General features: G+C 23.7%; 2 protein-coding genes across 2 annotated transcripts in view; both read right to left on the bottom strand.

The window, feature by feature from the left end:
* Positions 1–35,212: 35,212 nt before the first annotated feature.
* Positions 35,213–37,473, bottom strand: LOC145844339 (transcription factor Sox-10-like). Its single transcript, XM_082951727.1, has 4 exons — positions 37,411–37,473; positions 37,135–37,263; positions 37,011–37,090; positions 35,213–35,441 (listed from the first exon to the last, which is right to left on the bottom strand). Exons 1-4 carry the CDS (start codon positions 37,471–37,473, stop codon positions 35,213–35,215), a joined length of 501 nt encoding a protein of 166 aa, XP_082807853.1.
* A 33,626-nt stretch (positions 37,474–71,099) lies between these two features.
* Positions 71,100–72,089, bottom strand: part of LOC145844175 (transcription factor Sox-10-like) — a 1,999-nt gene continuing 1,009 nt past the window's right edge. The window contains exon 3 of the mRNA XM_082951544.1: positions 71,100–71,325. Coding sequence (XP_082807670.1) covers positions 71,100–71,325 — 226 coding nt within the window. The remainder of the gene's footprint in view (positions 71,326–72,089) is intronic.

The raw sequence follows: 72,089 nt of genomic DNA, 5'->3' as shown, positions 1-72,089 counted from the left end.
TTTAATCATTTATTATTTAAAAAATTTTAGTTTTAACAAAAATTATGTGAACTTTTTTATTCTCTAAAACGTTTAGACATTAGATTACACAAGAATTATAAAACAGTTCCTAAAATATAAAAAACTATGTTATCATAAAATACATATAATTTGTATAGAGCAGAAGTCGGAAAATAGTTTGCGAAAGTATTCTACGAAATTATCTTGATGAATTGCGGCTCGCTAAACCTCGCTCGCTAAAAAACTTTTAAAACTTACTATAGGTGCTTCTCGGGCTTGAAACAAAAATAGAAAAAAAATAAAAAAATGTGTTAGAGATATAGATGAAGGGACATTTGAAACTGGCACTAGATAGTTTTGGGTCTGTTAAAAAGAGTAAAAGAGTAATGTATCAACTAATACTACAGCTTAAATGATTATTTTTCAACCAAAAAATGTTTCTCTGAATGATACTACTATAAACATTGTTTAGTAAGCTTTTTTTTACTTTTGGTTTTAAGTTAACCAGTTATAGTTCTTAAAAGTAATATTTGGAAGATAATGTAGAATGTTATACGATTTTTTACGTATTTTAGTTTATAATGTTCTAAAAATCTTCATTAAGTATTTTATCATTTTTATCCATTAAAAAACGTGTCTCATTATGAAAATTATTCGAGTTTTGTTTATGGACTTATCTTATTAAGTAGGACGTTATCTCATTTAAATGTCTTTTAAAAACACTTTGCACCATTTATTATATCAAATTTGACGTTGAAATGACTTAAATTACTCGAAATTTTCAATTATTGGTTGGAAAATTCATTAAGTTTAAACTATAAGTGTACGATAATTTCAAATGAAGTAATTTAATTTCAGCTGTTAAGATATACTAGAAATTTTTTATACTTTTCCGTTTTTAAATCAGTTCTAATCAAAGTTTTACCTGTCCAATATAAATGAGTTTGACCGTAAAATTTGAAAGCTTTGATGAAGGTTTATTACTTTGATCAACGGCATTTATTTTAATTATTTAAAACAATAAAAAAACCTATGTAAACTACATTCTACATTTTTAACCTTTAATAAAAATTTTTACTTTTTTAATTGATAAATTTTAGTTTGTTTATTTTCATAACTTAATGTTTTTAAAAAGTTATTAAATTTTAAATAATAAGTGAAACTACTTTTTTGACCATTTACAAGATAACAGATCATTAAAATAATCATATTGGATTTTTTAATGCTCTGTTGAGCATTTTGACATTGAAAAATATTACAAAGTATTTCATTAATTTTTTTTTCTGCTCTGCTTACTTGAATACTTATTAATTACTTAAAAAAAATTTAATACGTTTACTAACTTGAATTTAGGCAACTTGTAGCAAATTTTTAGTTTGAGCTGTCTTAAATGTAAGGTATGTAACACAATTGCGTCGCTTTAGTAAATATTTCATTTTAAAGTGCTTAAATCAAAAGTACAAGTTTTAATTTGGCGTTAGCTTTAGTAAGTAGAAATAATATTTATAAAGTTTAGTAATAAAAAATATCTTACCTCCACAGTTTTCCAAGCGTTTTGCTAAGTTCAGCATTATGTAAGTGAGGGTATTGATCTGCTAACTTTCTACGGGCTGCCTACTAATAAAATAGCTATGAAACAACAAATTTAAACTGTTAAACAGCTTTTTTTAAAGTTGTTTAAAAATAAAAACAACAAAATTTTATATAAAATTCACTTGCTTGAGCCCAAACCATGAATGCATTCATTGGTCGCTTGACGTGAGGTTTGACCTTTTGACCTCCGTTCAACTTGGTTGGCATGGAAACCAACGTCCAATCGTAATCCTTCAAAACATTGCTGACAGCTTCCCTAATGTCTAAGAAACTTTCTGATATTTTGTTAGTGACATTACTACTGTTTTTGGAATTGAAATTTCTATCGTTTAAAATGTCTTATTTCCATAACTTGTTGGTATCTTTTTAGTCGTGCAAATTTCGAATTTTTATCTTCATCTGTCAAATTATCATTTTTTTGATGAACTTTCGTTTAAAAGTGTCATTTCTTTGTTCAACACAGATCATGAATGCAACGAATATCTGTCTAATTTTGTCATTTCCCAATAAAATATTATTAAAATAAGTTTAAAAATTATCTTAACACTTAACAATATAAAGATTAAACACAGCTTAAGCGCTACAAAAAACGGGTTGAAATTTGTTACGTTTCAGATTTTTAAAATGATTTAACCTTTTTCTTATTCATGATTCTTTCTTCTACTATCAATTGTTTTTTTCTTTTCTCTAAATTTTTTCCAAATTTTTCCATCTGTTTATCTTTTTTTATAAAACTTAAATTATACTTCCATTTATTGCTACTTACAACTTTCTCACGATCATTTAAAAATACCACCTAAAGTTATTTATATTTTACAAAAATTATCAGAAAATGTGTTCTAAAACGTAACTGACAATTAAATAGTAAAATTTTTAAGTTGAACTATCTATATAGATAAAATAAATAAATAAAATTAATTACATTTACATGAAAAAAAATTTTTTTTTAAATAAAAAACAATAATTTTTTTACTAGACTTACAAAATTTTATAGTCAAATAATAATTTTACAGTTCAGTATGAGTAAGTAGCTTGAATAAAGTTAAATTTTAAAACTTAAAGAAGTATATTCTAAAATTCAAATTTAAAAAAAGTTCTTAAATACTTTTATTTTATGTTGTCGTTGTTATGGCACAAAACAAACATGTACAAGTATTCGTATATCTTAAAAATTTGTTTGTACATCGATTTTTACGTCACTTTTTGTTTATAATAAATACTGCTATGTTGTCAAGTTTTCAGGCATCACTAGAATATTTGTTGTTATGGCAAAGAACCCAAGTATGTAGTTGAAAATTAACATCTGCATAAACAAGAAAATAATGTTTAGTAGCGCTTTTATATATCGTGTAATACCAAAATAACAGTTTCCTGTTATTACTTTTACATTGATTTATTTTTTTCGCGTAAAAAACATGAAAATTGGAAACAATAAAACTAATAATAATAGAAATTTTTAATCGAATAGATGATCAAAAGGTTTTTTGTACACCACTTCATTAGATCAAATTTTTTAGGCGCTTTTCTATTATGATTCAATAAACAGTTTAGGTTAATTTTAATTTTCTAATTCAAATCTTAAAGTTGAAATTAATGTCATATCAATGTAATATTATAACTAGAATTTAGTCTTTCATATATAACTATATGAAATTTCTTACACGTCATAAATTTTTGTTTAACTTTAAGTAACCTTATTTCTTTTAATATCTTAATGATCTTTTAATAGCTACTTTTAACTAAAACTAGAGCCTTATTTCATACTGTAAACGTAAGATCATTTTAACTTATTACAAATAACTTAAATTTTATTCTTTTATTGGGCAATGAAATTTTATTTTCTTAGTTTTTGTTCGAAATAGAAATTTGAACAGAAATAATGAATAGAAAAATGAAATTCGAAAAATGAATAGAACTTTTGCGAAAAGCAATGAAAAATAAACAGATTTCTAAAGTTAAAAGTCGAAAAATTTCAATTATTTCAAAGTTTCTATAATCAAATTTAGTTTACTCGTTTGAGGCATCACTGTATTTTTTATGGCTTAGTTCATTCTAATTCATAAGTTCTAGAAATCAAAGTATTTTTTCAAAGTGATCTTTTAAGTTAATACTTAACACTTAAATATTAATTATTAGAAAATCGGCGCAATCAAACATTCTACAATCAAAGAAAATTGTTACAAAAATAGTATTTCAGACAGTTTGTTTAAACAAATCAGCTGTAAATATCTACCTTTCAGAGGTTTGTTTTAAAAGACAAAAGTAAAATAAGACAAATTATTCACTTCATTAGTACTGCTTTTTTTTTTGTATATAACATAATTAGTTCAACCATAATCTTATTCAGTAACATTAACAAGTTTTTTATAAACTATTACGTATAGAAACTTCGATACTGATTTAACTTATAGTATTCTAAATAAATCAATTAGTGCTATGTCTACTAAATGACAAAATTTTATACAAAAGTAGTTTTACTTTGATTTTTTCTTATTACTAAAGTATTAGTTTATACATTTATTAATAACTTTTATAATTTTACGATGAAACCAGCTCTGCAACTGAAAGTGTTCCTTTACGAGTAGCAGGTCCCGTTATTTTTTTTAAATGGGGATTCACCCTGTTTCTTCTCAAATAAGTCAGTGAAGTTTCCGCTTTCTGTCATACCGTGCGTACAGTAGCACAAGTAACCACCCTTGTTGGTCTCCTTATAGTCCTTGTTGGTTACCAAAAAGGACTGTATAGTAAGATTTGAGAAAATGAAACGTCATGAAACGGAATTAAATATTTGACATGTTAAATATATACAGTTTAAAGTTTGCAATATGTTGTTTTAGGTTGGCTGTCTAAATTGAACGAGGGCACAAAGATACTTTGGTACGAAGATACTTTTGCACGAGGGTATAAAATTGCACGAAGATAAAACTGCACAAAGGTACTTTTGCACGAAGGGTCAATTTTGCACGAAGACACTTTCGCATTGGTTAAATTGTTTATATTTTTTATTTTTACTATCACTGTTACGCCTAACCATTATTATCAGTCGGTAAGTTACTTTTTATTATTTTATTTTATATATATTCTTTTGTTGATTTTATTTTTTTTTTACTATCACTGTTACCCCTTACCCTTACCCTCGGTCAGTAACTTTTTTTTTTAATTATTTTTTTTTCTGTTTTCTTTTATTGTTTTTTTATTCTTGTGCAAATATGTAAGCCGTGCAAAATTGACCCTTAGTGCAAAATTTCCCTCGTGCTATTTTGTGCCCTTGTGCAAATTTGGCTTTGTGCAATTTTGTGCACTCGTGCATTTAGTAACCTCGTCAAACATTTTCTTCGTGCATTTTAGACCCGTTCCCGTTGTTTTATATAGTTTTGAAATCTTATTTAAGCTCTGGTAGGTTCCTATCTGCATAAAAGTTACAAAAAAATTGTCATATAGCTAGTATAACTCTTAATTTTGTTTATTATTTAACACAAAATTTATTACATTTAAAGTTTTTTAAATTAACGCTTGAATGTGTTTGTCGGTATTTGTTTCAAGATTTTTAATTTGTGTTAAAACTGTTTCGTTTTTTTATAAAAAAACAAATTAGCTCTTTGTTTAGAAGAATTTTAGAATATTTTACATAATTGCAGTTTTTGTGATAATATTAAATAAAAATTTGGTCTTTATACCTTACATAATATCAGATAATACGCTATTGGATAATTTAAAATGTTTTACCAGTCAATAAATAAAAGTCTTTTTAACAAACCTTAGCTAAAAGCATGTTTAAAAACATATCAGAGCTAACTTGTTTTTTTGTTTACTAAAAAAAATGTTAAGAAAGTCATGAATTGTTATATGTAAACGAGCTAGTATTTAGTTATATTCAAATCTTCAATTTACATGAAAAACTTTATCAGACTTTTATTATAAAATGTATTATTTCAAAATCTGATTGAAAGCTGCTACTTAAGTTCTACAACTAGAAAGGCATTCCTTTAAGCTTCGATATATTGACAACAAACCCTTTTTGTTTTGATTATAGCTGTTAGTTGTGAGGTTAAAAAATTGGTAACGAGTTATGTCTATTTTAGAAGTTAATAAAAACTAGGATTTTTTATAAAACAATAATTGGTATCTACAACAAGAAACTAAACATTTTTATTCAACTTTTAATTGTCGTTTTTTTTATCTTAAAGGTTTAATAAATATGGTTCAAATTGATATAAGCAATCCAACTAAAATTAAATTAAAATGAAAAGAATATGGCTTGAAAGCTTTAATTTTATCTTTTTCTCGGTTAATATAGTCAAACATAATAGTTTAATAATTTTATGATCTATACACGTAAAAGTGTTAAATAATTACTTCTGCGTTCACTGACAAATGTATATTTAATACTATTTACATAAAACTTTATTAAAGTTTAAACATTTCCAACCTCATGTTTTCAAATGATAATTTTTAAACCGATAAATTAAAAACTTAATAATATACTACATCTTTATTTCAAATAATCTGTTGTTAATGTTAAACTAGTATAAAAGTTTATTTTCATTTAATTTAGGGTAAACAAGTAATATTTTTAATATTTGAAAAATATGTCATCTAAATCTTTAACATGTATAACCTCTTCTTCTACTATTTATCAAAAAAAAGTATTTATAGCGTAGTAATGTAACTTCTTTTTGATTAACCAAATACATTTATGTATAAAAGTATCAAACTAAAAACTTAAAAAGTGCTTGCTTTAACTAAAATTTATAGCATTTGTTACCTCATGTATCAAATTAATACATATCAAACCGGATATTTTCGAATGATAAAGTTTGAGAATTTCCTAAAATCATTCAAATTCGATACAATTGTTTGATTTTTGTAATGATGTCATGAACTGTACAATAACGTTTTACAATACATATCTTTTTAATCGTGATGGATGGTTTGTTTAAATAATTTGATAGTTTTTACCACTGTTTTCCAAAGTGTTTATAAAAGTCATTTACCTAATACAAAGAAATTCGTTGCAAGTAGTAAAACTTTAGTAACTTGTACAAACAAGTTATCGTATTAATTTTTTATTTATTTTTAAAACCTGTTCTTTTAAAAAACTTTTAGCTATAAACAGAAACACACAAATATAAACGAAACTAATTCTGCTAAAAAGTTTATACAGAAAATAAACTGTTTGCATACATTTTTTGATACAATACTAAACTCTGCATACTTTAAAAAAGGGTTTGATAGAACTGAACTTTAAACTATTGATAAGAATAAACAAACTACAACAATTTTAAACAAACGCGCAGTAAATTTAAAGTTAGAAATATAAGAACACGAACTATTAAAGTTTAAATATTTTGCAATACGATGAAAAGTTTAAAATGCGATTTCATTGTGCTAGAAGTTCATATCAGGTGCGTGTCTAGACTTTTTTCAAAGGGGGTTCACAATTTTTTTTGTTTTGAAGTTAAAAATTTTAAATTAAAAACGCATTTCTTAGGTATGCACTGCCAGTTAAGTACGCAATATTAAGCAGAAAACTTTCTGTTTAAAATGCTCTTTTCAGCTTAGAAATAATAAAAATAAACATATAAGTAATAATAAAAAAACATTTCGTTCAATAAAAAACACTAATATTTGAATAAAATGTTATATTCATAGTAAAATAATGTTATTGTGGTTGTATTGAGTGCCAAAAAATTACTCGTGATTATCAATTAATTGCAAACTTGCAGATAATTTTTTTAATTTTTTTACAATACAAACTTCTGATTTTATCCAACTACTGAGTGTAACCTTATATTTTTATCTGATACATTTCAGGAATTTCAGTCTATTTATTTTAGTAACATGTTCTTATTTTTGAATTTTACGTTAAAAAAACGTGATAAGTTCAGTTTGTTTACACCACTTGATAAAACCAACTAGCTAGTACTTCAAAAAAATATTTTTTGCAAACACACTGTTTAAAAAGTCAAAACGTTATAAAAATATGCATAAAATAATCTACATTGAAGATTTTTTATAAACATTTAACTTTTTTAAACACAACACTTTAGTGACAATATCTGAAACCTATACAATTAAAAAAAAAAAAGTATACAAACACTTTAATTTGAAGTTTATTTTAAGTAGTATGCATCCTGGAAAGTAATTAAGCACAGCATGTTATAAAAAATTAGATTTTAGAAAATAACTATTCGTTTTACAAGTACTTATATAATTTACATTTTTAAACTTAAAAATTACATTTTTTAACAGCCCGTTTGTTAAGCTTACAGCAAAGTTATACTAATATTAGTAGTATATTTCACGATTTAAAAAATACTAAACATTTTAATTAAATTAAAATATATTCATGTATATATTAAAACTGTTTTTTCCTTAGTTATATGTTTAAGTTAAATCAATAAAATCTTAGGTATAAAAAAAAGTAGCAATTATGTTTAGAAGTAAAAATTTGTTCGCTTGTAGATAAATAAATCATTTAGACACATGTTAAGCAATCTTAGTATCAAGTATGTTTACTTTTCTGCTTAACTAACTTAAATACTAATACAAAAATTGACTATTTTAAGCTAAATCAGCTGTTTATGGGCAAACCTAGGGTTTTAAATTGAATTTATACAATAAAGTGCTAGCAGCGTATAAAGAAGATTTAGATAAATAAACTAAACAGTAGCTGTTTTTTTTTTAGATTACGTTTCTAATTTACAGCAGCTGTTAGGTTTTAAGAGATTTAATCTTCGAATTATGCGTTGTTTTTTGTTAGTATTTTAAAAGTTTGTAGATATTCATAAGAACACCTACGTAGTTTAAAAAAAGTCTACTTTTTTGCTTTTGTTTTAGATTTAGTATGTATATACATAACAACATGTTTAGATACTTATTAGTCTGAACAGTAATTAAGTTTGGTTTTACTCTTTTTAGCCCACATTTATATACCTTTAAGTAATAATAAAGATGTCAACTATTGTTAGGTAGCTTATATTTTTAGTTAATTTTGTTTAAAATAGATTTCTTTGCATAAGACTAAAAAGTCTTGAATTAAAAACAATTTTGATAAACTAATCTATTAATTAAGTTTGCAAAAGTTAAAAAAATCTAAAAATACAATTATATTAAAACCTTTAATTTAAAGTTGTCTTATTAGATTCAAAATATTTGTAAACATCATGCTAGTTTTTTTTTGCACTTTATTGCTTAAAGCATTTTGTTATCGATACTAAATTTCGTACAAATTCATGATAGTATTTATAGCTTGTTTTTTATTTTTGTAAATTATTTTTTATTCGTAGTAATGTTTACTTCACTTGTAGAAACCAGTATATTTTACAACAAATGTTTTAAATATATTCCCATTAACTTGATTAAAAGTTTACGCTTTTTGATATAAGAAAATAATTAATAAGTCAAAGTTTTTGTTATTTTTAGTTTAACTCAGTTTATTCCTTTATTTATTTGATTTTTTTGGTTGGTTTTTTTTTTTGCTCTTGATATCGCAAATCAGATTGTTTGTGATATTTTAATAAATTTTTTAAAGTTTAAAATTATAGAAATGGTTTTAAATACTTAATATAATGGTAGAAGTTTCTATTATTAGCTAGTACTACATTATCATGTTTATTAAACTAACGAACTGACAGGTTTTTACATAAACTAATGCCAATCTATCACATTTAACCTTTTTATATTAGTTCAACACAACGAACGTCAGAATATAAAAAAGTTTGATAAATTACTTTTGTTTGTAATAGTAATACATAACATAATTGGAAAAGTTCAACTTGTTTGTTTTTGTTAATTTGTGCATAACACGTCCACACAAGTACAAACATAACAAGCTTTTTTTTACAGTACATTTAAATGCTTGGTGACGTTTTTTTAAGTAACTTTGGCTTCTTATAATTTGTTCACAGCTGATCAGTAAAAATTTCTTTTTAATTTAATGTTTTTTCTATTTTTTCCTTACAATTTTTTTTTTATTTTAGAAGGTATATTTGATAATAAATAAAATTCAATATATTTTGTTTACTTTTCAGTGTTTTAACAGGTTTAACAATTTTTTTCCATCTTAAGTAAAAATATTGTTAATAATTCATTTACAAAATAAGCTAATCATTAAACTTAATATGTGAAGCGCAAAAAATTACATAAAATAGTTTTAAAATTATACTAGCACAAATATTAGAAAAGTAAACAAAATTTTCTTTCTTAAGTCTATTTTTTAGTTTGCAAAAGTTCTAAAGCTTCCACATCCTTTGGTAACTTCTAAAAATATTTGTTACCGTTATTAGTTATAAGAAACACAAAAAAACAATAATATTTTAGTAAAGACAAAAAAAAAGAACACAAAGTTTAGACAATTACTTGTTATTAAAGTTTAAATACAGAAACAAGAAAAATAAAAAAGATTTTTGACAAATTTCTAAAGGTTAATCAACTTATACTACATTATCTACTATGAGCAGGTTTTCGAGATCTAATCGGTTCAACAGATTCGACTAAACGGCACCATCAGTGACATCATAATAAAATTTTTCTAGTATTAGTGAATTTACAGTCTTACTCTTAATAAACTATCTTTTTTTATAGAAAGTTTTAAATAATTTTTGTTTTTAAACATCTTCAACTAATATAAATGTATCTAATTTCTGGAAAATACAGTCTGAACATATTTGAACTGATAATAATTATGTATTTTTTAAAAGAGCACCTGTTTTTTTCACTATATTTGAATTTAGCTTATAACATAATTAGTCTATCCCTAGACAAGCCTTAAAACTAAAGATAAAACTTTACTTTTTAAAATTCTCTATAACCAGTCCATACATTGATGTAATGCTGATTTTTGCAAACTTTTTTTTTGTAATCAAAAAAGAAATTGTTAAAGATTAGATTACTATGCTTTTTCTAAATTTTAAAAATCAAGTAATTCTATCTACTATAGCAACCAAACTAAAACGAACTAACTACAATTTTACATAAAGTTTATATATGTACTATCAAAAAAAAAAAAATTCAAAAAAAACAACATTTGCATATCTACTAGTGCTTATCACTAGCTTTTTAAATTAAAATTCAACAAACACTTAACATGATTTTTGGTTTTTGTTTGTTATAAGCATTTTGTTTTCAAAAAATTATCAAAAACGTATTTAACTTTTCAAATAAACATTTTGATTGACAGTATATAATTAAAAAATTGTTAAATTTATTAAGATATTTAGATAGAAACAGAGTACTTTTAACAAAAACTCTCACATTTTTCATTTAGTTTATAACAGCTTAACAGAAAAAACTAACATGTAACTTTTTTTTTTTCAGCGTTCTTAAAAACTACATTTATTGTTACGTTATTAGTACCAACAAATAAAATGTTGAATACAATCTAAACTTCTCGTGAGTCTTTATTAATTAGTTCGATACAATTTGTTTAAATATAAAATTTGTTAAAAAACATTGTTATTAAACCTGTCGAGCAACTTTTGTCACAATAAATCAAACAACGATGCTTCAATAGTTAAGCAATTCAACTCTAAAAGTATTATAAGAATGCCTTAGAACAAAGTTTTAAATATGTTTGATGTAAGTTAAAAGACTAGACTACTGTCTTCAAAACATCAACTTCAAATATTTATCATAATATGTATGACTTTAAATTTTCGAGCATTTAGTTGTAAGCAAAAAGTAATTTTTTTTATCAAATTTCAACTTTTATCAAAATTTAGTAATTTTTGTATCAAATTATAAATACATTACTAGTTAGCGTAAAGCAGGGGCGTCGCGTGGGGTGTTGCACTGCCGCAACTGCACCACCTTGAAATTTTCTAAGAAAAAAAATAAGTATCTATAACGTTTTCGTTATTTTTTTGAACGAAATCTCTTTTAAAACTTCAATTTTGAAAGCGACCATTTTGCCCACTTCACTGCCGCTAACTCTTAGCTGACTGCCGCAAATGAACTCAAAAAAGCAAAATTTCTTCAAGAATTACCGCAAAATCAATATCTTGCGGTAAGTAAGCTAAGTTGAAAATTCCCTAAAACAGGACTTGCTTAAGTATCATCTACAAGCTGTTGTAAACATAAAATAAAAACAAAGCAAGCTACTGCAAAAGATTAAACTTGAGTTTATGTACCCACATGATTTTTTAAATTTAACAGATCACTTCTATTAAAAGATTTGTCATAAATTGCATATTTTGAAAAAAAAGATAAAAACCCTAAATCACCAATGTCTTAAAAATATGATTTTTTATTTTAATCTGCATACATAAACTTAACTATAACTGATTATTGTTATCATAAAGTTAATAAAACAAATAATAAAATTCAAGTTCTGAAAAAAAGAATTAAGAAGTTTATTATAAACTTCTAGTTCACTCTTACAGAAAAATATTTTAGACTTATATTAAATAAAAAATAGTATTATTGAAACAATCACATATTTAAATAAAGTAAATAGCCTTAATTTAGAAACTTTGATTACTTAGAGTAGTTTAACATTTTAGAAAAATTTAGTCTACCCCTACTTTATATAACTTTTGGTTTAATTTTTTCATAAACAAAGCAAAAATTTTAGATAAAATTGTTGAAACATGGTTGCCTTGCCTCATAATCAGGATAACTTAGAAATGTTAAAAACTCAAGTTGACCCAAGATAAATTAAAACAGACCAAATTAGAAAAATATTCAGGCTGACTAAAGCAGTTTTAATTTTTACTCTGAAAATAACAAGGTTATTTAAAATTAAAAAATAAGTGTTTTACCCCTATGGCCACATGAAAACTAACTAACCAAACTTTTACTTCTATAATGGTTACATATTTATAACTTATCTTTAAAATTCTTGAAAAGTTCAACAGCCTCACAACTAAACTTAAAAAAATTGAGCTCCTGAGAAAAATACTGTTATCAAAATGAAAAACAAATAAATATTAAATAAAGAAAAGATACCCTTAAAAAACTATTGAATTTTAAACCTCCAACAAAAAACATTAAAATTAGAAAAAAAGTTAATAAAAATGTTAATGTTTGTAAAAAAAAATTTGCAAATTAGTGAGGAGTAAGGGGGGAGGGTGTATAGGCACTTTTTTACATGTTGTTCTTGTTTTAACTTTATCAGAAAGCTAATAGTTACTCTTTAATAAACTTGAAATTTTCAATTAAACTTTTAGTTACAACCAGTCAAAGCCAGAGAGTACAATGGTTTATTATACAAGGAGCAAACCAAAACAGCAAAAAATGCAATTTCACTGAAAACCTATATTCTCCATCATTTTTAAAACAATTTTTAATTAAACTTTTTCATCCTAATTTTTTTTTAAATTTATACTTTTGTTGAAGAGAAGTTTAATTTTTAAGTATCAATATATACTTTTATATATATAAAAAAAAAACTTTTGTTATAACTTTTTTTTCTTGGTGTTTTAAATATCTAATTTAGCAATTTTTTTTTTGTTTTATAAAAGAAACATCTAAAGATTTCAAGGCCAACTTATAAAAAATAAGATATGATTTTAGTGAATTGATTTATTTGTTGTTTGAGTTTATATTATAAATATAAGGATTCATTTGTACCTCTGACTGTGAATTACCATATCTCAAAAATTTTAAGAATTTTTTATATTGATAAAAGATGACTTGTAGTTAAATTAAAACTGTATAAAGTAATTTCAGTAAAATAATTCTAAAGTAGATGTTAAGGGCATAAAGGGGGGGGGGGGGGGGGGGGGGGGGTAAAACATTTTTTTAAGCACTGTTTTAGTTTGTGCCTCCCATTATGAACCTTTTGTTGCCTTTGACTTTGACCGGCTATATCTTAAAACATATACTGAATTTTTAAAAACTGTAAAAAGCATCTTGTAGCTTAGTAAAAACTACATAAAATAAGATCAAATTGTTTCATCCCCCCTATGCCCTTAAAAGCAAAGCTTATCTTCAGGTGTAGCAAAATTTCAGTTGTTTTCAAACTTGACAGTAAAAACATATTTTTATTAAAATAATTGATGTTTTTTTAAATTCTGCACCACCTAAAAAAAATACCACGCGACGCCACTGGCGTAAAGTATATTAAAGTTTCAGTAATCTAATATTTAGGTAATCTTTTTTTTGACAATAATTTAAAAACTTCAAAAAAAAGATTTTCCTAACCAATTATCTATGTTTCGTGAGTGTAAATTTAAATTATATTCATAGTTTAGTTATTGAAATATAATTTTAGTCTTAAAATTTTATTTATTTCATAACGCATCCTTTAATATTCTAGTAAAGTAATGAAAAAAGTTTAAAAAACAAATTCAAACCCGTACGGAAATAATTGCAAGTATAACAAGTGTTGCATGTTAGTTTAAATGAAATGTCTGTTTTCTAATTAGGAAAATATAGCAGCAATCAAAAAACTTCTTTCAAAACAAAAACTATCGCAAAAAGTAGCAAAAAATAACTTAACAATAAATTCAAACGAATTTCTAGTTTTTCATATGACTTTTTAATGTTTTAGCGTAATTCAGAAAAAGTAAAAGTTTAATTTAACAATAAAATTTTGTTAAAGTTGTAAAATAAGTTTAAAAAGAGATAAACCAAAAATGCTTAGTACTAGATAAATTTAAAAAATTAGATTTTAATTGTCACTGCACTTGCATTTTTTTACGAAAAGATGTCGTAGTTAATAAATTAAAAAACTTTATAAGCTTTAAACAGTACGGCAATTTAAATATTTTTTAAAGATTACAACTTCTTTCATTCTGTTAATAATAGTTCAAGAACAGTTATACCATTTTTAGCCAAAATAGTTGACAACTGATGAATAAAACACATTTAAGTATTACTGATTGACATCAATATCTATCTCAAGTAAATTTTATGTTAACTTTAAAGGAGTTAATAATTGATAAAATGTATTGTAAACTAAACCATCAAAATATTTAAAGTACTCTTTTAATATGTTTGCACAAAGTATCAACCTAAAGTCTAGTATATAATTTTACTTGCAAAAAACTTTTAAAAGCGATTTTATCAAGTTTTGAAATTTTTGCATTGACTTTTTGAGGATTTACGTTTAGTTTGACATTTATTATAAAAATTAAAGTGATAAAACTTTATTATATAAAATTTATCGACCTTATAAGAGGTTAAAACTGAATTTAAAACAAAAATGTAGTCTAAAAACAAATCTAGTTTTTTTTACGTTTAGAAATGTCATTCGTCAGAATTTTTTTAAACAAATATATATCCAGCGTGTTTGTTTTCGCGGTAAATCTAAGCTTGTACTAAACATTAAATTTTACATGTTTACAAGTTTTATTAAGTACTTTACAGTTACACGTTCAAATTTTAGATAGTATGTGTTAAATAATAATATTTTTTAAACGATAATTTAGATGCCTTCTAATTCTTTCAAAAAGTATAAAGCTTAAAATATTTATTACACTTGAATATAAGAAAGTTTATTATCAGTTTAACAGTTTTAACAATCTATTGACGTAAAAGCAAAAGACTTAAAGTAATTAAATATCAATGAATTAGTAAAAGAGGAAAAAAATAAAGTTATATATTTAATTGCATATTAAAATCTTAAGTTTTAAAAACATAGTAACTAACAATATTTTTATATTAATATTGTATATAATAAGATTATTGCTACGAGTAAACAACAGTTTCTTAGATAAAACATAAATGACTAATATTTTGAATTCATGCTGATTAATTTAATTAACAATTTCAGCTAAGAATTTTTATTTTTAGAGCTTTTTTAAGATTGATGACACAAAATATGTTAATAAAAATTAAAAATTTTAATCTAAGTTTTATTCTTTTAGTTTAGTTTTCTGGTATGCTGCAACTAAATAAAACAACTTTTATTATAGTTCACAATAAATCAAACAACGATGCTTCAATAGTTAAGCAATTCAACTCTAAAAGTATTATAAAAATGCATTAGAACAAAGCTTTAAAAAAGTTTAATGTAAATAAACAAAACTAGAATACTGTCTTCAAAGTATTAACTTCAAATTTTTAAACATAATATGTATGACTCTAATTTTTCGAGCATTTAGTTGTAATCAAAAAAGTAATGTTTTTTTATCAAAATTCAACTTTTATCAAAATTTAGTAATTTTTGTATCAAATTATAAACACATTTCTAGTTAGTGTAAAGTTTATTGAAGTTTCAGTAATCTTATATTGAGGTAATCTTTTTTTGCAATAATTCAAAAACTTCAAAAAAAAAAATTTCCTAACCAATTTTTTATGTTTTGTGAGTGTAAATTTAAATTATATTCATAGTTTAGTTATTGAAAAATAGTTTTAGTCTTAAAATGTTATTTTATTTTAAAAAGCATCCATTGATATTCTAGTGAAGTAATTAAACTTACTTAAAAAAATAAATTCAAACCCGTATGCTAATAATTGGAATTATATAAGGTGTAGCATGTGAGTTAAAACCAAACGTCTGTTTTTTAATTAGGAAAATAGCAAAAATCAGAAAATTTCTTTCAAAATAAAAATTATTGCAAAAATAAACTTAAGAATAAGTTAAGTAAATTTCTACTTTAAAAAAATATTATAGTATAATGTTGATATTTTTGAAGAAAGTAGTAAAAAATAACTTAACAATAAATTCAAACAAATTTCTAGTTTTTCATATGACTTTTTATGTATTAGCGTAATTCAGAGAAAAAAAAAGTTTACTTTAACAATAAAGTTTTGTTAAAGTTCTTAAATAGGTTTAAAAAGAGACAAACCAAAAATACTTAGTACAAGAAAAACTTAAAAAATTAGACTTTTAATTGGCACTGCACTTCCATGGTTTTACGAAAATATGTCATAGTTAATAAATTAAAACTCTTTATAAGCTTTAAACAGTATAGTATGGCAATTTAAGTAATTTTTTTAAGATTACAACTGCTTTCATTGTGTTAATAATGGTTCAAGAACAGTTATACAATTTTTATCGAAATAGTTGACAACTGATGTATATAACACTTTAAAAGTATAAAAAGTATTACTGATTGACATCAATATATATCTCAAGTAATTTTTGTGATAATTTTAAAGGTGTTACTGTTTGATAAAACATCTTGTAAACTAAACCATCAAACTATTTAAAAATACTCTCTTAGTATGTTTGCACAAAGTATCAACCTAAAGTCTAATATATACTTTTACTTGCAAAAAACTTTTAAAAGCAATTTTATTAAGTATTGAAATTTATGCATTAACTTATTGAAGAATTTTACGTTTAGTTTGACATTTAATATAAAAATTAAAGTGATAAAACTTAATGATATAAAATTTATCGATCTGATGTATTCGTTAATAATAATATTTTTTAAACAATAATTTAGATGCCTTTTGCTTTTATTCTTTCAAAAAATTATAAAACTTTAAATAATTTAATACACTTGAATATAAGAAAGTTTATTATATGTTTAGCAACTTTAACAATCTATGGACATAAGAGCAAAAGACTTAAAGTAATTAAAAAACAATAAATTGGTAAACGAGGAAAAAAGGAAGTTATATGTTTAATTGTATATTAAAAGCTTAAGTTTGAAAAAGATAGTAACTAACAATATTTTTATATTAATACTATATCTAATAAGATTATTGCTACGAGTAAACAACAGTTCTTTTTATAAAACATAAATGACTAATATTTTTAATTCATGCTGATTAACTTATTTAACAATTGAAGCTAAGAATTTTTATTTTTAGAGCTTTTTTAAGATTGATGACACAAAACATGTTAATAAAAATTAAAAATTTTAATCTAAGTTTTATTCTTTTAGTTTAGTTTTCTGGTATGCTGCAACTAAATAAAACAAACTACAGAAAAAAAATTATGTTAAAATTATGTAAAAAAAATTATTTAGTAATAAAAATTAGAATTGAATGTTTAGTCGTCAAAAATATTTTGATATTATGTTTTTTTAGAAAATTTTAAAATAGTCAATTGGCATAATAAAAAAAAAATCAAACTTGGTATCATTTGTTAACAAAGTACAACATTTCTCCGTAAAATATAAACAAGAAATTCAATTTTTTTTAAAGAGATTAAGAAGTTTTTAAAATAAATTTAAGATAAAAAACTGAAATTTAGTTTACTCTGTAAAATATTTTGCTGATTATTCGTTTTGTTTTGGGGTTAATTCATTTAATAATATATAAAAAATTAAGTTTTGAAATTAATTTAGTTTAAAAGTAAAAACAAGTTATGAAAAAAGTTTTGAAAATATAATTTCTGAATAAATGTATATGAAAGTTTTTCGCACTTGTTTGACAAGTATATTGTTTCAACGACAACCAAACTCTAACCGACTATTATGGCGTAGTTTGATATTTGAACATTTTGAGTGACATATCAATAAAAGATATAAAACCTTTCTAACCGTCAATCATACGGTACGAAATAATTTAACTGTAAAATATCATTAGCACTTAAGTAGTAGTGTGTCATGATATATTTTGAGGTACAATGTTTATTTCAAAATATTTTCTTTGAAACTATCAAAAGGCTTAGATAACTTTTCAGATGTCATAAATAAAACAGTTTATTCCTAGAAAGAATAAATTTTAAACTAAGGCTAATAATATTATAAAAAGCTTAGAGTATCTGTAGAACTTTAAAATGAAAAAAAAATAGCAATTTTGTTATCTAATTTTCCTTTATTTTTATTATCTTTTATTATTCTAAGCAAACCTTGAATTTTATATAAACGATTGAAAAATTATTTTCTTCAAAAGAAAATCAAAGTTTTTTTAATTAAAAAATCTAAAAATTAAAAGCTTTTTAGTTTGTTTTACTATTTAGTGTATAATTTAATATCAATTCGACACCAAATTTAGCAATATTGTCATGTTTATCATTTAAGCATGAAAAATATTTTTTGACCAATTTTGATTTAAATTCAGTAAATTTAATAGATCATAATTATAAATATAAATTTAAATTAAATCAAAACCTTATGTACAACATAAAAAAATTTTAAAAGCTCTACATGAAAACTTAAAATAAAACATTTTCAAGAAAAATAAAACTTGAATAAAAAACTGATATTAAGATATTGTAGCAGCTTACGTTTATAAATTTTGCGAAATTAAATTATATAGTAGGAGTAGGCCCGCCGACTAAAAATGTCGCTTAATCGTACTATAGAGTAACTTACAACGCGAATCAATGGCACTGAAAATTACCGGCTAGTATTTATAAAATTTGAAACAAATCAAGTTCGCGGAAGTTAAAACTGCGGCCCGCTAACATGTAAACCCGAAATTTGAAACTTGAACTAGATATTTTCAGACTTGAAATAAAAAGCAAAAATAAAGTATTAGCTAAAGTTAACTGAATATTTTTAAAATCTACTAAACATAGCAATAACCAGTACTTTTTTAGCCATCATCAACAAAGTTAGGATGTTTTTCGCCATCAATGATAAATAATGAACACGACCAAAAACAGAATACAAGAAAATCTTATAATTCTTAAAAAGTAAAAAATCAGTCGTAGGTTGTCTAGTTGTTGTTATTGGTCGTGTGATAAAGTCAAGTTTTTTTTTTACTTACTACATAAAATAAAAAAAATCACATAGACTCAAAATATTTTTGACATTAACTTGATAACTGAGAAATTTTCGTGAACCAAATGAAATTGAAATACTTAGAACTGCCGAGGCCAAAACTTTTCATCATCTAGACTAAATATGCCGCTCACCCTTCTACAGAGTAAAACAATTTATACAAGCTACTTTAAAGTATACTTAAAGTGGTGGCGTGCAAAATTGTCGCCACGCAAGTGCAACGTCAAGCAATAATGACGCTATACAAAAGTGTCACTGTGTAAAAGTGTCACTGTGCAAAAGTCAAACCCAGTTTTAAGAGCTTTATTTAACAAAACCACTCTATATAATTCTAATTTCGTGTAATCTGTTCAATATCGAAGTGATTTACCGAAATTATTTAATTACAAAAAAGTTAGTTGAAATGGCAAGCTTTCTTTTAAAGTTTATAAGCAAATTATTGAGGTATGCAGTCACTTTGAACTTTAGAAGTTTAAAAACAAAAGTTACTTATAAGGATTAAAAAAAGTGTTATTATGTTTATTTGTTATGTTTTTATCAAGATTTTAAAGTAAAGGAGTTGAGCTGTTAAAGTTATGTTTATGAATAAATCTTTACGCAGTACAAAAGTATTGATTTTATTTTGAATTAAGACGAATGCTTTAAAAACTTCATTTGAAAAGAACAAAAATTTCATATAAGCACAAGCATACACAAGTTTAACCTTTTCACATGCAGAGTTGATTTCAAACTAACATTACGTAAACTGTTTTTATTCGTTGTGTACATTTTATTTTTACTTTATAATGAAATTTTAAAGGTTTAAACAAAATAAAGTATTTAAATAAAAAAAGATCGTTGAACATCAATTATTAAAGTATGATTTATAAGATAAGCTTGTGATGATTTCAAAAGATTTTTTTTTGAATAAGTCATAATTAACGCAAAAAACGTGTTAATTTAAAATAATTGATCCCATTAAAGTTTATATTTAGAGGATGAAAACATACTTTTTTCTAATTAATAACTAAAGAGATCATTAATGTTAGAATGATGAATATTTACATACATTAATAAGACTAATGGTGTTTCTCTTACATGTTTATCCTTTTATATAGAAATCTATTTTTTATGAAATGGTTTCTACATTCGATTGTTCTTCAAATATGTTAATTTTAAGTGAGAATTTCAAAATCATTTTCCTCATTTTTCAACTAAGTTTAGAGTTAAGGAAAGCTTCTGATTCAAAACAGCTTATAACTACAATTAAAGTTTAAATGAACATTTAAAACAAAATTTTTACAGTCCAATTTTTACAGACGTTGGAAACAATAAAAATGTTTTGACGTTTACTTACTGCTTAGTTTAGTTTTGATTACACATGTCTCTTTTATATCGTTGTACACTTTACATAAGAAAAATAACAGCATAGTTTGGTTATTAGACCTAATATTATGTAGCTTTTATGAAAACCTAAAAATATAAGTATTTTATAACATTCTTTAAGTATTATGCTATTTAAAAAAATATTTCTCGTAACAATGACACTTGTTTATGCTTCAAAGGTCAACAAGTTTATTATTTTTTAGTTGTTTGAGATTTTTTCTTAGAAACCTTAAGATTTAGAAAGCTAAAATACTTTTGATGATGATTACGTTGTTAACTAACCTGCAAGTGACTTTTAAATCAAAATATACTTTTAAGTTTAAAAATAGAGAAATTAAAAAGTTTTAGTTCAGTTCTAGTTAAGTGTGTCTATCTTTAATTTCGTTGATCTTTCAAGCATGTTTTAAACTAATGTTACGACATAACAATCAGGCAAAGTTTATTAGACTTAAATTTGAATAATTTAAGTTATTTCAAAATAAAGTTCAGGTAATCAGAAATTTATCAGGGATTTATTTTAATTGATTTGAAGTTTTCACAATAATCAGAACTTTAAATTACTAGTGTTGTTAATAGGTAGACATATTTTAGTTAAAACTTTGTTTAAAGTACTTTGTGTAGATAATCATGTATACTAAGTTAACTAAATTAAAAGAAAAGTATATCGAAGTAAATTTATTAATCTTTATTCCTTAATTAAATTTTTTTATTTCAAATACTAAAATTTTCACCTTAAAATGTGTATAGTTTTTTTTTGCAAAAACTTAAATAATAAGTTTATAAGTGTTTTAATAACCTACTAATTTAACTTTAGAAATGCCATTGCAAAATAAAATATAGAGAACCAAATACAAATTACATAAAAAAAAGCTATAAGCGTTAAAATTGACAATTAATTTATCTACGTTAATTGTTTAATTCTGCTTTAGAAAACTTTATTTAAGTTTAAAGTTAATAAAATAAATTAAAAAAATTTGTATAATTTTTCTAAAAGCGTTCGACAACGTTGTTAGAGAAAATACATTATGTTGTGGAATAGCTTTCAGCAAGTATATTTTAATTTCTTAGTTATTAATATGTGTACACGATAATCAAATCTGTTTTTTATTATGTCTAAACTGTTTTAAATCAAAATATTTTTAAACTTTGTATAAAAACATTATACAGCAATCTTCCTTTGTTGTTTTTGTGTGTTAACACACTTTTTTATTTATATTCCAGTGTACTCGTTTCACTAGGATCTTTTGTTAGCAAACGATTAAATCTACACTTTGAACATTTACATTTTGTTTATAAATTTTTCTCAACCATTGAAAGGCGTTTTCTAATTACCCCTTATTACATAAAAAGGTATAAAGTATTGAACCTTTATATTAAGTAATATATTTTTATAAAATTTTATCATACAAAAAGAATACTTTCGTTCTGATTTTTTATTTCTTATCAACTATCGATATGATTACTTTTATTCTGATTTATATAGATAATTGTTGATTTTCGTTGTTTGACGTACTTAACGGTGCAAATATGTTTATCACAATTTATTGCAAATATTTCACGTAAATAAAGTTATATGCATATAGAATTTTACTTAAGCGAGTTATTGATATAAAGCTTCAATATAAATGACAACTAGTCAATTAGTAGCTTTCAGTAAACACTTTAGATCAGAATTAATCTGCCAATTTCATGAGAATAAAAGACAATAAACTATTGGTTTCCTAGAGTTTCTGATATATATTTTAGACTAGATTTATTATAATTAAAAACACTAAAATGTTAACTAATATGTTGTATGTAAACTGCATATGTATAACTTTATATACACGAATTAAAACAAAAACTGCATCAAACTTTTAACAAACTTAAATTTTATCTAACCTTAAGCTTTACAATAAACAAAAAGTGTCAAACTAATAAGTACAAATTACCCATAATATTTTTTACCATTAAATCATATTAACAACTTAAAATAATATTAAATGAATATTTTTTTATTTTTATTATAAAACTCTTTACTAAGAGTTAAAGAATTTTTAGTGTTTAAATTGAGCTCAAAAAATAGTTTCAATTAAGTTTACTTTTAAGCTTTGTAAAACGATAAATATAAACCGATTTTAACACTAGTAATTCAATCAGTAAAAAAAGTTAATGTTAAAACTGCTTTATAATTAATATTGCTAAAATGTTTTTACTTAAACCGATGTTTAAGTATTTTGAATCATTTTAAGCGATAAAAAAATTATAAAGGTCTAAAAGAAGCTGATAGTTCATGATATATTTAAAATCATTTTAAAATTTCACTATGCAATTTTCATGATTGTTAGTTTTAACTTAATTAAAATGTTTTTTTTTGTATTTCATGACATTAAAAAAAACAACTAATTTTTATTAACATAAAACCTCGTCATTAAAAGCAACCATGAAAAAATGTAAATGTTCTGTCAAAAAAATTTATTGCGCTAATCACAAACAAGCTTTAAACACGAAATCTAACCTATTTTTGCGTAAATAAAATGACCATTACTTGTATTATTCAAGGTTTTAGTTTAGCTTAACATAGATTTTAGTTTTCCTTAGTTTAAGTAAGATATACTTATAAGTTAAAACTTACAACTTAAACATTTAATCTGGGAGAAACACTTTGAAGATCTGAAGTTTATTTTAAGAAAAATTAAACAAAAAGAGTAAAATATTTTTCATTTACAGCTAAATGTTATAAAGTGAATTACTAGCTTTGAAATTTTTTTACAGTTTTAATATTTGAATAAAGTTCGAATAAGTTTATTGTTTACTTTAAAAATTATACATCAATCTGTACGTTATGATAGAAATCTACAGAAAGATTTTTTAGATACCAAACTTTAACGCTGCCTTTGAAAAATTATTAGATACTTTTAACTAAATTTAATCACATTGGGGCAAAGATAGCTGAACAAGTCGTTGAATCGAGAAATATTAAATCGATAAAATTTTGTTTACAGTTTTCGTTAACTTACTGAAAAACATCTAAGTGATAAAACTGATAGTTCTGATAAAATTAAAAGCAGTTTTCATAGATTATAGTTGTGAACAAGATATTTTAATATTTTTTATAATGCTTTCAACTACTAGTTTTCTAAGTTTAAAAACGCTATTTTTGCCATTTCAAAGAAAATTTAGTTTAAAATTTAAGTAATGTAAAACTTGTAATTCGTTTTTATTTTGTTTCAGTAAAATAAAATGTATGAAAGAGCTTGATGGAGAAATTATACCTCTAAAATGTATCTATTAAGAAAAAAAGTAGTTATAATTAATTTTTACAAAAAAATAACTACTTAAAGTTTTTTTTTTTAATGTTTTAAGTATTATCAAAACATTTTGCAATACAATTAAAATCATATATAAATCATATATCGTTATAGAAATAGTGTAACAACATGTATCAAATAATCACAAAAATAATTATCGTTGACTAACTGTGCACTTTATTGAAAGTATTTTAAGTGTTGATATAAACTATCTTTTATGAGTGTTATTCGCTGTGGTTACGTCATAGTAATTAGGTGCAATTTGTTTGATTTTAAGCTCTTTGAAGAGGCATGAACTTAAAGTTCCTGTTGAGATAATTAGATAATTGTTAGGGAATTTTATAAGTTGGCTTTAAGTTTTTAAGATAATCCTTGTTATTTTAAAGTTTATAACTTTTTTTTTGTTAAATTATATAATTATTGTAATATCGAACAATGACATATAAACATTTTTAATGGTTTAAAATTGATTATGTCAACTAAAAAGCAAAACCTATACTATATAAAAAACAAACTTATTTTATTATTAGTTTCAAAGAAGTTGAAGCTCTTAGATTTTTAAAACGTAATAAACTTGTAAGCTGATTAAAACTTTAAAATATTTACGTAAGTTGTAAACTTATTTAGTTATTGTAGTAAAAAGTAATACCATCTTTTAGAATATACAAAAAAAAAATTTATGCATTTTTTTATTGTAAAATTAATTAATTTAAAAAATATACACAAGATTCAAATTTCAGACCTATATATATTTTATGCTTATTTTATCAGTTGTTTGCTTTTCAATAAATAAACATTTTCAAATCTAGATTATATTGTCAAAATGTAATCAATGTAAAAGTAATAATAATAAAGCAAAGGGTAATTAATACATAAGTATTTATGATTTCAATGCAAATAAAAATAAATAAAACATACGTAACAACTTATAAAACAATCTTGAAAACAACGAAACAGTATATTTAAAGTCTTTTTATTTTATTTATTTATTATTTAAATAATTTTAAATGTTTTCGATTTATAACTTTTTTCACAATCAAGGTTATTAGCTAGGTTTTCTGCAACAGCAGATATTTTTGTAGCACTTACTACTCTGATAGATTTACTTTCCTTATTTCTCGTTTTACAAAACTCATTAATACTTTTTGGAATATACTCCTTAATCCTTATGCCAAATTGCCTTGAAGTCATTTTGACATAACTTTTTTCAGAAAATCAGTTAAACAGGTAAACTACCATAATTTTTTTAAATTCTGATATTGGATCTTTGCCTCTGGTCTAATCATTGGTTTATAGAAGAAAATAAATCTTCTTGATTGTGCAAGTAATTATAAATTGAAATAATTTAAAATTATTGAAAATTGTTTCAATATTTTTTATTTACAGTAACCTCTCGCATCTTTACGCACTCATGAGGTTACGGACTCTCGTTTAGTTACGCATTTTAGAATTTCTAAAACATTCAAAAAAAAAACGTCTAATTGTTTTTAATATCGAACAAATTAGCTTTAATTTATTTTTTTAATTCAAAATATAATTTTAAATGTTAACTCACCTCTCTATATCTTTAGACTCTGTAAACTTACGTTCCTTGACTAATTGATAAAAATTTAGTTATACCTTAGTATATTAAAAATTATGTTAACAATAAGAGATTAAATTAAATTTTCAGAAAGAAATATGACTGTGTTAAATAATGAAAGTATAATGAAATAACGAGAGTTTAAAAACAAATAAATAAAACAGCACTCTTGCCCTATATATAAATAAACATCTAAAAAAGAAATCTAATGAAACTTCCTAGCAAAAAGTAGCAGTGATACTTAGTACATTTAGAGCTTAAAATTAACAAAAATCTTGTTTCTTAGTTGTAAACAAATGCTTAATTATGAATTTGCTAAGTAAAAAAGAATATAAATGTTAAGTATCAAATAAGTCACATATAACCAAAGATACAGATAAAATTTACTTAACATTAAAATTAGTAAAATTTTCTAAAAGTATTTTTATTTTATATAAATTTAAATCCTTTTTTAAACATATGTTTAGTTTTATGTTTTGTTATCATACTTATAAATATGGTAACTAAATTGTCAAAAGTGAAAAAGTTACCAATCTGCTTTTAACTAGAAGCAATATCATAAAACAGCCATTACATTAAGTGTCTTTGGTACCTCTCGTATCTTTACGATCTCTCGTATCTTTAAGCACTTTTTCTGTGGACACAATGTGCGTAAATAAGCGAGATATTATTGTAATTAAACTTGAGGCTATATTTATTTTAAAGAAAACCTAAGTTGTGTAAACATTAAGACTTTGATTATACTGTTTCGTCGTTTTTAAAACTGTTTTACAAGTTGTTACTTATGTTTTATTTATTTTTACCTACATTGTAATTAGAAGTACTTATGTCTTGTTAACTACCCTTTGCTTTATTATTAATACTTTTACGTTGACTACATTTTCACTATATAAGCTAGATTTCAAACTTTATTTTTAGTGCTTAGTAAACAAGTTATGAAATAAGCGTGAAATATATATTGTGCTGAAGTTTGAGTCTTTTGTATATTTTTAAACAATTTGTTGAAGTATCAAACAAATATTTTATTAATTAGTCTTTTCTATTTGTAGTTTATAAGTAATATAAAGCAGCAAATTATCACAATAGGTAAACCATCTGATACTTATGCTTTTTGCATAAACTAAAATTTTAGTTTTATTTAACAACATAATTTAAAATACTTTTTTAAAATAAAGTTTTCTACAAGTTTTTGAGTTAACGAAGTAAAGCTTTCATCGTGTGAATAGTAATATAGTATTTAATTGACATAAAGTATATTTAATACAAGTATTATAATTTAAAGCACGAGCCAAATGTCTAAATGTACTGTAATATAGATGTCCTTTAGTTTGCAATACTAAATCATCAAATTAATCCATAAATAATTTTTAATTTAAATTGAAACAAACTTAAGTTATACTAGATAACTTATACGAACAACTCAAAAACAGTGACATAATTTGAACTTGTAATTCGGAAGTGACAAGCCAATAAGTACAAAATTACCAATAACTATTGGTTGCTATAAGATTATAGTTTCAATTTAAATTCCGCTTTAGAATACTTACTTGTACCAAATGTCGTTTTTCTACTGTTTTAACTTGTACATGGAACTTACCTCTATAACTTTGTAACATAATATTCAAACTTATAAAATCTGATTAGATACTACTAAAAACAAACCTTGAAATTGAAAAGTAAACAAAATTAATTATAGAAAAACCTGTGATGAATGTTTAAAAAAACACGTAATTCACAAACAAACGAGTTGTAAATATATAAATTGGTTTTTCATAGTTTAAGTTGTTGTACAACCAAATTATTTGATGGTTTTTTTAACTAAGTTTTGTGTATTATATGAAAAGTATTAAGGTTTGTCGCATAAAACAAATAATTCATATACCCTTTTGTTACCTGTTATGAAAATAAATACAGCTTCTTTAATTTTTTAAATACAGAACTTAACTGTTTGTAAACGCTTTAATTATATTGTTTATTTTTGAAAACGGTTATCGTTTTTATAAGTCGTTTATATGACAATTAACAAATAAAAGTTACTTAATAAATCAAGTAGTTATTTGACTTTATGAACTTTGTTTCGTTGCTCATAACCTATGACAAAACTTAATTCAGCTAAAAAAATATATTATGTATACTAAATTTGTTCTAATATACAACAAAACTTAAAAATAAGTTATTCTATGTTTAGCGATAAAGTTTTTATATATGTATATAATTTTTGAATATTGTTATGTAATAAAATTTTATGTCAAGTTTAAAGGTACAAATGATGCAAATAGAAACAATTTAGCGGTTTTTCGATTTAATTTAAAGTCATTAAAACTTATTTTTAGAAATTTTTTTTTTTGAAAACTAGTAGCTGAAAACTAATTACCTTATGTTGAGTAGAAAAGATTTATTAACGTTGGTTTAAAACAAAAATACGTATTAAATTGAAGTTTTTGTTTTACCTTTTTGTTTCTTAAAATAATATAAAAATGACTGTCAGTATGAATGAACTTTATAAATACTTTATTATATCTGTTTGTATCACAAACTATCTGTATTATTTTGAGTGTGAAACATTTAAGAAAATTTTTTTATTTAATAACTAATTGTACTTGAGATATTTAGCTAACAAAAACTAGTTACATATTTTTAAAATTTAATATACTTTGTTTTCATTTCTAATGTAAGCTAACTAGTTTGTTAAAAATTCAACTTGTCCAGTTCGATAAAAAACGTACGTTAAACTTTGAATAAGTTTGTTTTTGATCAATCAAAATATAACATTTAGAATTGTTATGGAATTTAGGTTTTTTAAAAACAAACTTCTCATAATTTTTGTTGGTAGTCTAAAAATAAAAAATAATTTTTGAGTAGTACTAGTTTTTTTTAAGGCAAACTTTTTCTTGATTACGATAATAAAAATAAATAACATTATACTAAACAGATAAATCTTTTAACAGAAATATTTGTTATACTTTCTAGTCGACATAACTATAACTTTTGTGATCAACCATGCATAAAATCTCTTCATTATACGTTACAATTGAATGGGCAACACAATTCAAGTTCAAATATTCCAGCGTGTTTGGATTACATTAATGAAAATATTTTAAATTCGATGGAGTCAAAATACAAACTAAAGCATACTAAAAATAATAAGGTATAAAAAAAACTATTACAACTATATACATACCTTTTATTAAACATTCAAATGTTTAACTTGTGATATCTTACTATTATTTTAAAATAGTTTAGATAAAAAACATCTTACTACACAAACAGTATAAAAGAACCATAATTTGTTAAAAAACAATTTAATTTTTAAATGTTTTATTAAATTTTATCGAGATAACGTAGCTCTAGTTAAAATATGTAAATAGGTTAGCTTTTCAAGTATCGAGTTAGGAGTTTAATAAATTCAAAAAGTAAATGATTATCAACAGGTGTTCTGATAATCTTCATGGTAGCCGATCAGAAATCTGAAATTATCTGAGATTTCACGCAAGTTGCCAACATCTAGAATAAAAAGCAAATAAACACAACAAAGTTTTGTTTGTAAACATCTGTCGATCGTGAACTTTAAAACCATTTATTACGTCATAATGTACAATCGAGGAAGTGTAAATTTTCTTAAAACACAAAAAGAAAACTTATTGGGAAATTCATCAAAGTGTGACCTGTTTGTTTACAAATCAAAACAAACAAAATTTTGTGGGTTAATTGATTATATATGTGGTGATAAAAGTTGAGGGTGGTCGTTGTCACGGTAACAACCTTCTTTGTAATATCGTGAAAATATTATGTTTTGTTGCTAGGTGAGCCTAAAAAGTTGGTTGTCATGACAGTTATAAAGTTAGTAGGAGATATAAATTTTGTATCAGTTTACTTATTGAAATGCGAAACTACTGTATTTAATTTCAAATAATATCTTTCTTAAACAGATTTTAAACTATTTAATTAATAAAGTTTTGAGTAAAAAAAAACTTATTCTTAATACAATTGTGTTTTGTAAGTATGGTTTTACATACTATTTTAAAACTGTACACCTGTTTTCTTTTCTAATGATTTTTTTTTTTTATTAAGTTAATGTCGATAGCATTTGAAAATTTTTTACTTTGATAGTTTGTTTTGATTTACTTTAAGGCTAATTGAAAAAATATACATTTTGTAATGTCAAATAAATTTATTTTTACTAAAATAATATCTTTAAAAGTTAAATATTTTGAAGTAGAACTTTGGTAAACGCTTTTAAAATTATTCTGCTTTAAATTTTAATAAAACTAAAAAATCTTACTTTACCTAACTGAAAAACTCTAGTTTGTATAAACTTTTCTTTCAAATACTGTTTTATTTATTTTTATTTTTTTATTCGTTGTCTTAGTTATAGTCCGTATCATTTTACATAATTAGCACAAAATGTAACAGCTATATTGTTGATAAAAGATAAAGAAGTAAGAAAATAATAAAGTACACTAATACGTTTTCATATATTATAAATTGAATAAAAGTTTAATTTTAACGTTACTGAATTATTTTAACAATACTTATTCAGAGTTTAAACTAAAGAAATATTTTAATTAAAAAAAACAAAGATGTATAAACTTAAAATTATAAACCCAAGTATCATTTTGGACCATCTAAATAAGCTAATACACGTGTTTTCAACACAAACGGAAATAAATTTGATTATGATACAGATAATTTTTTAATAGCTAATAATAACGCTGATTTGTTTGTTTTTGTTTTAGATTAATCAATATTATAACATACAATTTTAACTCAAAAAGGAAGCATTAAATTATTATCATTGGTTTGATTGCGTTCATTACTTTTTAATGATAAAAGTATACACACTGAAACAAAGTGCTTTTACTTTTTGTTTAGACTGAGTTATACAACAAAAACTTTTTTAGATTTTATTTGCAATACTTTTATAACATTAAGATAATAGCTGATTTAAGTCTTCAAATTTAAGGTCAGGTAATAACAGATAATGATTTTCAAAATATCAAGTTTTATCTAAAAAAGTTTATTTGAAAACTACAAAGTAATAAATGTTTAATACCATAGATAACTTCTTTCGATTTCAGAAAACTTTATTTTTATATAAAAATGTTTTATAAAGTTTTATATTTAAAAACTTGTTCCTTACTTAGTTTTCCAAATCAAGTTTCTCAAATAACTATATGTTAGAAAAATTACTTTATAAAAAAACGTAATGAAACATGTTAATAGTTATTTGAGAAGTAAATTGAAAAATTTTCCAAGTACTCAGCGGTTTATTTGGTTTTACGCCGAGGTTTCAAAATATGAAATTTTTATAAAATCCTCTTATTTTAGGACTAATTCTAACAAATACTTTTAAGCATGATACTAGATTTAATATCAAAAAAATTCAATTTTCACACCTTTGTAATTCAAATTTTTGTTTTAGAATTACTCTTGTATTCAAAGTATAAGGATACCTAAAACTTTAGTTTACAAAAGAAAATTGAGGAATTAAATAGTATGATTTTTAATCGAGAAAACTAATGTTAAAATCAGGATCACTAATTTTTGCTTTGATAATCAAAATAACTTAATATTTTTGAAAATTCTGACGTTTATAAGTGTACCAACAAATATTTATACCAAAAGCTTCTTTCTACCAGCTAAAAATTAATAATTCGTTTTGTTTATATACTTATTTAAATATAGTTTTTGTTACTTAATTTCTATTGACGTCTAAGAAAAAGTTAGCATTTATCTAGTAGTAAATTTGTTTTTAATTTTACAACTAATGCAGTGATATTTATTTCATTTAAATATTTTCGTAATTAAAAAGTTAATTCTTAAACTAATAAACTTGTAATTAAACTATAAAACCTATATTGCAAAATATTTCGTTTATATTTATATAAAACCATTTTTTATGATTAAAGTCCTAAGACAATAAAACAAAGTCGTTAAATGTATTTCGATTTCGTTAACTTTTGTAAAATTTTACCTATTTAAATATCTAAAACTTGTTATTTAATATTTACGAACGAGCTTCGAGAAATTTAAAACTATTTAAAATAACTATAACAACTAACACATTTTCATATTTCTTATTACTACATTATTTTAAACTAGACATTATCAGTTTGTGACTTAATTTAAATATCGTCAGTTTAAAAGAGGAACAATTAAAAACATATTTAAGAAACGTTATATCTTAGTTCTCTGATGAAAAACATTTTGTTTTGTTAAAATATCTAGTAAAAAATGTAGTTGCTTAGTAGCATTATATATTCTATATTTAGAATAGAAACATATATAACATATTTTTTGTTTACATCAATTTATATAAATATTCATAAAATCATGTTTACCTATTAGTAAATGTTATTTATTGTGACAAACTAAATTATATGTAGCCAATAACAAAATTATGTTGAATAAAATAATTTAAGTAAAAGTTATATATCATTTAAATGTTAAGTAAATGCTTACTCTGGTTATTAAACATTTAATTAAGAGTTAAGCTTTTAAGAAAAATTGTTCAAACTTAGACTTTTTTGTTTTTTAAAACAAAACAAACAAAATAAATATGCTTTTGAACATTATAAAAATTGTTTAGCTATCTTTATATACTGAGTCACACTGGTACTGTCAAATTAAAAAAGTAAAACAAACGTTGTAGCACAAAACGCCAAATAAGTGTTATGACATCATAGTAAACGTAATATTAAAAGGAAACGCTCAAAACTACATGAAATCCCCTTTGGTAGCTCCTTTACATTAAGTACTTTGAAAAAAAATTAAAATGTTAAATAAATAAGAGTGTACAATGATAATTAGGAATTTAAGTATATTAACCAACTTCGCTTATTACTCTGTATATTTCTATCTTACGGCTTAAATAACTGACACAACTGTTAAAATATATAGCTTTTTTTTATAAATTTTAAAACTTTTCCACACTTTATGATATATTCGGTGATACTGATTATAAGTTACCTGATTAGTCCACTCAATTTTTTTTGTAGATTATAGTAAAAGAATTTTTTGTTTCAAGTTTTCAAGAAAATAAATATAATATAACGCTGTAATATGAAAATAATTAGATAATGTAATCTCAACGTCCGGTTTTGTAAAAGTAAATAGATTTGTTCAGTAATTAAAATGTTTTACACTAGCTAGATATACACGTACTTGGTTTTTTTTTTAGTGAAAGAATAAAACTATGAATTTATATTCAAAAACTTTTTTATTTTTGGTGAATTTATAAACAAATAAAAAAGAAAGTTATATGCAAAAAGTAATTAGTTCTATCTTTTAAAATACCGAAAATAGTGCTTAATTTTTAACTCACTTTTTTAGTTGTATCAAGACTTAAATTTTTCTTTTAGTATTTGTATTCTAGTTGTTGAGTTTGTTTTCACCTGGTACACTTAGATGCTTTTGACAAACAATAAACTAAACTTCATATTTTCTTAGAACTAATGAAAAACTTAAAGACTTTTTTTTATGATATAGATAGTAGACTAATTTGTACGACACAGAACAATTTTGTATACGCCGAACACTAAATAAGCTTGTATTATCTAATTAGGTTGTTTGTATTGAGACTTTGACTTACAAAAAATAAAAATATATAAGAAAACCTCATTTAAAATAAAATAGCAACTTTTAAAAGTTTAACGTAAAAAGTCACAATATAAAAAAACAAAAATTTAAAAACTAAAAAAAAATTGAGAATTTTCTTGAAATTATTATTTCCGCTTTTTGTTGACTAATAAATTATAAATATTTTATTTTTAAACAACTGTTTCTTTACGCAAATACTAAATTTAATTACGACACTTCGTTTTTTTAAAGTATAATCACAACTGAAAAAATATTTAACTCTGTAAAATATTTCTACAAGGGCAGCAATAAGCTGAAAAATCAAATAAAAATAAGTGAAGTTGTGATTGTTTTTGAAATACTTGTATTTTTAATGTGAGACTTCAATTTTAACATGTAAAATTCTTAAAAAGATTTAATCAATATTTTGTTTTACAAAAATTTCAAAATACAACTGATTGAATAAACTGTTTTATACGGTTTTTCAAGTACAACATGATAAAGCTTTTCTTTTAAAAAATAGTTGTTGTTTTCAAAGTTCAAACTTATTTAAGTACCTAAATAGAAAACCATGATTATTAAAATTAACTTAATTTAAATATTTTTGTAAGTATTTTCACAGTCGAGTGCTGCAAACTAAAAACTGTTCATTTACCAACAAGCTAAGTTTCTGGTATGAGTAGTTAGCTGCAGTTAAAATTGAAATATTTTCATTTCTTTAAATACTCTGTGTTTTAGTTTTATTTACAGTAAGAAAAATAAAATTTTGCAACGAAAAAGTGTAAAAAAATCATACAATAACGTTTTTACATAATTGCTTAGACACCATATGTAAATAAATAAAAAAAATAGCTTAAATAATTTAAAAACCCAATATTTTAAAAACTTAACTACTAGTTTTAAAAACATAAAGCTGATAAAATCTTTTTAAATAACTTTAAAAGCTTAAATGATTTAATACTTGTACTTAGACAATTTAAATAACTTATTTATCATAACGTAATTTATTAATATTTAAATCTAATTCAGAAAACTAAAATTAAATTAAACAAGTTTAAATTACGTATTTAAAATATATGTACATTAAAAAACACATTTTTTTAAAGTTAAATATTTTTACAGAAAAGCAAAAATTTTGAAATTAACAAAGACTAAAAGAAGACTAATTGCATTAGAAAACTGACTTAAAGGCGAAAACTATTTTGAGGTATTCTCTAAATGCACTGTTTTGTATGTTAAAGACTAAAGCTTAAGAATAAAAAATTTCTAAATGATACGAAAACAATAACACAAGATACGAACAATAGCAAATAATTTACTGCAATTAAAAAAAAAAATTTGGTCAGGAAAAAGTAGCTCACGTTTTTATGTTTGGTATGGTGTATTAAAAGAACTTATTTAGAAAAAATTAAAAATCTAAATTTAAAAATTTTCATTTGCAAAAAAAAAAAAACTTTTTTTTTTATTATGCAAAAAACAATAATAACATTTTTAGAAACTTAACTTAAGTTCACGTATTTACATTCGGCCACTGATGTATTACAGGATTAGTTTGGGGACTTTCCAAGTTTTGTGAAAACGGTCGTTTCATATTGTGGAAGTTCTGCTGCTGAGGACAAGCTCGGTAAGGATGGTACCTGAAATCCTGAAACTGGTATCCTGAGTTTTGAGGTGAATACTGAATCGACGGTTGAAAAACATCTGAACTTTGTGGTGAAACGTAACTAACGGAGCGAACGACTTCGTGGTTTGTGTGAATTTCTGCAGGAGTGAAGTTGAAGTAATCGGAGCTTTTCTGTTGATTGTTGTATTGGTTAAAACTACTGCCTTCAACAGCTGGTGTGGCCGGATAATTATTGCTGTTTGTGACAGGATTTTGTAACTCTCTTTTGATGTTATACGAAATATTGTATACGGAAGCTGATACAGACAAGTCATTATTTTTATAATTGTTTTTACTCAAAGTAGTTCCATCGGAAATTGAGTTACTGCAAGAATAAGACACTGAACTACCGTAGGTAATGGAAAAGCGATTGTATTGGGACTTTCCAGAGAAAAACCCCCGTGGTTGACACTGTTTCTGTTCAAGTCAAATCCGGAGTTGAAATATCCAGAAAAATTGATTTTTTGGTAGCTAATAATGGGGTTTGCTTGATCTGTTTCTGTTGGAGGAAACTGACTCTTTGCAGAAATTTCGTTGCTGCAGATTCGCATTCGATCTTCGTATGATGAGATTATTCCTCCTTCTTCAGCCACAGATTCACAAGTCTTTTTTTCCGAGTTGTTTTTGGCGGGTTTTCTTGTACTTTTGGCGCGTTTTTCAATTTCCCTTTTTCGCTGTTTTGTTTAGAAGTTTTTCTTCGTCTGGGCTGGTATTTGTAGTTGGGGTAATCTTTTTTGTGTTTTATCCTTAATCTTTCTGCTTCATCGACAAACGACTTCTTGTCATTATCGCTTAACTGCCTAAATGTTTTTTGATAATAAAAAACCTTTCATTATACATTTAATCATTTATTATTTAAAAAAAATGTTAATTTTAACAAAAATTATGTGTACTTTTTTATTCTCTAAAACGTTTAGACATTAGTTTACACAAGAATTATAAAACAGTTCCTAAAATATTAAAAACTATGTTATCATAAAATACATACAATTCGTATAGAGCAGGGTTAGGAAAAAAGTTTTCGAAAATATTCTACGAACTTATCTTGATGAATTGTGGCTCGCTAAACCTGGCTCGCTAAAAACTTTTGAAACTTACTATAGATGCTTTTGGGGCTTGAAACAAAAAAAAAAAAAAAATGTATCAGAGATATAGATGAAGGGACATTTGAAACTGGCACTAGATATTTTTGCGTCTGTTATAAAGATTAAAAGAATAATGTATTAACTAATACTACAGCTTAAATTATAATTTTTCAACAAAAAAATGTTTCTCGGAAAGATACTACTATGAACATGGTTTAATAAACTTTTTTTTACTTTTGGTTTTAAAAAAACCAGTTATAGTTCTCAAAAGTAATATTTGGAAGATAATGTAAGATGTTATACGATTGTATTTTAGGTTATAACGTTCTAAAAATCTTCATTAAGTATTTTATCATTTTATTATTTAATTATAAAAAACGTGCCACATTATAAAATTTATTCGAGTTTTTTTTATGGACTTATCTTATTAAGTAGGACGTTATCTCCTTTAAAAGTCATTAAAAAACACTTTGCACCATTTATCATATCAAATTTGACGTTGAAATGCTTTAAATTACTTGAAATTTTCAACTATTGGATGGAAAATTCATTAAGTTTAAACTATAAGTGTATGATAATTTCAAAAGAAACAATTTCATTTCAGCTGTTAAGATATTCTAGAAATTTTTAATACTTTTCAGTTTTTAAATCAGTTCTAATCAAAGTTTTACCTATCAAATATAAATTAGTTTGACCGTAAAATTTGAAAGCTTTGAAGACGGTTTATTACTTTGATCAACGGCATTTATTTTAATTATTTAAAACAATAAAAAAACCTATTTAAACTACATTCTACGTTTTTAAACTTTAATAAAAATTTTACTTTTTTAATTGATAACTTTTAGCTTGTTTATTTTTATAACTTAATGTTTTTAAAAAGTTAATAAATTTTGAATAATAAGTGAAACTACTTTTTTGACCATTTACAAGATAACAGATCATTAAAATAATCATATTGGATTTTCTAATGCTCTGTTGAGCATTTTGACATTGAAAAATATTACATAGTATTTCATTAATTTTTTTTCTGCTCTGTTTACTTGAATACTTATTAATTACTTAAAAAAAAGATTTTAATACGTTTATTAACTTTAATTTAGGCAACTTGTAGCAAATTTTTAGTTAGAGCTGTCTTAAATGTAAGGTATGTAACACAATTGCTTCGCTTTAGTAAATATTTTATTTTAAAGTGCTTAAATCAAAAGTACAAGTTTAAATTTGGCGTTTAAAGCTTTAGTAAGTATAAATAATACTTATAAAGCTCAATATTAAAAAATGTTTTACCTCCACAGTTTTTCAAGAGTTTTGCTAAGCTCAGCATTATGTAAGTGAGGGTATTGATCTGCTAATTTTCTACGGGCTGCCTACTAACAAAATAGCTATGAAACAACAAATTTAAACTGTGAACCCAAACTATGAATGCATTCATTGGTCGTTTGACGTGAGGTTTGACATTTTGACCTCCATTCAACTTTGTTGGCATGGAAACCAAGATGTAATCATAATCCTTCAAAACACTGCTGACAGCTTTCAATGTCTAAGAAACTTTCTGATGTATTTTCGTATGTATTGTTAGTATAGTATTGTATTTCTACTGTTTTTGGAATTGAAATTTCTGTCGTTTAAAATGTCGTTGCTTATTTCTATAACTTGTTGGTGTCTTTTTAGTCGTGCAAATTTCGACTTTTTTATCTTCAGCTGTCAAATTTTCAATTTTTTTTGATGAACTTTCGTTTAAAAGTGTCATTTCTTTGTTCAACACAGATCAAGAATGTGACGAATATCTGTCTAATTTGTCATTTCCCAATAAAATATTATTGAAATAAGTTTAAGAAACATCTTAAAACTTAACAATATAAAGATTAAAGACAGCTTAAACGCTACAAATAACAGGTTGAAATTTGTTACGTTTCAGATTTTCAAAATGATTTAACCTTTTTCTTATTTATGATTCTTTTTTCAACTATCTTTTTTTTTTTTTTTTCTCTGAATTTTTTCTAAATTTTTCATCTGTTTTTTTTTTATAAATCTTATATTCTACTTCCATTTATTGCTACTTACAACTTTCTTACAATCATTTTAAAGAACCACCTAAAGTAATTTATATTTTACGTAAATTATCAGAAAACATGTTTTTAAAACGTAACTTACAATGTAAGAAAATTTTTAAGTTAAAGTATTTATAAAGATAAAATTAATAAACAAAATTATTTAGTTTTACCTTTTAAAATAAAAAATAATAATTTGATAACTAGACTATCAAAGTTTTATAGTCAAATAGTAATTTTACAGTTAGTAAGTTCAGTAGCTTGAATAAAGTTAAATTTTAAAACTTAAAGCACAATATTCTAAAATTCAAACTAAAAAAAGTTCTCAAATATTTTTTTTTATGTTGCAGTTGTTATGTCACGAAACAAAACATGTACAAGTATTCTTATATCTTAAGAATTTGTTTGTACATCAATTATTACGTTACTTTTTGTTCCATATAAATACTACTATGTTGTCAAGTTTTCAGGCATCACTAAAAGATTTGTTGTTATGTCAACAAACCAAAGTATATGATTGAAAATTAATATCTGCATAAACAAGAATAGAATGTTTAGTAGCGGTTTTATATATCGTGTAATACCAAAATAACAATTTCCTGTTTAATTTTTACATTGATTAGTTTTTTTTTGCGTAATAAACTTGAAAATTGGAAACAAAAAAAGCTTTGTTATGTTGAATCAAATCGATGATCAAAATGTTTTTTCGTACACCACGTCATTAGATCAAACTTTTTAGGCGCTTTTCTATTATGATTCAATAAGCAGTTTAGGTAAGTTTCAATTTAAATCATAAAGTTGAAACGAATGTCATAATACTGTAAAACTTTAACTAGAATTTAATCTTTAATATATAACTATATGGAAGTTCTTATTACGCCATAAATTTTTGTTGAACTTAAAGCAATTTTATTTCCTTTAATATCTTAATGATATTTTGATAGCTACTTTTAACTAAAACTAGAGCCTTATTTTATACCGTACACGTAAAATAATTTTAACTTATTACAAATAACTTTAATTTTATTCTTTTATTGGACAAGGAAATTTTATTTTCTTAATTTTTGTTTGAAAGGAATAGAACTTTTGTGAAAAATAATGAAAAACTAATCGGTTTCTACAACTAAAAATTGAAAAATTTCATTTATTTTTTACTCGTTTAAGGCATCACTGCGTTTTTTATGGCTCAGTCGAAAACTTATTCGTAAATTCTAGAAATCATAGTATTTTTTCAAAGTAACCTTATAAGTTAATACTTAACATTTAAATGTTAATTATAAGAAAAGCGGCGGGATTTAATATTCTACAATCAAAGAAAATTGCAACAAAAATAATGTTTTTTAGACAGATTATTTAAACAAATCAGCTGTAACTGTCTACATTTCAGAGGTTTGTTCTAAAAGACGAAAGTAAAATTAGACAAATTATTCACTTCATTAGTACTGCTATCTTTTGTATACAACATAATTAGTTCAATAATAAACTTATTTCGTAACATTAACAAGTTTTTTATAAACTATTACGTATAGAAACGTCGATAGTGACTTAAGTTATTGTATTCTAAATAAATCCATTAGTCCTATCAGGGGCGTAGCGTGGGGAGGGACACTGGCGCATGCGTGCCACCTAAAAAAAAAAATGTAAAAAAAAAAGAATGTAATATCTTTATCTTTTATAGTTTATTTTTTCTGCTTAATTTGCCTTTTTTCAATTATGTTTATCTAGTATTCAAAAAGTTAAACGAAATTTCGAATACCAATTAGTGACGAGTTAGGAATGTACATGTTATCACTCAATATACTGATTCGGTGCGTAATTGCAAACGCGCACCGATGTTGATGAAAAACTCCATAAGGAAAAATTTTATAAGTTCATTAACTTCATAAGAATTTATACTCAAAAAGTACGCAACTAATGTAGCGCACCGCTGTAGTATGACCTTATGGTAGATTATTTTTCTCAAAAAGTTTACACAAATACGTCACGCTTAAAGAAAAATTAAACAATTTTACAATTTTTTTTTATGCTACATTGTTAAGACTACTGCTAGTTTTCTGGACTTTATTTTTGTAAACATACAAGATAAGCGTGTCGGCCTATGAGAAATAAGCTTTGTTTGTGATTTTTATTTTAAACAAATACAATCAAATGAATTAAATTTAAAAAGTATACTTTTAATTATTTTACAAAGTTGTAATAAACTGTAATAACAGTTATAAAGTTGGTCTATTTTAACTTCAATGTAAATTTATTAAAACTATGTGCAATGAGGTGTTGTTATCACTGTTGTATTGTATATAAAAGAGATTGATATTTTTTCGTAAATAAAACAGATACTTTCGTTTTATTAAATACATTAATTTTTAAAGATATTAAGTTTACTATAAGTAATAAAAACAATTTTTATTTATTAAGTTTACATTTTTGCAAGTATAAGTAAATCTAATGAAATTTATACTTTTATTTAATTGTTTAATTTTGTAATATATAAATATTTTTTAAAACAGTTAACGAACTTATTTTACTTAATAAATTTATTTCAATTATATTACTTATAAAAAGTTTTTTCATAGTTAATTACAAAAGTTTTAATTTAGAGGATTTTTTGAGAAAAATAGTTGCGCACCCCCTGACCAAAATACCACGCTACGCCACTGAGTCCTATGTCTACTAAATGACAAAATTTTATACAAAATTAGTTTTAATTTGACTTCTTCTTATTGCTAATATATTTGTTTATACATTTATTAATAACATGTATATTTTTATGATGAAACCAGCTCTGCAATTGAAAGTGTTCTTGTTAGAGTAGCAGGTCCTATTATTTTTTCTACATGGGGATTTACCCCGTTTCTTCTCGCATATGTCAGTGAAGTTTTCGCTCTATGTCATACCGTGCGTACAGTAGCACAAGTAACCACTCTTGTTGTTCACCTTAATCTTGTTGGTGACCAACAAGAACTGTTTAGTAAGATTTGAGAGAATGAAACGTCATGAAACGGAATTAAATATTTGACAAGTAAAGTATACACAGTTTAAAGTTTGCAATATGTTGTTTTAGATTGGCTGTCTAAGTTGCACGAGGACACGAAGATTACTTTTGTACGAAGATACTTTTGCATGAGGGTATAAAATTGCACGAAGATAAAACTGCACAAAGGCACTGTTGCACGAAGGGTCAATTTTGCACGAAGACACTTTTGCACAGGTTAAATTGTTTATATTTTTTATTTTTACTATCACTGTTACGCCTAACCATTATTATCGGTCGGTAAGTTACTTTTTATTATTTTATTTTATATATTTTTTTTGTTAATTTTAATTTTTTTTACTATCACTGTTACCCCTTACCCCTACCCTCGGTCAGTAACTTTTTTTTTTTGAATTTTTTTTTCTGTTTACTTTTATTGTTTTTTTTATTCTCGTGCAAATATGTAAGCCGTGCAAAATTGAACCTTAGTGCAAAATTTCCCTTGTGCAATTTTGTGCCCTTGTACAAATTTGGCTTCCGGCAATTTTGTGCACTCGTGCATTTAGTAACCTCGTCAAATATTTTCTTCGTGCATTTTAGACCCGTTCCCGTTGTTTTATATAGTTTTGAAATCTTATTTAAGCTCTGGTAGGTTCCTATATGCATAAAAGTTACAAAAAAAATTATCATATAGCTAGTATAATTCTTAATTTTGTTATTTTTTAACACAAAATTTATTACATTTAAAGTTTTTTAAATTAACGTTTGAATGTGTTTGTCGGTATTTGTTTCAATATTTTTAATTTGTGTTAAAATTGTTTCGTCTTTTTACAAAAAAAATAATTAACTCTTTGTTTAGAAGAATTTAAGAAATATCTACATAATTGTAGTTTTTGTGATAACATTAAATAAAAATAAGGTCTTTATACCTTACGTAATATCAGATAATACGCTATTAGATAATTTAAAATGATTTACCAGTCAATAAATAAAAGTCTTTATTTCAAACCTTAGCTGAAAGCATGTTTAAAAAAAAAATTCAGAACTAACTTGCTTTTTTGTAAACTAAAAAAATTAAGAAAGTGGTGAATAATTATATGTAAACGAGCTAGTATTTAGTTATATTCAAATTTTAAATTTTCATAAAAAACTCTATCAGACTTTTATTATAAAATGTATTGTTTTGAAAACTGGTTTTAACGCTACTTCTTAAGTTCTACAACTAGAAAGGCATTCCTATAATCTTTGATTGGTTGACAACAAACCCTTTTTATGTTTTGATAATAGCTGTTAGTTATAAGGTAAAAAATTGGTAACGAGTTATGTCTATTTTAGAAGTTAATAAAAACTAGGATTTTTTATAAAACATTAATAGGTATCTACAACTAGAAACTAAACATTTTTATTCAACTTTTAATTGTCGTTTTTTTAATCTTAAAGGTTTAATAAATATGGTTCAAATTGATATAAGCAATCCAGCTAAAATTAAATTTAAATGAAAAGAATATGACTTGAAAACTTTAATTTTATCTTGTTCTCGGTTAATATAGTTACACATAATAGTTTAATAATTGTATGATCTATACACGTAAAAATGTTTAATAATCGCTTCTGCATTTACTGACAAATGTATATTTAATATTAATTACATAATGTATTATAAACTTTATTAAAGTTTAAACCTCATGTTTTCAAATGATAAATTTTAATCCTTTAAATTAAAAACTTAACAATATACTACATCTTTATTTCAAAACAATCTGTGGTTAATGTTAAACTAGTATAGAAGTTTACTTTCATTTTATTTTAGGGTAAACAAGTAATATGTTTTAATATTTAAGTAATATGTCATCTAAATCTTTAACATGTATAACCTCTTCTTCTACTATTTATTAAAAAAAAGAAAAGTATTTATAGCGTAGTAATGTAACTTTTTTTTGTTTAACCAAATGCATTTATGTATAAAAGTATCAAACTAAAAACTTAAAAAGTGCTTGCTTAAATTAAAATTTATAGCATTTGTAACCTCATGTATTAAATTATTACATTTCAAACCGGATATGTTCGAATGATAAAGTTTGAGAATTTCCTAACATCAATCAAATATGTTACTAATATTTGATGATTTTTATGATGACATAAACTCCACAATAACGTTTCACACTACATATCTAACACTCGTGATGGATGGTTTGTATAAACAATTTAATAGTTTTTACCGCTGTTATAAATACAGTTTACAAAATACAAAGAAATTCGTTGCAAATAGTAAAACTTTGGTAATTTACCACAACTTAGCGTAATAATTTTATATTTTTTTTTAAACGTTATCCTTTCATAATTTTTTAATTTAGACACATAAATACACAAATATAAACAAAGTTAATTATGCTAAAAATTTTATACAGAAAATAAACTGTTTCCATACATATTCTGATACTATGATAAACTTTGCATACGTTGAAAAAGGTTTTTGCAGAACAGAATTTTTTAATATTAATGAGAATAAAAAAACTATAAAAGCTTTAAACCAATATGCAGAAAAAGTAAGTATAAGTTGGAAATAAAGCAACACGAACTAATAAAGTTTAAACATTTAGTTATACGATTAAAAGTCTAAAACCTGTAAATCATAATCTCAATGTAAACTGTTTAAAGTAGGATTTTAGTCTTCAAAAACATTTTTTATGTTATCATAAATTAAATGAATCCGTTTTACACAACTAATCAAATTTTAGTATCAAGTAAATGTACTTTCCTGTACAGATCATTGTTTGTTAAGGTATTAAATAATTTTATTTTTGTTTATATGTCATCAATCTATAAAAGGATTTGTGTAAATAAATAAACAGTAGCTAAAACTTTGTTTACGTTTTTACCTTACAGCAGCTGCAAATTCTAAGGTGTTTATTCTTCAGTTTAAAATTATTAAGTTATTCTTTTATGTTTTGTTCAGTATAAATTTTTAAAGGCTCAAGAAGTCTATCACTTAGCTAACACTTTTGCATGCATTTTAATGTGTGTGCAAATAAAATGTTATGAATTCTGATTACAAAAAAAATATGTTACTACAAATTATCTCCAACTTTATTAGCTTTGTTTTTTATTTTTTTTTATTTTAGTAACTTTAAAAGCAATTAAAGTTTTTATTTAAATTGATTTTAATACTCCTAGATGTATAATTTTAAATTATTATAAATGTATTATACAATCGAGTGTAAACAAAAAGCTTTTTGCAAATAGAATTAAAACTGAAACTCTTATAAAAAACAATAAATATAAATTAACAGCATTATATTACCGTTCTGACAGTATTAAATTTCGATAAAAAAACGACCATAAAAAAACAAGTAAGGTCAACTTTTATTAATTGAATAATGTAAAATATTAATTGCTAAGATTTAGCTCATTTTGTATTTATAAATACGTGTCAGCTTTTAGAAAGCTTTTAAAAGCAAACATATAAAAACGATTTTTATTAGTTTTAAGTAAAATATATCATTTTTTAATTTTTTTAACTTTTGAAAACAACATCATAGTGATTTCGTTAAAACATTTCAAAGTTAATATAATATTTTGTTATGCTTTCAAAGTATTATTATATAAACGTTTAAAAAATTTAAACTTAAAATAAAGTTGAAAAAAATTCAAATTAAGTTTTACGTGAAAAATTAAATTTTAAAAATTACAAAGCCAATGAATGTACATTATCATACATAACTTCTTTTGATTACAGAGAAATTACTTTTATTCAAATTCGCTCTATACAGAATCGAAAAGTTACATATAAAATCTTATACAATTAGTTCATTACCGAAAGTTTAAAAAAAAAGTTTCTCATTTAACTATATATTGGAAATATTACTTTACAAATAAACGTGATGAAATGATCTTGAAAATTACTTGAGATTTAAAATGACAAATTTTGAATTACTCAGCGGGTTATGTGGTTTTATTCCACGGTTTCTAATAAATATTAAGAAATTGTTTTTCAAAAAATTTTCTACGAAATACTTTAAAGCATGAAATCGATATACTTAAAAACTATTACAATTATATTCTAACAGCTGTTTAATTAAAAAAATATGTTATTTAGACTGAAACATTTATCAATTATATGATTTTTGTTATAGCTTTTTGTTGTCAAGTATTTTCATAATAGATCTAAAATTTTAAAGATTTTAAAACACTTTGAACTACAAAAGTATGACTAATTAAAAGTTAGTTGCTTTTAAAATATAATATTATTATTTTAAAACAATCTGTACAATAGAGTAAATAAGTAATATTTAACAACAATTATTAGCATATCTTTTATCTTGAAACTAGTTTTTTTTTTGATTTTTTGAAGTAAACTTTTTTAGTGTACCAAAAAAACACTTTTTAATGATTCATTTTACTAGCAGCTAAAAATTAATTGACTTGTTTTTGGCTAATTATTTTGATCAAGCCATTATACTTATTTTATAATATTTAGAAAACATCAAAGATTTTTCTTTTGTAAATTTATTTACAAGCTAACATAATTTAAAATAAATTCAGTAAAAAACTCATTAAATTAGTTTTAATTTATATTTTCTTTACTGTATTGGTTTAATTTTGCGTTTTTTTTTCAACTAATTTGCAATTGTGTTGTTTATAAGTATATGTTTTTAGTCAACTACTACATATTTAAAGCAGTACTTGATTTCAGTTTAACAACTATATTACATCTTTGTGTAGAAGTCATTAAGAAATAAATAGACATTAAACATAATTATAGTCGTTATAAAAACAATAAACAAGATTAAATCTGTATATATAACATTATATCCGAGAATAAGTTATCAAATAAATTTAGTAGGAAATTGTGTCAAGATTTAAAATAATCACGACATACTTTAGCTCAAAAAAGGTGTTATGAATGCTTATCAGAGTAATTTGCTATTTTCAAACAAAAAAAATTTTTTTAAGTAGTAAACATTTACACGAAAACGTATTAATACTTTATCAGTTAATACTTACAGTAAACAATGTATAAATAGCAACTTTAACGAATTTTATTAGTTTCTCTGTTATTTTTGTAGTTTTTTAAAAACGCTGTTTAAGTTAAAAAACCAAAGTATTTCAATTAAATTTGAGTTTTGACAAAAACTGTTTAGTAGCTATTAGCTAAATAAAAACTTAAAAGTTTATAATCAACTACATCTTTACAATAACTGACTTAATAAATTATATGCTGCTATATAAAATATAAAGCCTTTAATTAAATTGCTGTGTTAAACTTTTAATAACTTTTTGTTAAAAACTTCGACGTAGTTGATTTATTTTTAATTTTACAGAGATAATCTGTTATAAATGTAACCTTGGGTCAAGAATTTAGTTTCATCTAATTTTAGGTAAACAGATATTTTTTTATTATTTCACTTTTAATATTTGATAAAAATACTACATTTATAGTAATATAATGTTATTGTGGTTGTTTTAAAGCCAATATATGTTAGTATAAAAATTAGATGTGATTATCAATTGATTGCAAATTTGAATCTAATTTTACTACTTTTTTTTACAAACTCCTGATTTTACCAAAATACTGAAATATAACCTTATACTTTTAATTAATACACTATATGATTTAAAAGTATTAATCTATATCTTTTTGTTTGTTTTGGTAACATATTTTCATTTTTTAATTTTTACGTTGCATAAACGTGATAAGTTCAGTTTGTTTACATCACTCTATGAAACCAACTAGCTAGTACTTCAGAAAAATATTTTTTGCAAACATTAAATTGTTTAAAGAGTTAAAAAGTTATAAAATATGCGTTAGATAATCTATACTAAATAATTTGTTTAAACATTTAACTATTTTGAAAGACAATATTTTAGTGACTATACCTAAAACCAAAAAAAGTTTAAATAAAAAAGTATGCAAACACTATATTTGAAAATTATGTTGAATAGTTTGCACTCTATGTAGTAATTACAAACAGCATTAAATTAAAACAAAATTTTAAAAAATGAAAGTAATTATTATTTTAAACCACTTAAATAGTTTACATTTCTAATTAAAAAAAATTTTTTTTAATAGCCCACTTGTTTGACTAAAAGCAAAGCTCTACTATTATTAGTAGTAGGTTTCTAAATATAAAAGTTTTAAACACTTTTAAATAATCAAAAATATTTATGTATATTTAAAACTGCAATTTTTTCTCAGTTTTTATGTATTTAAAGTTAAATCAACAAAATCTTAGGTATAAACAAAAGTAGCGATTATTTTACAAAGTCAAGTTTTATTTGCTTGTAGATTTTAGAAATCTTTTTAACACAAGTTAAGCAATCTTAGTATCAAGTAAACTTACTTGTCTGCTTGACTAACTTAAATACTAATTCAAAATTGACTATTATAAGCTAAAGCAGCTGTTTATGATCAAACCTAGGGGTTTTTAAATAAAATTTATATATATAGTGTTAGCAGCGGATAAAGAGGATTTAGATAAATAAACTAAACAGTAGCTAGTTGTTTTTTAAGATAATGTTTATACTTTACAGCAGCTGTTAGGTGTTAAAAAATTTAATTTTAGACTTATACGTTATTTTTTGTTCATGTTTTAAAATTTTGTAGACAATTATAAGAAAACCTAGATAGTTTAAAAAGAGTCTACTTTTTTGCTTTTGTATTAGATTAAGTAGGTATGTACATGAAAATTTATTGAGGAACTTGTTAGTTTAAACCAAGGTTTCCCAAACTTTTTTGCAAATGGCCCCCTTTAAAGAATTTGAAAAAGCAATGGCCCCTTGAACAAGATTACTCTTTTTTTTTTTGCTCTTCATCTGCAACTCAATAATATCTAGTGTAAGTTTCTAAACTACCATAAAATACACATAAGACCTTTTTTTTTTTTGCTCTTCATCTGCAGCTCAAGAATATCTAGTGTAAGTTTAAAGTTATGGCCTCATGGCCCCACTGTTTTCGTCTGTTTTCTAATTAGGAAAAATAACAGCAATCAGAAAAGTTATTTTTAACTAAAATTGATCGTTTAAAATATAACTTTACAATATATTCAAATAAATTTCAACTTTAAAAAAATTATGGTATTATGTTGATATTTTTAAAGAAAATAATAACAAAAAAAATTATCAATAAATTCAAACGAATTTATAGTTTTTCATGTAACTTTTTAATGTATCAGCGTAATTCAGAAAGAATAAAAGTTTACTTTTAACAATAAAATTTTGTTAAAGTTGTAAAATGAGTTTTAAAAGATATAAACAAAAATATTTATACTAGAATAACTTTAAAAATTAATATTAATAATTAACATTGCACTTACATTTTTTTACGAAAATATGTCGTAAATAATAAATTAAAAAACTTTATAAGTACTAAACAGTACGGCAATTTAAGTATTTTTTCTAATTTTACAACTGCTTTCATTGTGTTAATAATAGTTCAAGAACAGTTATATCATTTTTATCCAAAATAGTTGACAACTGATGAATAAAACATTTTAAAATTGTTTTTGATTGACATCAATATATATCTCAAGTAATTTTTGTGATAATTTTAAAGGTGTTACTGTTTTATAAAATATCCTGTAAACTAAACCATCAAACTATTTAAAAATACTCTTTTAATATTTTGTTAGTCTAATATTGTTAGTCAACCTAAAGTCTAATATATATTTTTACTTGCAAAAAAACTTTTAAAAGCTATTTTATTAAGTTTAAAAAATTTTGCATTAACTTATTGAAGAATTTTACGTTTAATTTGACATTTAATATAAAAATTTAAGTGATAAAACTTTATCATACAAAATTTATCGACCTCATATGAGGTTAAAACTGACTGTAAAACCAATATGTAATCTGAAAACAAATCTTTTTTTTATTACTTTCAGAAATGTCATTCGTCAGAAATGTTTTAAACAAATATATATCCAGTGTGTTTGTATTTGCAGTAAATATAAGTTTATAATAAATATATAATTTTACATGTTACAAGTTTTATTAAGTACTATACAGTTACATGTTCCAATTTTAGATTCTATGTGTTAAATATTAATATTTTTTAAACAATAATTTAGATACATTTTGTTTCTAGTTCTTTCAAAAAAGTATACAGCTTAAAATACTTTATTACACTTGAATATAAGAAAGTTTTTTATCATTTTAACAGTTTTAACAATCTATTGACGTAAGAGCAAAAGACTTATAGTTATTAAAAATCAAAAATAGTAAAAGAGGAAAAAAGTAAAGTTATATATTTAATTGTACATTAAAAGCTTAAATTTTAAAAAGATAGTAACTTACAATATTTTTATATTAATATTGTATCTAATAAGATTATTGCTACGAGTAAACAACAGTTTCTTTAATAAAAAATAAATTACTAATATTTTTAATTCATGCTGATTAACTTATTTAACGATTTCAGCTAAGAATTTTTACTTTTAGAGCTTTTTTAAGATTGATGACACAAAACATGTTAATAAAAATTTTAAAATTTAATCTAAGTTTTATTCTTTTAGTTTAGTTTTCTGGTATGCTGCAACTAAATAAAACCAACTACAGAAAAAAAATTATGTTAAAATTATGTAAAAAAAAATATTTAGTGATAAAAACTAGAATTGAATGTTTAGTCGTCAAAAATGTTTTGATATTATGTTTTTTTAAAAAATTTTGAAATATTAAATTGCCATAATAAAAAAAAAATCAAACCTAGTATCATTTGTTAACAAAGTACAACATTTCTCCGTAACATATAAACAAGAAATTCATTTTTTTTTTACAGAGATTAAGAAGTATATAAAATAAATTTAAGATAAAAAACTGAAATTTAGTTTACTCTGTAAAATATTTTGCTGATTATTCGTTTTGTTTTGGGGTTACTTCATTTAATAATATATAAAAAAGTAAGTTTTGAAATTAATTTAGTTTCAAAGCAAAAACAAGTTACGAAAAAAGTTTTGAAAATATAATTTCTGAATAAATGTATATGAAAGTTTTTCGCACTTGTTTGACAAGTATATTGTTTCTACGACAACCAAACTCTAACCGACTATTATGGCGTAATTTGATATTTGAACATTTTGAGTGACATATCAATAAAAGATATAAAACCTTTCTAACCCTCAATCATACGGTACAAAATAATTTAACAGTAAAATATCATTAGCACTTAAGTAATAGTGTGTCATGATATATTTTGAGGTACAATGTTTGTTTCAAAATGTTTTCTTTGTTAAAACATTTGTTCTTTGAAACTATCAAAAGGCTTAGATAACTTTTCAGATGTCATAAATAAAACATTTTATTCCTAGAAATAATAAATTTTAAACTCAGGCTAATATATAAAAAGCTTAGAGTATCTGTAGAACTTTAAAATGAAAAAAGTATATAGCAATTTTGTTATCTAATTTTCCTATATTTTTATTATCTTTTTATTGTTCTAAGCAAACCTTGAATTTTATATAAACGATTGAAAAATTATTTTCTTCAAAAGAAAATTAAAGTTTTTTTAATTAAAAAATCTAAAAATTAAAGGTTTTTTAGTTTGTTTTACTATTTAGTGTATAATTTTATATTAATTCGACACCAAATTTAGCAATGTTGTCATGTATATCATTTAAGCATGAAAAATATTTTTTGACCAATTTTGATTTAAGTTCAGTAAATTTAATAGATCATAATTATAAATATTAATTTAAATTTAATCAAAACCTTTTGTACAACATACAAAAATTTTAAAAGCTCTACATTAAAACTTAAAATAAAACATTTTCAAGAAAAATAAAACTTGAATAAAAAACTGATCTCTAAGATATGTAGCAGCTTACGTTTATAAATTTAGCGAAATTAAATTATATAGTAGGAGTAGGCCCGACGACTAAAAATGTCGCTTAATCGTACTATAGAGTAACTTACAACCCGAATCAATGGCACTGAAAATTACCGGCTAGTAAAATTTTAATCAAATCAAGTTCGCGGAAGTTAAAACTGCGGCCCGCTAACATGTAAACCCGAAATTTGAAACTTGAACTAGATATTTTCAGACTTGAAATAAAAAGCAAAAATAAAGTATTAGCTAAAGTTAACTGAATATTTTTAAAAACTACTAAACATAGCAATAACCAGTACTTTTTTAGCCATCATCAACAAAGTTAGGATGTTTTTCGCCATCAATGATAAATAATGAACACGACCAACAACAGAATACAAGAAAATCTTATAATTCTTAAAAAGTAAAAAATCAGTCGTAGGTTGTCTAGTTGTTGTTATTGGTCGTGTGATAAAGTCAAGTTTTTTTTTTACTTACTACATACAATAAAATAAATCAAATAGATTCAGTATATTTTTGAAATTATTTTGATGACTGAGAAATTTTCGTGAACCAAATGAAATTGAAGTACTTAGAAATGCCGAGGTCAAAACTTTCCAACATCTAGACTAAATATTCCGCCCACCTCTACTACAGAGTTAAACAATTTATACAAGCTACTTCAAAGTAGTTCAAAAGTGGTGGCGTGCAAAAATGTCGCCATGCAAGCGCAACCCAATTTTAAGAGCTTTATTTAACAAAACCAATCTATATAATTCTAATTTCGTGTAATCGGTCCAATATCGAAGTGATTCACCGATATTATTTCATTACAAAAAAGTTAGTTGTCATGGCAAGTTTTCTTTTAAAGTTTTCAAGCAAATTATTGAGGTATGCAGTCACTTTGTACTTTAAAAGTTTAAAAACAAAAGTTACTAAAAAGGATTATAAAAAAGTGTTATTATGTTTATTTGTTATGTTTTTACTTTATGTTTATGTTTTAATATGTTTTTATCAAGATTTTAAAGCAAAGGAGTTGAGCTGTTAAAGTTATGTTTATAAATAAATCTTTACGCAGTACCAAAGTATTGATTTTATTTTGAATTAAGACGAATACTTTAAAAACTTCATTTGAGAAAAAAAATCTTTAAGTACAAACCACAAGCATACACAAGTTTAACCTTTTCACATGCAGAGTTGATTTCAAACTAACACTACGTAAACTGTTTTTATTTGTTGTGTATATTTTATTTTTACTTTATAATGAAATTTTAAAGGTTTAAACAAAATAAAGTATTTAAATAAAAAAAGATCGTTTAACATCAATTAAAGTATGATTTATAAGATAAGCTTGTGATGATTTCAAAAGATATCTTTTTGAATAAGTCATAATTAACGCAAAAAACGTCTTAATTTAAAATAATTGATCCCATTAAAGTTTATATTTAGAGGATGAAAACATACTTTTCTCTAATTAATTACTAAAGAGATCATTAATGTTAGAATGATGAATATTTACATACATTAATAAGACTAATGGTGTTTCACTTACATGTTAATCCTTTTATATAGAAAGCTATATTTTATGAAATGGTTTCTACATTCGATTGTTCTTCAAATATGTTAATTTTAAGTGAGAATTTCAAAATCATTTTCCTCATTTTTCAACTAAATTTACAGTTAAGGAAGGCTTGATTCAAAACAGCTTATAACTACAATTAAAGTTTTAATGAACATTTAAAACAAATTTTTTACATTCCAATTTTTACAGACGTTGGAAACAATAAAAATGTTTTGAAGTTTACTTACTGCTTAGTTTAGTTTTGATTACACATATCTCTTTTATATCGTTGTACACTTTACATAAGAAAAAATTATAGCATAGTTTGGTTATTAGACCTAATATTTTGTAGCTTTTATAAAAACCTAAAAATATAAGTATTTTATAACATTCTTTAAGTATTATGCTATTTAAAAAGATATTTCTCGTAACAATGACATTTGTATATGCTTCAAAGGTCAACAAGTTTAGTTTTTTTTATAGTTGTTTGAGATATTTCTTAGAAAGCTTAAGATGTAGAAAGCTAAATATTTTCGATGATGATTACGTTGTTAACTAACCTGCAAGTGACTTTTAAATCAAAATATACTTTTAAGTTTAGAAATATAGAAATTAAAAAGTTTTATTTCAGTTATAGTTAAGTGTGTCTATCTTTAATTTCGTTGATCTTTCAAGCATGTTTTAAACTGTTGTTACGTCATAACAATTAGGCGCCATTTATTAGATTTAAATTTGAATAATTCAATTATACTTTAAAATAAGTTAAATGTTATCAGAAAATTATCAGGGATTTATTTTAATTGGTTTGAAGCAGGGGCGTCGCGTGGGGTGTTGCCCTGCCGCAATTGCACCACCTTAAAATTTTGTAAGAAAAAATTAAGTATCTATAACGTTTTCGTTATTTTTTTGAAGAAAATCTCTTATAAAACTTCAATATAGAAAACGACCATTTTGCTCACTTCACTGCCGCAAATGAACTCAAAACAGCAAAATTTCTTCAAGAATTACCGCAAAATCAATATCTTGCGGTAAGTAAGCTTAGTTGAAAATTCCCTGAAACAGTACATGTTAAGTATCATTCCACAAGTTATTATTCGAATAGTTTGGTTTTGGTACTGGTTTTAATTAAAAAGTTTAAACATAACTGACTCATTTTCGAAAAAAGTTTATTTATTAATTTCGTTTAGCTCTCTTCAGAATAACATTGCTAAAAACTATGAATATTGTAGAGTAATTTTAGTTATATATAAGTTATACAAGTTATTATAAACAAAAAATGAAAACAAAGCTAACCAGAGCACAGGCGATTCGAGCAGAAGCAACTTAAACAAAAGCATCTCAGGAGAGGCAACTCGAGCAGAAGCAGCTCGAGAAGAAGCAACTCGAGAAGAGGCAACTCGAGAAGAAGCAACTCGAGAAGAAGCAACTCGAGAAGAGGCAACTCGAGAAGAGGCAACTCGAGAAGAAGCAACTCGAGAAGAGGCAACTCGAAAAGAGGCAACTCGAGAAGAAGCAACTCGAGAAGAAGCAACTCGAGAAGAAGCAACTCGAGAAGAGGCAACTCGAGAAGAGGCAACTCAAGCAGAAGCAACTCGAGCAGAGGAATTCGAGCAGAAGCAACTCTAGCAGAGGCAACTCGAGCAGGGACAACTTAAGTAGGGGCAAATCGATCACCTTAAACTCGGATTTTTTTTCTGCACCACCTAAGAAAAATACTACGCGACGCCACTGGTTTGAAGTATTCAGAATAATTTGAACTTTAAACTAACTAGTACTGTTTATAGGTATACATACTTGAGTTAAAACTTTATTTAAAGTACTTTGTGTAGATAATCATGTATACTTAGTTAACTAAATTAAAAGAAAAGTATATCGAAGTAAATTTATTAATCTTTATTCCTTAATAAAAATTCTTAATTTCAAATACTAAAATTTTCACCTTAAAATGTGTATAGTTTTTTTTTGCAAAAACTTAAATAATAAGTTTATAAATGTTTTAATAACCTACTAATTTAACTTTACAAATGGCATTGCAAAATAAATATAGAGAACTAAATACAAATTACATAAAAAAAACTATACGCGTTAAAATTGACAATTATTGCTTATTTTTTTAATTTATCTACGTTTAATTGTTTAATTCTGCTTTAGAAAACTTTACTTGAGTTTAAAGTTAATAAAATAAATTTAAAAAATTTGTATAATTCTTCTAAAAGCGTTCAACAACGTTTTTAGAGAAAATACATTTTGTTGTAGAATAGCTTTCAACAAGTATATTTTAGTTTGTTAGTTATTAATATGTGTACACGATAATTAAATCTGTTTTTTATTATGTCTAAACTGTTTTAAATAAAAATATTTATAAATTTTGTTTAAAAACAAATTATACAACAATCTTCCTTTGTTGTTTTTGTGTGTTAACACACTTTTTTATTTATATTCCAGTGAACTCGTTTCACTAGGATCTTTTGTTAGCAAACGATTAAATCTACACTTTGAACATTTACATTTTGTTTCTAAAATTTTCTCAACCATTGAAAGGCGTTTTCTAGTTACCCCTTATTACATAAAAAGATATATAAATTATTGAACCTTTATAATAAGTAATATATTTTTATAAAACTTTATCATACAAAAAGAACACTTTGGTTCTGATTTTTTATTTCTTATCAACTATCGAAATGATTACTTTTATTCTGATTTATATAGATAATTGTTGATTTTCGTTGTTTGACGTACTTAACGGTGCAAATATGTTTATCACAATTTATTTTAAATATTTCACGTAAATTAAGTTATATGCAAATAGAATTTTACTTAAGCGAGTTATTGATATAAAGCTTCAACATAAATGACAACTAATCAATTAGTAGCTTTCAGTAAACACTTTAGATCAGAATTAATCTGCCAATTTCATGAGAATAAAAGACTATTGGTTTCCTAAAGTTTCTGATATATATTTTAGACTAGATTTAATATAATTTTAAACACTAAAATGTTAACTAATATGTTGTATGTAAACTGCATATGTATAACTTTATATACACGAATTAAAACAAAAACTGCATCAAACTTTTAACAAACTTAAATTTTATCTAACCTTAAGCTTTACAATAAACAAAATGTGTCAAACTAATAAGTACAAATTACCCATGATATTTTTTACCATTAAATCATATTAACAACTTAAAAACTCTTATTAAATGATTATTTTTATATTTCTATTTTAAAACTCTTTACTAAGAGTTAAAGAATTTTTAGTGTTTAAATTGAGCTCAAAAAATAGTTTTGATTAAGTTTACTTTTAAGCTTTGTAAAACGATAAATATAAACCGTTTTTAACACTAGTAATTCAATCAGTAAAAAAAGTTAATGTTAAAACTGCTTTATAATTAATATTGCTGAAATGTTTTTACTTAAACCGATGTTTAAGTATTCTGAATCATTTTAAGCGATAAAAAAAATATAAAAGTCTAAAAGAAGCTGATAATTCATGATATATTTAGAACCATTTAGAAAGTTTCATTATGTAATTTTCACGATTGTTAATGTTAACTTAATTAAAATTATTTTTTTTGTATTTCATGACATTAAAAAAAACAACTTATTTTTATTAACATAAAACCTCGTCATTAAAAGCAACCATGAAAAAATGTAAATGTTCTGTCAAAAAAAAATTATTGCGCTAATTATCAAACAAGCTTTAAACATGAAATTTAACCTATTTTTGCGTAAATAAAATGACCATTACTTGTATTATTCAAGGTTTTAGTTTAGCTTAACATATATTTTAGTTTTCCTTAGTTTAATAAGATATACTCGTAAGTTATAACTTACAAGTTAAACATTTAATCAGGGAGAAACACTTTGAAGATCCCAAGTTTATTCTAAGATTAATTAAATAAAAAGAGTAAAATATTTTTTTACTTACAGCTAAATGTTATAAAGTGAATTACTAGCTTTGAAAATTTATTACAGTTTTAATATTTCAATAAAGTTCGAACAAGTTTATTGTTTACTTTAAAAGTTATACATCAATCTGTACGTTATGATAGAAATCTACAGAAAGATTTTTTAGATACCAAACTTTAACGCTGCCTTTGAAAAATCATTAAATACTTTTAACTAAATTTTATCACATTGGGGCAAAGATAGCTGAACAAGTCGTTGAATCGAAAAATATTAAATCGATAAAATTTGGTTTACAGTTTTCGTTAACTTACTGAAAAACATCTAAGTTATAAAACTGATAGTTCTGATAAAATTAAAAGCAGTTTTCATAGATTTTAGTTGTAAAAAAGAGCTTTTATTTTTTTTTATAATGCTTTTAACTACTAGTTTTCTAAGTTTAAAAACGCTATTTTTGCCATTTCAAAGAAAATTTAGTTTATAGTTTAAGTATATGTTAAACTTGTAATTCGATTTTATTTTATGATAATATAAAATATATAAAATGTATGAAATTGCTAGATGAATAAATTATACCTCTATAATGTATCCATTAAGAAAAAAAATAGTCATAATTAATGTTTACAAAAAAATAACTACTTAAAGTTTTTTTTTTAAATGTTTTAAGTACTATCAAAAAATTATGAAATACAATTAAAATCATATATAAATCATATATCGTTATAGAAATAGTGTAACAACATGTATCAAATATTCACAAAAATAATTCTCGTTGATTAACTGTGCACTTTATTGAAAGTATTTTAAGTGTTGATATAAACTATCTTTTATGAGTGTTATTCGCTGTTGTTACGTCATAGTAATTAGGTGCAATTTATTTGATTTTAAGCTCTTTGAAGAGGCATGAACTTGAAGTTCCTGTTGAGATAATTAGATAATTGTTAGGGAATTTTATAAGTTGACTTTAAGTTTTTAAGATAATCCTTGTTATTTTAAAGTTTATTTCTTTTTTTTGTTAAATTATATAATTATTAAAATACCGAACAATGACATTTAAACAATTCAATGGTTTAAAATTGATTATGTCAATTAAAAAGCAAAACCTATACTATATAATAAACCAACTTATTTCATTATTAGTTTCAAAGAAGTTGAAGCTCTTAGATTTTTAAAACGTAATAAACTTGTAAGCTGATAAAAACTTTAAAACATTCACGTAAATTGTAAACTTATTTAGTTTTTGTAGTAAAAAGTAATACCATCTTTCAGAATATACAAAAAATATATTTATGCTTTTTTTATTGTATTATTAATTAATTTAAAAAATATACACAAGAGTTATTATAAGTTATTATAAACAAAAAATGAAAACAAAGCTAACCAGAGCACAGGCGATTCGAGCAGAAGCAACTTAAACAAAAGCATCTCAGGAGAGGCAACTCGAGCAGAAGCAGCTCGAGAAGAAGCAACTCGAGAAGAGGCAACTCGAGAAGAAGCAACTCGAGAAGAAGCAACTCGAGAAGAGGCAACTCGAGAAGAGGCAACTCGAGAAGAAGCAACTCGAGAAGAGGCAACTCGAAAAGAGGCAACTCGAGAAGAAGCAACTCGAGAAGAAGCAACTCGAGAAGAAGCAACTCGAGAAGAGGCAACTCGAGAAGAGGCAACTCAAGCAGAAGCAACTCGAGCAGAGGAATTCGAGCAGAAGCAACTCTAGCAGAGGCAATTCGAGCAGGGACAACTTAAGTAGGGGCAAATCGATCACCTTAAACTCGGATTTTTTTTCTGCACCACCTAAGAAAAATACTACGCGACGCCACTGGTTTGAAGTATTCAGAATAATTTGAACTTTAAACTAACTAGTACTGTTTATAGGTATACATACTTGAGTTAAAACTTTATTTAAAGTACTTTGTGTAGATAATCATGTATACTTAGTTAACTAAATTAAAAGAAAAGTATATCGAAGTAAATTTATTAATCTTTATTCCTTAATAAAAATTCTTAATTTCAAATACTAAAATTTTCACCTTAAAATGTGTATAGTTTTTTTTTGCAAAAACTTAAATAATAAGTTTATAAATGTTTTAATAACCTACTAATTTAACTTTACAAATGGCATTGCAAAATAAATATAGAGAACTAAATACAAATTACATAAAAAAAACTATACGCGTTAAAATTGACAATTATTGCTTATTTTTTTAATTTATCTACGTTTAATTGTTTAATTCTGCTTTAGAAAACTTTACTTGAGTTTAAAGTTAATAAAATAAATTTAAAAAATTTGTATAATTCTTCTAAAAGCGTTCAACAACGTTTTTAGAGAAAATACATTTTGTTGTAGAATAGCTTTCAACAAGTATATTTTAGTTTGTTAGTTATTAATATGTGTGCACGATAATTAAATCTGTTTTTTATTATGTCTAAACTGTTTTAAATAAAAATATTTATAAATTTTGTTTAAAAACAAATTATACAACAATCTTCCTTTGTTGTTTTTGTGTGTTAACACACTTTTTTATTTATATTCCAGTGAACTCGTTTCACTAGGATCTTTTGTTAGCAAACGATTAAATCTACACTTTGAACATTTACATTTTGTTTCTAAAATTTTCTCAACCATTGAAAGGCGTTTTCTAGTTACCCCTTATTACATAAAAAGATATATAAATTATTGAACCTTTATAATAAGTAATATATTTTTATAAAACTTTATCATACAAAAAGAACACTTTGGTTCTGATTTTTTATTTCTTATCAACTATCGAAATGATTACTTTTATTCTGATTTATATAGATAATTGTTGATTTTCGTTGTTTGACGTACTTAACGGTGCAAATATGTTTATCACAATTTATTTTAAATATTTCACGTAAATTAAGTTATATGCAAATAGAATTTTACTTAAGCAAGTTATTGATATAAAGCTTCAACATAAATGACAACTAATCAATTAGTAGCTTTCAGTAAACACTTTAGATCAGAATTAATCTGCCAATTTCATGAGAATAAAAGACTATTGGTTTCCTAAAGTTTCTGATATATATTTTAGACTAGATTTAATATAATTTTAAACACTAAAATGTTAACTAATATGTTGTATGTAAACTGCATATGTATAACTTTATATACACGAATTAAAACAAAAACTGCATCAAACTTTTAACAAACTTAAATTTTATCTAACCTTAAGCTTTACAATAAACAAAATGTGTCAAACTAATAAGTACAAATTACCCATGATATTTTTTACCATTAAATCATATTAACAACTTAAAAACTCTTATTAAATGAATATTTTTTTATTTCTATTTTAAAACTCTTTACTAAGAGTTAAAGAATTTTTAGTGTTTAAATTGAGCTCAAAAAATAGTTTCGATTAAGTTTACTTTTAAGCTTTGTAAAACGATAAATATAAACCGTTTTTAACACTAGTAATTCAATCAGTAAAAAAAGTTAATGTTAAAACTGCTTTATAATTAATATTGCTGAAATGTTTTTACTTAAACCGATGTTTAAGTATTCTGAATCATTTTAAGCGATAAAAAAAATATAAAAGTCTAAAAGAAGCTGATAATTCATGATATATTTAGAACCATTTAGAAAGTTTCATTATGTAATTTTCACGATTGTTAATGTTAACTTAATTAAAATAATTTTTTTTGTATTTCATGACATTAAAAAAAACAACTTATTTTTATTAACATAAAACCTCGTCATTAAAAGCAACCATAAAAAAATGTAAATGTTCTGTCAAAAAAAAATTATTGCGCTAATTATCAAACAAGCTTTAAACATGAAATTTAACCTATTTTTGCGTAAATAAAATGACCATTACTTGTATTATTCAAGGTTTTAGTTTAGCTTAACATATATTTTAGTTTTCCTTAGTTTAATAAGATATACTCGTAAGTTATAACTTACAAGTTAAACATTTAATCAGGGAGAAACACTTTGAAGATCCCAAGTTTATTCTAAGATTAATTAAATAAAAAGAGTAAAATATTTTTTTACTTACAGCTAAATGTTATAAAGTGAATTACTAGCTTTGAAAATTTATTACAGTTTTAATATTTCAATAAAGTTCGAACAAGTTTATTGTTTACTTTAAAAGTTATACATCAATCTGTACGTTATGATAGAAATCTACAGAAAGATTTTTTAGATACCAAACTTTAACGCTGCCTTTGAAAAATCATTAAATACTTTTAACTAAATTTTATCACATTGGGGCAAAGATAGCTGAACAAGTCGTTGAATCGAAAAATATTAAATCGATAAAATTTGGTTTACAGTTTTCGTTAACTTACTGAAAAACATCTAAGTTATAAAACTGATAGTTCTGATAAAATTAAAAGCAGTTTTCATAGATTTTAGTTGTAAATAAGAGCTTTTATTTTTTTTTATAATGCTTTTAACTACTAGTTTTCTAAGTTTAAAAACGCTATTTTTGCCATTTCAAAGAAAATTTAGTTTATAGTTTAAGTATATGTTAAACTTGTAATTTGATTTTATTTTATGTTAATATAAAATATATAAAATGTATGAAATTGCTAGATGAATAAATTATACCTCTATAATGTATCCATTAAGAAAAAAAATAGTCATAATTAATGTTTACAAAAAAATAACTACTTAAAGTTTTTTTTTTAAATGTTTTAAGTACTATCAAAAAATTATGAAATACAATTAAAATCATATATAAATCATATATCGTTATAGAAATAGTGTAACAACATGTATCAAATATTCACAAAAATAATTCTCGTTGATTAACTGTGCACTTTATTGAAAGTATTTTAAGTGTTGATATAAACTATCTTTTATGAGTGTTATTCGCTGTTGTTACGTCATAGTAATTAGGTGCAATTTATTTGATTTTAAGCTCTTTGAAGAGGCATGAACTTGAAGTTCCTGTTGAGATAATTAGATAATTGTTAGGGAATTTTATAAGTTGACTTTAAGTTTTTAAGATAATCCTTGTTATTTTAAAGTTTATTTCTTTTTTTTGTTAAATTATATAATTATTAAAATACCGAACAATGACATTTAAACAATTCAATGGTTTAAAATTGATTATGTCAATTAAAAAGCAAAACCTATACTATATAATAAACCAACTTATTTCATTATTAGTTTCAAAGAAGTTGAAGCTCTTAGATTTTTAAAACGTAATAAACTTGTAAGCTGATAAAAACTTTAAAACATTCACGTAAATTGTAAACTTATTTAGTTTTTGTAGTAAAAAGTAATACCATCTTTCAGAATATACAAAAAATATATTTATGCTTTTTTTATTGTATTATTAATTAATTTAAAAAATATACACAAGAGTCAAATTTCAGACCTATATACATTTTATGCTTATTTTATCAGTTGTTTACTTTTCAATAAATAAAAAGTTTCAAATCTAGATTATATTGTCATAATCTAATCAATGTAAAAGTAATAATAATAAAGCTAAGGGTAATTAATACATAAGTATTTATGATTACAATGCAAATAAAAATAAATAAAACATACGTAACAACTTATAAAACAATCTTGAAAACAACGAAACAGTATATTTAAAGTCTTTTTATTTTATTTATTTATTATTTTAAATAATTTTAAATGTTTTCAATTTATAACTGTTCTCTCAATCAAGGTTATTAGCTAGGTTTTCTGCAACAGCAGATCTTTTTGTAGCACTTACTACTCTTATAGATTTACTTTCCTTATTACTCGTTTACAAAACTTATTAATTCTTTTTGGAATATGCTTGTTAATCCTTTTGCCAAATTGCCTTGAAGTCATTCCGACATAACTTTCTTCACAGAATCAGTAAAACAGGTAAACTACCATACTTTTTTTTTATTCTGCTTCAGATCTTTGTCCCATTGGTTTATAGAAGAAAATAACTCTCTTTCATTGTGCAAATAATTATAAACTGAAAACTGAAATTATTAAAAATTGTTTCAGCATTTTTGATTAAATTAAACTTGAGGCTATATGTATTTTCAAGAAAGCCTAAATTGTGTAAACATAAAGACTTTGATTATACTGTTTCGTTGTTTTAAAAATTGTTTTATAAGTTGTTACTTATGTTTTATTTATTTTTAGTTACATTGTAATTAGAAGTACTAATGTGTTGTTAACTACCCTTTGCTTTATTATTATTACTTTTACGTTGATTACATTTTCACTATACAAGCTAGATTTGAAACTTTAATTTTAATGCAAAGTAAACAAGTAATGAAATAAGCATCAAAGATATATTGTTCTAAATATTGAGTCTTTTGTATCTTTTTTGAAATAATTTGTTAAAGTGTCAAACAATTGTTTTATTAATTAGTCTTTTTTATTTGTAATTTACTTTGAGTAATCTGAAACAGCAACTTATCACAATTAGTAAAAAAATTGATACTAAGATTTTTTATTTTTAAGTTGATGCTTTTTGCATAAACTAAAAATATATTTTGATTTAACAACATAATTTAAAATACTTTTTTTTAGATAAAATTTCTACAAGTTTTTAAGTTAACTAGATTTTTTTAAAGTAAAGCTTTCATCGTGTAAATAGTATTACACTTTTTAATTGACATAAAGTATATTATATGTTAGTTTGCAAAATAAATTTTTGAAAGAATAAATATATTGACATAAAGTATATTTAATACAAGTACTAAAATTTAAAGCACTAGCAAAATGTCTAAATATACTTTAATTTACAATCCTAAATCATCAAATTAATCCATAAAAAATTTTTAATTCAAATTGAAAAAAAACTTAAGTTACTCTAGAAAACTTATACGAATAACTCGAAAAAAATGACATAATTTGAACTTGTAATTCGGAAGTGACAAGCCAATAAGTACAAAATTACCAATAACTATTTGTTGCTATAAGATTATAGTTTCAATTTAAATTCCGCTTTAAAATATTTACTTCTACCAAGTTTTTTTTTTCTACTTTTTTAAGTTATACATGAAACTTTCTCTGTAATTTTGTAACATTAAATTTAAACTTATAAAAACAAATTAGTTACCATTCCCATAAACAAGGCTTGAAATTGAAAAGTAATCAAAAGGCTCAATTATAAAAGAAAATCTGTGATGTAAGTTTAAAAGAAAAGACATAGTTCACAAACAAACGAGTTTTAAATATTTAATTCGGATTTTGATAGTTTAAGTTGTCGTGCAACCAAACTATTTAATGGTTTTATTTTAACTAAGTATTGTGTATTATATAAAATATATTAAGGTTTGTCGCATAAAATAAGTATTGTTACCTGTTATGGAAATAAATACAGCTTCTTCATTTTTTTAACTACAGAACTTAACTGTTTGCAAACGCTTTATTTAAATTGTTTTTTAAAGGTTATCGTTTTCATAAGTCGTTCATATGATAATCAACAAATATAAGTTACCTTTTAAATTATCTAATTATTTGACTATATGAACTTTGTTTCGTTGCTTATAACCTATGACAAAACTTAATTAAGCTAAAAAAAAAATATTAAGTATACTAAATCTGTTCTAATATACAACAAAACTTATAAATAAGTTAGTCTATGTTTACAATCAAGTATTTATATGTGCATATAGTTTTCGAATATTGTCATGTAATAAACTTTTATGTCAATTTTTAAGGTACAAATGATGCAAATAGAAACAATTTAGCGGTTTTTCGATTTAATTTAAAGTCATTAAAGCTTATTTTTAAAACTTTATTTTTCAAACTAGAAGCTGAAGATAAATTACCTTATGATGAGGAGAAAAGGTTTTATAACGTTTATTTTAAACAAAAATACGTGTTCAATCGTTTTTTTTTACCTTTTTATTTCTTAAAATAAAAATGACTGTCAATATGAATGAACTTTATAAGAACTTTAATGTATCTGTTTGTATCACAAATTATCTGGTCTTTATTTGACTGTGAAACATTTAAGAAAATTTTATTCTAAAATAACTAATTGTAATTGAGATATTTAGCTATCAAAAACTAGTTACATTTTTTTAAATTTAATATACTTTGTTATCATTTGCAATGTAAGCTAACTAGTTTGTTTTATATTGAACTTGTTCAGTTTTGATAAAAAACATACGTTAAACTTTGAATGAATTTGTTTTTGATAAATTAAAACATAACATTTCTAATTGTTATGGAAGTTGGTTTTTTAAAAACCAACTTCTCATAATGTTTGTCTGTAGTCTAAAAATTAAAGTTAATTTTTGTGTAGTATTAGTATTTTTAAGGCAATCAATTTCTAAATTACGATACTAAAAAGAAATAATATTATACTAAACAGATAAATATTTTAAGGAAAAGGATTTTTATACTTTTTGGTCAACAGAACTATAACTTTTGTGATCAACCATGCATAAAATCACTTCATTATACGTTACGATTGAATGGACAACACAATTCAAGTTCAAATATTCCAGCGTTTTTCGTTTACTTTACAGAAAATCTTTTAAATTCGACGGAGTAACTAAAAAATCAAAATACAAACCTTAGCATACTAAAAGTATTAAGGTATAAAAAAAACTAATGAAACTATTTTACATACTTTTTGTTCAACATATACATGTTTAACTTTTGATATCTTATTATTATTTCAGATAGTTTAGATAAAAAGCATCTTACTACACAGTATAAAAGAACTATTAGTTTGTTAAAAAAACAGTTTAATTTTTAACCTTATTTTATAAATTTAACGAGATAACGTGGCTCTAGTTAAAATCTGTAAAAAGTTAAAGTTAAATCATTTTAAGTATCGAGTTAGGAATTGAGTGTATCAAGAAGTTAATGATTATCAACAGGTGTTCTGATAATCTTCATGGTAGCCGATCAGAAATCTGAAATTATCTGAGATTTCACGCAAGTTACCAACATCTAGAAGTAAAAAGCAAATAAACACAACAAAGTTTTGTTTGTAAACATCTGTCGATCGTGAACTTTAAAACCTTTTATTACGTCATAATGTACATTCGATGGAGTGTAAATTTTCTTAAAACAAAAAACCTTTTAGGGAAATTCGTCAAAGTGTGACCTGTTTGTTTACAAATCAAAATAAACAAAATTTTGTGGGCAAATTGATTATACTTGGGCTGATAAAAGTTGAGGGTGGTCGTTGTCACGGTAACATCTTTCTTAGTAATATCGTGAAAATGTTGTATTTTGTTGCTAGGTGAACCTAGATAGCTGGTTGTCATGACAGTTATAAAGTTAGTGGGAGATATAAATTTGTATCAGTTGAAACGCGAAACTACTGTATTTAATTTCAAATCTTATTTGTGTTAAACAGATTTAAAGTTCTTTAATTAATAAATTTTTGAGTAGAAAAAACCTTTTCTTTATTTCAATTGTGTTTTGGAAATGTGGTTTTAAATACTATTTTAAAACTTTACATCTGTTTTTTTAATGATTATTTTCTTTTATTAAAGTTAAACTATAAAATCTTATTTTACCTAACTGACAAACTTAAGTTTGTTAAACTTTTCTTTCAAATACTGTTTAATTTATTTTTTTATTCGTTGTCTTAGTTATAGTCCGTCTCAGTTAACTTTAATGTAACAGCTATATTTTTGGTGAAAGATAAAGAATAAGAAAGTATTAAAGAGCATAAATATATTTTTATATATTTTAATTTTTTTCATTATAACTCAAATATAAGTTTAATAATAACTTTACTGAATTCTTTTAACGACACTTATTAAAATTTAAACATATAAAGATATTTCAGTTTTTTAAATTAAATCAAAGATGTATAAACTTAAATTTTAAATCAGAATATCAATAATGACAGTCTAATTAGCTAATACACGTGTTTTCAAAACAAACGGAAACTAACTTAATTATAATGAGAGATAATCCTTTAATAGTAATAACGCTGATTTGTTTGTTTTTGTTTTAGATTAATCAATATTATAACATACAATCTTACCTCAAAAAGGAAGCATTAAACTAATTTCATTGGTTTGATTGCGTTCAATACTTTTTAATGATAAAAGTATACTCACTGATACAAAGTGCTTTTACTTTTTGTTTAGACTGAGTTTTACAGCAAAAAAATTTTAGATTTTATTTGCAATAATTTTAAAACATTAAGATAATAGCTGATTTACGACTTCAAACTTAAGGTCAGGTAATAACAGATAATGATTTTCAAAATATCAAGTTTTATCTAAAAAAGTTTATTTGAAAACTACAAAGTAATATATGTTAAATACCATAGATAACTTCTTTCGATTTAGAAAAACTTTATCTTTTTATAAAAATTTTGTATTTGATTTTAAATTTTAAAACTTGTTCATTACTTAGTTTTCCAAATAAAGTTTCTCAATAAACTATAAATTAGAAATATTGCTTTACAGAAAAACTTGATGAAATCTTTTAATAGTTATTTGAAAAGTAAATTGACAAATTTTCCAAGTACTCAGCGGTTTATTTGGTTTCGCTTCAGGTTTTCAAAATATTGAATTTTTATAAAATCCTCTTATTTTAGGACTAATTCTAACAAATACTTTTAAGCATGATACTAAATTTAATATCAAAAAAATTCAATTTTCACACTTTTTTAATTCAATTTTTCTGTTTTTTAATTACTCTTGTATTCAAAGTATAATGATACTAATACCCTTAGTTTATAAAAATAAATTTGAGGATTTAAATAACTTAATTTTTAATCGAGAAAACTTATGTTAAAATCAAAAGCACTAATTTTGCTTTGATAATCAAAATAGCTTAATATTTGTGACAATTATGACGTTTATAAGTGTACCAACAAATATTTATACCAAAAGCTTCTTTCTACCAGCTGAAAATTAATAATTTGTTTTATTTATATACTTTTGAATATAGTTTTTGTTACTTATATTTTTTTGACGTTTAATGATTAAGAAAAAGTTAGCATTTATTTAGTAGTAGTATTTTTATTTATTTTACAGCTAAGGCAGTGATATATTGGATTTATTTAAACTTTTCGTTATTTAAAAGTTTATCTTTAAATTATTGAAATAATTAAACTACAAAAACTATATTGTAAAATTTTTGTATTTATTTTTTTAAAAGCGTATTTTTCAAAATTAAGTCTTTAGACGATAAAAAAAAGCTGTTAATTGTAATTCAGTTACGTTATTTTTTACCTTTTTACATCTTTAACTTTATCTATCTAAATTAAAAAAAAATTATATTAAGGAGCAACCTTTGAGAAAACTAAAACTGATTGAAACAACAATAACAACTAACAAATTTCCTTTTTTCATGTTACTAAATTACTTTAAACTTGATATTAACTGTTTGTAACTTAGTTTAAAAAAAATAATTTATAAAGAAGAACATTTAAAAAAATAGAACTGTTTAAATTTATTTCTCTGATCAAAACTTTATATTTTATCAAATTGTCTAGTCGATAATGCCTAATAGCATTACATATGTTGTTTTTAGAATCGCAGCATATTTAACATCTTTTATAAAGTCAGTCTATATAAATTTTTATAAAATCATTTTTACCAATTAGTAAATGTTATTCATTGTGACAAACTAAGTTTTATGTAACTAACAATAAAATTATGATGAATAAAACAATTAAAGTAAAAGTTGTATATTAGTTAAATGTTAGATCAATTTATATCTAAGAAACAATTTAAAGTTCTTAGTGATCAAATTAGTAACTCTAGTTATTTAAAATTCAATTAAAAATTCAGCTTTAAATATAAATTATCTAAAATTAACCGTTTTTATAAATACAAAATTAAATATGTTTTTAATTATTGTAAAACACTTTTAGCTTATTTTCTTTACCAATTCATACTAATATTGTCAAATTACACACGTAAAACTAATATTGTAGCACAAAACGCCAGCTAAGTGTTATGACGACATAGTAAATGTAAAATAAAATAAAACGTTCAAAACTACATTAAAGCCCCCTGGGCAGCTACGTAACGTTTAATAGTTTTAAATAATTTCAAAGTGTTAAATAAATAAGAGTATACAAAGATAGTAAGAAATTTAAGTATATTAACAAAATTTCTTACTGCTCTGTATATTTATATCTTACGGCTTACTTAATTTACATAGTTGTTAAACACTATAGTTTAAATAAAACTTTTTTTTGGTGAACTTTTCCACAATTTATGAAATACTCGTGATACTGATTTTAAGTTACTTGATTATTCCACTTATTTTATTTTGTAGATTATAAGATATAAAAGAATTTTTTGTTTTTATTTTATTCTTGAAGTTTTAAAGAAAATGGATATAATAGAACGCTGAAAATAATTAGATAATGCAATCTTAACGTCCGGTTTTTTAAAAGTAAATAGATTTGTTTTGTAATTAAAATGTTTTTCACTAATCTAGACATACACGTACTTGTTTTTCTTTTAATTTTCTATAGTAAAAGAAAAAATATGAAAGCATTAAAACTAGCTTTTTCATTTCTAGTGAATTAATAAACAAAAAAACGTTATAAGCAAAAAATACCGAAAATCGGGCTTAATTTTTAACTTACTTTTTTTAGTTGTAACAGAACTTAAATTTTTCTTTTATTATAAACTTAAGGTGTTAAGTTTATTTTCGCCTGTTACACTTAGATGCTTTTGACAAACGATAAATTAAATTTCTCATTTTCTTAGAATTAATAAATAAACTTAAAGACTTTTCATTTTCTTTCACGATTTAGATAGTAGACTAATTTGTACGATACAGAACAATTTTGCATACGCCGAACACTAAATAAGTTTGTATTATCTAATTAGGTTGTTTGTATTGAGACTTTGACTTACAAAAACATTTAAATATATAAGAAAACCTCATTTAAAACAAAACAGCAACTTTAAAAAGTTTAACGGAAAAAGTCACATTATAAAAAACATAAGTTTAAAAAACTATAAAAAAAATTTGAGAACTTTCTTGAAATTATTATTTCCGCTTTCTGTTGACTAATAAATTATAAATATTTTATTTTTAAACAACTGTTTCTTTACGCAAATACTTAATTTAATTACGGCACTTCGTTTTTTTAAAGTATAATAACAACTAAAAAAATATTTAACTCTGTAAAATATTGTTACAAGTGCAGCAATAAGCTGAAAAATCAAATAAAAAAGTAAAGTTGTGATTATTTTTGAAATACTTGCATTTTTAATGTGAGACTTCAATGTTAACATGAAAAATTAAAAAAAAAATTAATCGATATTTTATTTTACGAAAATTTCAAAATACAAATGATTAAGTAAACTGTTTTTTACAGCTTATCTTATTATAACAGTTTTATAGTTGTGGTAAACAAATCACTAAAATATGTTAACTCACTTACAAAAGTTAAATTATCTAGTAAGCATTTTTACAAGTACAACATTATGTAGCTTTTCGTTTAGAAAATAGTTGTTGTTTTCAAAGTTCAAACTTATTTAAGTACCTAAATATAAAATATGTTTGTTAAAATTAACTTAATTTAATTTTTTTTTAAATTTTTTCACAGTCGAATGCTAAAAACTGAAAATTGTTCATTTACCGATCAAGCTAAGTTTCTGGTATGAGTAGTTAGCTGCATTTAAAATTGAAATATTTTCATTTCTTTAAGTACTCTGTATTTTAGTTTTATTTACATGTTATATAGTAAGAAAAATAAATTTTTTGCACGAAAAAAATCATACAATAACGTTTTTACATAATTGTTTAGGCACCATACGTAAATAAAAAAAAAACTTACATAATTTAAAAACCCAATATTTTAAAAACTTACTAATAGTTTGAAAAAATAAAGCTGATAAAATGTTTTCAAAATACTTTAAAAGCTTAAATGATTTAATACCTGTACTTAGACAATTTAAATAATTTATTGATCATAACGTAATTTATTAATATTTAAATCTAATTCAGAAAACTAAAATTAAATTAAACAAGTTTAAATTACACATTTAAAATATATGTACAGTAGAAAACACATTTTTTAAAGTTAAGTATTTTTTACAGAAAAGCAAAAATTTTGAAATTAACAAAGACTAAAAGAAGACTAATTGCATTAGAAAACTGACTTTAAGGCGAAAACTCGTTTGAGGTATTCTCTAAATGCACTGTTTTGTATGTTTAAGACTAAAGCTTAAGAATAAAAAAATTCTAAATGATACGAAAAAAATTACACAAAATACGAACAATAGCAAATAATTTACTGCAATTTAAAAAAAGTTTTGGTCAGGAAAAAGTAGCTCACGTTTTTATGTTTGGTATGGTGTATTAAAACAACTTATTTAGAAAAAATTAAAAATCTAAATTTCAAAAATTTCATTTACAAAAAAAAATTAAACTTTTTTTATTAAGCAAAAAGTATAAGAACATGTTTATAAACTTAACTTAAGTTCACGTATTTACATTCGGCCACTGATGTATTACAGGATTAGCTTGGGGACTTTCCAAGTTTTGCGAAAATGGTCGTTTCATATTGTGGAAGTTCTGCTGCTGAGGACAAGCTCGGTAAGGATGGTACCTGAAATCCTGAAACTGGTATCCTGAGTTTTGAGGTGAATACTGAATCGACGGTTGAAAAACATCTGAACTTTGTGTTTCAGGTGAAACGTAACTAACGGAGCGAACGACTCCGTGGTTTGTGTGAATTTCTGCAGGAGTGAAGTTGAAGTAATCGGAGCTTTTTTGTTGATTGTTGTATTGGTTGTAGCTACTGCCTTCAACAGCTGGTGTGGCCGGATAATTATTACTGTTTGTGACAGGATTTTGTAACTCTCTTTTGATGTTATACGAAATATTGTTTACGGAAGCTGATACAGACAGGTCAACATTTTTATAATTGTTTTTACTCAAAGCAGTTCCATCGGAAATTGAGTTACTGCAAGAATAAGACACTGAACTACCGTTAGGTGATGGAAAAGCGATTGTATTGGGACTTTCCAGAGAAAAACCCCCACTGTTGACACTATTTCTGTCCAAGTCAAATCCAGAAGAAGAATTTCCAGAAAAAGTACTTTTTTGGTAGCTAATGATGGGGTTTGCTTGATCTGTTTCTGTTGGAGGAAACTGACTCTGTGCAGAAATTTCGTTGCTGCAGATTCGCATTCGATCTTCGTATGATGACAATATTCAACCGTCTTCAGCCACAGATTCACAAGTCTTTTCTTCCGAGTTGTTTTTGGCGGGTTTTCTTGTACTTTTTGGCGCGCTTTTCAATTTTCCTTCTTCGCTGTTTGGTTTAGAAGTTTTTCTTCGTCTGGGCTGGTATTTGTAGTCAGGGTAATCTTTTTTGTGTTTTATTCTCATTCTTTCTGCTTCATCGACAAAAGGATTCTTGTCATTATCGCTTAACTGCCTAAAAGTTTTTTGTTAATAAGAAAAATTTTTCATTATACATTTAATCATTTATTATTTAAAAAAATGTTAGTTGTATAGTATAACAAAAAACATTTTTTTATTCTCTAAAACGTTTAGACATTAGTATACTTAAGAGTTATAAAACAGTTTCTAAAATATAAAATACTCTGTTATCATAAAATACTTACAACTCGTATAGAGCAGGGGTCGGAAAAATATTTGCGAGGATATTCTACGAACTTATCTTGATTATAAATGGGATGCGGCTCGCTAAACCTGGCTCGCTAAAAACTTTTGAAACTTACTATAGATACTTCTGGGGTTTGAAACGAAGGTAAAAAGTTTTTTTAATGTGTCTGCGATAAAGGTGAAGGGAGATTTGAAACTTGCAATAGATATTTTTGGTTCTGTTGTAAAGAGTAAAAGAGTAATGTAATAACTAAAACTACAACTTAAACGATCATTTTCAAAAAAAAAATTCACAGAAAAAAACTACCATGAACAAGTTTTAGTAAGTTTTTTTTTTCATTTTTGTTTTTAAATAAACCAGTTATAGTTCTAAAAAGTAATATTAACAATATAATATTAGAGATTAAACGATTTTTTTACGTAATTTAGTTTATAGCTTTCTACAAATCTTCATTGAGTATTTTATCATTTTTATCCATTAAAATACGTGCCACATTATGAAAATTATTCGAGTTTTGTTCATGGACTTATCTTATTAAGTAGGACGTTATCTAATTTGTATGTCATTTAAAA

This window comes from Thalia democratica, chromosome 9 (assembly GCF_965202585.1).
Source record: "Thalia democratica chromosome 9, ktThaDemo2.hap1.1, whole genome shotgun sequence".
In the NCBI taxonomy this organism is placed as follows: Eukaryota; Metazoa; Chordata; class Thaliacea; order Salpida; family Salpidae; genus Thalia; species Thalia democratica.
Note: the sequence above shows the minus strand (reverse complement) of the source record. Positions and strands in the feature narration are given on the sequence as shown.

Excerpts from the sequence above, each read along its gene's own strand:
- LOC145844339 (XM_082951727.1), bottom strand. The coding sequence starts at position 37,473 with ATGACACTTTTAAACGAAAGTTCATCAAAAAAAATTGAAAATTTGACA. Across the intron at positions 37,264-37,410 it reads TGACAGCTGAAGATAAAAAA|ACATTGAAAGCTGTCAGCAG; the intron begins GTCGAAATTTGC and ends AAAGTTTCTTAG. Across the intron at positions 35,442-37,010 it reads ACTCTTGAAAAACTGTGGAG|GCAGTTAAGCGATAATGACA; the intron begins GTAAAACATTTT and ends AAAAACATTTAG.